This window comes from Phycodurus eques, chromosome 4, assembly GCF_024500275.1.
Source record: "Phycodurus eques isolate BA_2022a chromosome 4, UOR_Pequ_1.1, whole genome shotgun sequence".
Lineage (NCBI taxonomy): Eukaryota > Metazoa > Chordata > Actinopteri > Syngnathiformes > Syngnathidae > Phycodurus > Phycodurus eques.
The window spans coordinates 12,418,575-12,479,522 of record NC_084528.1 but is presented as its reverse complement, the minus strand read 5'-3'; the positions used below and the strand labels follow the sequence as shown (position 1 = coordinate 12,479,522).

At 40.9% G+C, this 60,948-nt stretch overlaps 1 protein-coding gene across 2 annotated transcripts; it reads right to left on the bottom strand.

Moving 5' to 3' along the window:
* Window positions 1-6,545: 6,545 nt before the first annotated feature.
* si:dkey-246i14.3 (ephrin A4) lies at window positions 6,546-54,044 on the bottom strand. Of its 2 annotated transcripts, XM_061675582.1 has the most exons (5): window positions 53,637-54,044; window positions 24,354-24,652; window positions 18,571-18,639; window positions 11,073-11,099; window positions 6,546-9,246 (listed from the first exon to the last, which is right to left on the bottom strand). In XM_061675582.1, the coding sequence occupies exons 1-5, from the start codon at window positions 53,759-53,761 to the stop codon at window positions 9,149-9,151; spliced, it is 618 nt and encodes a 205-aa protein (XP_061531566.1). In that variant the 5' UTR covers window positions 53,762-54,044; the 3' UTR covers window positions 6,546-9,148. The 2 variants fall into 2 exon arrangements, with proteins under 2 accessions (XP_061531566.1, XP_061531567.1); XM_061675583.1 differs by lacking the exon at window positions 11,073-11,099.
* Between the last annotated feature and the right edge of the window lie 6,904 nt (window positions 54,045-60,948).

The window sequence follows — 60,948 nt, the reverse complement described above, 5'->3', positions numbered from 1 at the left end:
GGCGTGACTGTGAGTGCGAATGGTTGTTTGTTTCTATGTGCCCTGCGATTGGCTGGCAACCAGTTCAGGGTGTACCCCGCCTCCTGCCCGATGACAGCTGGGATAGGCTCCAGCAGGCCCGCGACCCAAGTGAGGAGAAGCGGCTCAGAAAATGGATGGATGGATGTATATAATAAGAATTTACCTGAGCAAGCTTCTACATATGATCAGATACTGTCTTTGGTGTTCTACATAGTGAAGCAGCATGTGGTTCATTCCCATAAGGTTATTCCTGTTGGCCTTGTTCTCAGATCTAATAGGTTCCTCCTTTCCCCATGCTCCCCAATGTTAAGTTGTGTTTCAGCCTGCACCACAAACAAAGATGAAAAAATATCCCCCTTGGTGGAGGTAATAAATGCCAGTGTGACATCGGGTCATCATCCAGTGACTGTTGCCATGGTAACTGATGCACTGACAAACTCACAAGGGTGTTGTTGCCTGCTTTGTCTCAATGCTCCACACTCCTCAGTGTGACATTGGGGAAGTGGCTGCCTGCTGAGTGAAGACAGCGAGTAGTTGCAGACCTTGTTAGCCACCTGACATACATATTTTGCATTTCTACTCTGTACGGAACATAACCCATCCATCCATTTGCCGTACCGCTTATCATCGCAACGGTCGCGGGCGTGCTGGAGCCTATCCCAGCTATCTTCGGACGAGACCCTGAACTGGTCACCGGCCAATCGCAGGGCACATGGAAACAAACAACCATTTGCACTCACATTCACACCTATGGGCAATTTAGAGTCTTCAATCAACCTACCACGCATGTTTTTGGGATGTGGGAGGAAACCGGAGTGCCCGGAGAAAACCCACGCAGGCACGGGGAGAACATGTAAACTCCACACAGGCGGGGCCGGGATTTGAAACCCGGTCCTCAGAACTGTGAGGCAGATGTGCTAACCGGTCGGCCAACGTGCCGCCCTATTGAACACAAATTGTGAAAAAAACAAAAAGACAAAACAAGAACCACTGGATCCTGCGCGTTGGATCTTAAGGTGCATACACATGAACTTCACAACTCTGTATTAAATATCAAATTTGACTGTATTAAATGTAAATACTACACATTGGGGGAATAAAAACTAGTGGATCTCGTGGGTGCTACAGTATTTAGATTATTTATAATGAGGTTCATTGATACAGATTTTGAAATATTGCAGTTGAATCACTACTCTGTATTAAATATAAAATACAAATTGGGGGAAAATGCTGCTATTATGGTGGGTGATCAAGAATGAGGTGCACCCCAATAATGTTTTTAATGGCACATATTTACTCCGATTTATTAATCTATCAATTGAATCAATAATCTGTATCAAATATAACAATTGGGTCAAAATGCAAAGCTGATTATCTGCTGAGTGGTAAGGTGTACATCGTGAATTAAAATTTCAAAAAATGTTTATTTCTACACAATTTTGCCAGTGAGTCATAAATTGGTGGAAAAGTTAAAGCAACTGATCTGGTGGGTATCTAGGTGCACATTCTCCCAAAGGTTTAGTGCTCAACAATTTAGCCAGTGAATCAATAATCTGTATTAAATAGAAATGTACAAATGTTGAAAAAAAGAAAAGCCTCTTATTTGGTGAGTGCTCTCTAAATAAATTTGTGTGCGGAATGGATTTTTTAATGGCACCAGTTTATATATGCACATTCATTTTTGCAGTTGAATCAATAGTCTGTTTTCCATATAAAATACTCTGGATCTGCCAGGCTGGCAAAACACTTGCTCTCTGACCCATTTCTTAAAACTGTACCACATAATGTACTTTTAAATGTGACAAACTGAATATTACAGCATATCTTTGCTACATAGTGATAATGTGACACTTTTTCATGTTATAATCATGCGCAAAGAGCAAACTTAAGTGCTTTTAGTCCGAGTGCTACTACTGTTGAGAAGTTGCTCTTTTGGAATTCGAGTGCAGTGAACCAGCTCAGAATACAAGAAGTTAATCCTGAATTTTGAACACTCTAAAGGCATTTGGATGGTGTCTGTATAGTTGTAAACGCCCACACAGCTTTAGTCTTTTACTCTTGACTGCCTAAAGGGTCACATATTAAGCCTGCATCTCACCGTGTGTAGGACTGACACAATGCACGCAATATCTGTTAAGAAATGTCCAAAAAGTTAGACCACTTGCTGTATCTCACCACGACTCCTATTAGAAAACCGTGAAACGTCAAACACCTGACATCGCTGTGTTTGCTTGTCTCACCGCATTCTTGAAAGTGGAAGTTTATGCGATCAACAGTATGCAAAACGGACAAAAACGAAGCACTAAAACCCTAAAATGTTGCAATTAAAACACTCCCCCCCAAAGTGATAACATCGTGCAGAAATAACATGAATACAAAGTAAATGAAAAAATTCAGTAAAGAGTCAGTATATCTCACCCTCACACTTTGTCAAAGTAAACTGAGGTGCTGGCTATTTGAAATAACAAAACGAGTGATGACGAAAATAGCAGAGAATATGCGGACATATAAACCTTGGTTGTAGTGCTAATCATATGAAAGCGTCCACTGTGCAGAGGAGATATATTAACACAGGCTGGTGGGATAAACGTTTAACAAAAGAGTTGAAATCCTGTTAAAAGATTTCGGAAAGGAGTGTGTAATCCTTTTATTCATAAAAGGTCACTTCCTACGGCACCTTCCTTGTGTTCACCTTCCTTCAAACGATGTAAAGTACACGCTGTGCTCATGGCATGCTACACTCCTACCGTCAATTTACATGGCGTACAAAAAAAGTGGGCCTTTCTACTTACGAAACCAAACTTTCCAATTACAAAAGTTCAATCCAAAGGAAGAAATTGGCTTGATGGCAATGATATTGCAAGTAAAATGTTTTTTTTTCCCCCTCTAGTCTCTAGTTGTGATTAACAGCAGCAATGTGAGCTCGAATATCCAACGGAGGCCCAATTAAAAGAGAAGCGAGAGGACCCGCTGTGTGGAAATTTAATGCACTATAATTAGCGAGCAGGCTAGACAAGACTATCTGCAATCAAATGTGAAACTTTGGCACAAACGTCTAAACCACTTTTGGATCGTTTCGTTCATTCTGAAGCTTTAGATAGAAGATGGATTTGAGTACCTAAAGAAATGTCCCATGCCAGTAAATATTTGTCTGGAGGGGGGGCTGGGGGGGATTCAATGCCAGTTGTCGTGCTCCACAAGTGGGAAACCTCAATGGAATCTTAACAAAACAAAACAAAAACTAGAGAATGCAATTTCTGAGCTACGCAGCTTTTATCTTTTAATCACAACGCTCACCAAATAATGGAGAAAGAAGTAAAAGTGTTGGTCTGCTACCTTATGTGTGATATTCTGAAGACAGTTCTGGAACCTGTACAAATGTACCTACAATTTCTCTTTCAGTGAAATGTATATATATATATATATATATATATATGTCTATATACACACACACACACACCTCAGATGTGAACGTGGCAAGCCTTAATGTGCCGATTGAGTGGAGTATTTTGATGTTTGAATGGTTTGAACCGATGGAGAAAAATGGAAGGAAAAATAAAGAATTGTGCACGGTGTTGGATAATATAACGGAAGTGGGGGAAATAATTTGATGATCCCCTGGTGAATTTGTACAGTGACTCGCAAAAAAAAAATGAACAGTCTTTAACGTTTCTGATTTTATTATGGGAAGAGACAAAATATGTCGTAAAAACATCCATAAAACACATTAGAAAAGTTGTAAAATGTAGCATTTTATTGTGTATTAAGTATTTGAATTGAAGAATTGCCAGAATTGTGGCTCCACCAATCTACCCTAAAATAATACCCCTGATCTTTACTGCTCACATGTATAACGCATACCTGTTCTCGGCATCCACTATTAGTGATTAGTGAATGACATCTGAGTGAGACAAGAGCTGGTTCTTCTGGGAATGAGCGTCTGGGCGTGAGGTGTGGCCTGCAGCAGCTCCTTGTGAGTGTTCTCATTTTGGCGAGTTTTGGCACTCCTTGCCCACGTGCAAGGGCATTATAGTGCCTTAACTCATTCACTGCCATGCACGTTTATATTTGTCAACTGGAATCCAACCGTTTATTGCCACCAACAAATACGTCGTCAAGTATGTTTTTCAACGGTTAGGCATGGAAGAGGGTCTCGTCCAGCTTGTCTGTGAAATGCAGGTTTGAAAACCACTGTAATGACTTACAGATCCCTGTAGATGGCGGCGCTGCATTTGTTTATTTTTTAAAACAAATACATTATACATTTGAAGATAACTGCTCAAAATGTGCAAAGACTAAGAACTATGTAGTACTCAATTGTGGAGATACAGCATTAAACTGATTTTCACCATTTCAGTTTTGCTCATTGTTTTTGGGGGGGGACATGGCTAAAACCGGACCCTGCCCCGGCATTAGTTGCCCCTCCTCCACTAAAACAAGAACTTGAGTGCCTTTGTTTGCATCAGCGTAGTTACGATGGCAGGTAGCTTACTAGCTATGCCTTAAAATACATCTTCCCTTTGGATAGTCCGCTTGCGTGGCCACTTTAGAGCATCTCGTTGTCGGCCATGAGTGCGCATATGTCACGGAGTGAAGGCAGAAGAATGAGGGGGGTGGAATCCCAACTTGACAGCCAATGTGTGGACAGGGGCTTCGCACCAGCATGAGAGCCCCTCATAACGCCGTGGAAAAGCCCCACGATAATCCGGTGGGCTATATTCCAGCCGCCAGAGGCTTTGAATGATGTACTTTTGCAGCTCAAACATGTAGTTATGTATATGCATAAGATGCTAGATCAGTGGTTCTTAACTTTGTTAGAGTTACCGAATCATTCGTGCATTCACGGAACACTTTGCAATTGGAAAAACAAAAGATGGTTTATTCCAAATTCAAAACGGGTATTTTATTTGTGCACAAAATTAACCATGCATAAATTGCACTCAAAATTGGTGTTCATTAGAATATTTTTTGGGCTCTTTCAAATGTTCTGTATTGATAGCACACACTTTTGTATGGACAAAAACCATTAACCTCATGAAAATAGTTAGAGAAATGAGAAAGCTCATATTTAGTTTCAACGTACGCACATGCATTGTCTTTGATGTGAACGTTGCCCCCACCAATGTGGCCGACACATCGGCACATCACTTAGTTAGCTTCCACGGCGCGCTGTCATATCTAGTAAGGCTTTTATTCATGTCAGTGTGTTCCTGTTAGCGCCTTGAAATCACTTCGCCAACCCTTCTCCAAATAGATGACACCACAGCGACCCCTGTTCAACTCAAGGCGCAGCACCGTGACAGAAAGCGGCCATCTTGAGCAAAGCTACATGAAGTGCACATACATAAGGAGTGGGTCGATCGAAGGCGGACTGTGTCCTGTTTTTACAGCGGGACGGGCGCGCGCACGTTCTCGCCGAACCCCTGATCGAACCGGGGTTAACAACCTACGCGAAACGAAGTAGCATCCATTTTGATCCATCCATCCATTTGATTAACTGTTGAACCGGGCGTGGTTTACGTGCAATCAGTGTTTGCGAGCAGCGACAACAGCTTGATTTTTCAAGTGTTCGAATTCTCCTTTTATGCACTTGCCGATTATTTTAATCATTCAAATTTGGCAGGGTTGTTAACAACACTATTCTCTGTGGTGTGTCATATTCACATGACAGTTTTGTTTTTCCAGGGACTTTAAGTCTGACTCGAGTCAAGCCGTGTGATTTGAGTATCCCCCTCCGATAAATCGTATTAATACTATTATATACTATGTATTAATTGTAGATGTACAAGTGTTGCAGTTATCAGCACTTTTGGACGCACAGACGCCTACTACTGGTGAAAATGGAAACGGAACAGCGAATCTAGTAGCAGTGTTGTTGTCAAGGCCCCTTGGATTAAATGTGGATAACGTTACACACTTACCCCCCTTTTGTTTCTAATACTCACCCATTACTAATGTCAAGTCAAATAGAAACATGTGCTTTCGGACATCAAGGTCAAGAATCCGGAGCGGCCGACGTCGCGGCGGTGACAAACGTGTCATCGCAAGCCGTCATCAAGCATGAAATAGCAGCATTAGCCCCGTTAGCCAGGAAATTGCCTCTCTGCCTTTCGCCATATAAATGGAAATGCATTTACAGCTGATTTGGAGGCTCACTTCTACATTTACAACACAACATCTCCCAAGCGGAGTCCGGTGATAAATACAGTGACTTGTTTATTGGCAATAAAGCCGGAGGGTCCATTAATAAAAGGGAGTCTATTGGCTAGCCGAGGCTTATCAGACCAGGGCCGGCCTGTGGATAAAAGACTGTTGTGGCTCAATACCTTAGCAGCTTCCCCGCATTACAAGTGCCTTTTTGCACTGCAAGGTCACCCCGGGGCCTCAAACAATCGTCATTTCGGGCCTCTTGTATGCCCGACCGACTTAGACGCTAGATCGGATTAAAGACATTAATGACACGGACATTTACAACATTTATTTTGTCACCACATTTGACTGAAAGTAGTACAAAAACAGGCTCAAATTGCAGTTGTCTCTTCACAGAAGAAGCTACATTCTTCACTAAAATGTGAATGCCGAGGGAACATGACACCCACCCACACCCACACACACACAAAAGAACAAAATAACTAAGCTGTACATGATCACGATGTTCTATATGACAGAAATGATTGAAACAAAAAAAATATGTCAAAAGTTGCATTCATGGCAATTTACAGTATTTTGAAACACAAACGAACAAAAAAAACTAAGTGCCAACATTGCTGTTTCATAAAAATGAATTAAAGCCCAAGGCAATCAAATGTTCCAAATATTGAAAACAAAAAAAAAATACTATACATTTTTTTCCCCATTTAATTTGGAGAGTTGCATGCACACGATCATTTTTTTCTTTACACTTATTATAATTTAAACAAATGGCACTGGGTGACAAAAAAGGGTAAAAAAAAATAGAAAATTGAAATAAAACTATAACTCAAAATGATCAAATAATTTGCCTCACAAAACAACATTGCAGCAGAACACATTTGTACACCAAACCAGGAAAAAAAAAAAAAAAAAAAAAAAAGAATCTAACAGTTATCTACAATATAAAACACTGATTGTGCGCGAAGAAAGTGTTTTTCCCCCTCCCATACTTAAATAACAGAAAACAACGAAGGTAACACGACAACATTAAAACAGGTGCATTTTGGCGGGGCTTATTAACCACCTAAAATGAGTGGAGAGTTTGTGTATAAAAAGAAAAAAAAAAAAAAAAAAAAGCAAGGAAGTTAAAGGAGCATGTGTGCATATCATCTGCAGTGGTGTGCTTCAGTGGAGCGAGACGAGCCCAGTGTTGTGTTTACCCACAATTCCCTCTGGCGTGCGTTTGTCCTGTGATCCAAGGAGATGCGGTACGGCAGGATGCTCGATCAAACTGAACAAAGCAGCCCAAGGTCCATCTATTATTGTCATTATCAAACATCACCGTTGTAATCCAGTGTGTGGCCAACCCAGTCCAATTCCAGTACAACCAGTTAGATCCCAGTAGGGGGCGCAGCAGCCTTGCCTCATTATTCCCTAATAGCGCCTGTTCTCGAAACAATTTTACTGAACAAATCGATAAAGCTCGAGTGAACAAACACATTTAAGTGTCAAAAATAAAACTGTGGCACTTTGACAAACTGTCAAATAATGTGACTTTGCACTTAAGCCAATTAGATGTGTAAACGGGTAACTCATTGCTCTGTTACATCTTCTGACTCTTTTAATATTCTACGCCAATCCCTGACAGTGTCAATAGAAACTTCTCAATATTACCTCTGTAAATGGAAATGATCCAATTTCACTTCATTTGCCCCAAAATTGATTTCCGACAATGAACACATTTTTGCTTATCCGTCTATGCTAGCCACGTACAGTGACAGCAAGTGTACCGTGTGGTGTGGGAAATTATCCAATTTCACTTAATTGGTCCAAACATCATTTACGGCGACTAACATGCTCGTTCAGCTACGGCGGGGGTCACCAATATGGTCCTTGCGGGCACCAAGCTGCCCCCTGAGGACCACATGAGTAGCCACGGGTCAGTTCTAAGAATATCTGTCAGTCAGTCAGTCAATGTTAGAGTCTATTGTGCTATCTGAGGAACGTTGTAGAAGTGATCATTTCAAACTGTAAATACTTGCATAGATTTATAGAAATGTTGCATATTGATATCTGTTTCCTACCTTGTTATAAATTGTTTATAACTATTCAGAAATCATTAACATGATCAGCGTCTTCACACAGATGAATATCATGAATTATTATTATTAACAACAATTAAAGGTAGTTTGAGCAAATGTGTTATTTCAGAAGTGTGTATCAAACTGGGAGGCTTTTGCATCGTTGACCAAAAAAAATAGCTCTCAATTCCAGAAAGGTTGGTTAGCCCTGATCTACAGTATCTATGCCCGTAACATACCGCATAGTAACTTGCAGTGCCACAAAAAATGATCTAATTTCACTCAGCTGCTCTGAAATGTATTCATTGATGACAATTCATGTGTTTTTGTTCATAACGAATAATTCCCTTTGTTTAACCAAGTAAAGCAATTGAGAACAGTTTCTCATTTACAATGGTGACCTGGAGGCAATTTAGGGTTCAGTGTTTTGCTCAAGGACACATCGACAACGGACAGGTCATCCACTGAGCTTCGGTCAGTGGATGACCTGCTCTACCAACTGACCACAGACGCCCATCTATCTATGCCAGTGATGTACTGCATAATGGCAGGCAGAACAAATAAATGCTCTGGCACAACATGATAATTCACCCGTGTATCCACGTCTTGGGACATTTGTGTTCGGTGCTGTCAAACGTGTGCCTTGGCTCAATAAAGGTCGGGAAACGCGGCATTAGATTGTGTAGGTGTACCTAATGAAGGGGCCTGTGAGGGTTTAATATTAGAATGTGATTGGATGAGTGTGATTGGGACGGAGGGGAGGGGGTAAGTCCCTGAGTGTGTGTGTGTGGGGTTCACCGGGGTGTTTGTGTGTGTTCAATGACAACCGTCGTCTGCGGTCTCAATGCGTGGACGGCGAGGGTCACCGGCTGTGCTCGAGTGTCCCAATCACACTGGGAACAGGTGGGAGGAGGTCAGGTGGTCAGCAGGACGGCGAGGAGGCTGAGGAGGATGCAGAGGAGCGGAAGTGACGGCGTCCTCGACGGATAACCTCGACTGAGGGGTGAAGTCGCTGAGGAGACGCACAAACGACAGTGTCAGCTCGGTGTTAAAGTGGGGACGTGGAGTGTGGGGAACATTTCAAAAGTTTTCTTAAGGGTTGCAGTGCCTAGAGAAGGCACAAGACCTATGAGAGTTTGTGAGGCCCACCATGCATACTACATTAAATTTGCACATTTATTTTTTACAAGGGAGTTTTAGTGCCACACAGAAAGGGTGGAAAAATGAACATTTTGCAAAAAAAAGATTTTAGGCCACAATTTAAAGACCAAAGTCTTACTACTAAAACTGTAACGGATCAAGAATATACATGTAATATTACAAGAATGAAAAGTTGCATTTTCGCATCAAAATGTGGTATTGTTACAAGAAGAAAAAGTTAGAAAATTATGAGCAAAATTAAAACTCGAAAGAAAACAAAGTTGGAACATTAGGAGAAAGAGTATTAGGGCCACACTGTAAGGAAAACAGTGAAAACATATTTTTACAAGACTAAAATTTTATAATTTTGAAAATTTTTGTTAATGTTACAAGAATACACGTGTGTATCACGAGAATAAAAACCTTTGATGTTACTCAAGGGAAATTCAGAAATGGGTTAACCCATTTGAATGTTATGGAAAAAAAGGATTTGTTTAAAATATTACAATTATATTCACAGATAATGAATCTTGTAAAATAATGACCATTCTAATATAGTCTGATAATTGTATGCATTTTTTCCACAACTATTCCAACATGTTCTTTTTTTCCCCTCATCATGTTTCCAAGTGTGCCTTTTTTTTGTCATTCATAATTTCTTTCCATTGAAAACGTTACGACCTAATCGGTAAAGTTTTTTTTTTTTTGGGTTGTCATAATCCAATTGTATTCTTTAAAGTGTATGCTTCTTCCTCTGAGACTTCACTTTCTAAAATTGTATCTTGTAAGTCATGTCAATGTTTTTTTTCCCCTTTTAATTTTACACTTTTATTCTAGTTTTTTTTCTGTTGTAATACTACAACTAGATCTAAAAAAATATTGTCTTCTATTACAGCTAGTTTCTAAAATGCATGAATTTCTTGGGTAGTTTCCTGACATAATTTTCCTGTTTTTTTTCTGTCATTACTTATTCTTCCATTTTTTTCTTGCAATATGCCTATTTTGTAAAAATATGTATTTTCCCATCCATTCATCCACAAGGATTGTGGGCGTGCTGGAGCCTATCCCAGCTAACTCTGGGCGAGAGGCGGGGTACATCCCGAACTGGTCGCCAGCCAATCGCAGGGCACATACAAACAAACAACCATTCGCACTCACATTCACACCTACGGGCAATTTAGAGTCTCCAATCAACCTACGATGGATGATTTTGGGATGTGGGAGGAAACCGGAGTGCCCGGTGAACAAGCAAACTCCACACAGGTGGGGCCGGATTTGAACCCGGGTCCTCAGAACTGTGAGGCAGATGTGCTAACCAGTCACACGCCGTGCCTCCTGTGTATTTTTTTTAACAATAATTTCACTAAATTCTCATGAATTCATGCATTTTTCTGTTCCTCTCTCTCTCTTTATTCTCCAAAATGTCAAATTTTTCTTGTAGTCTTTGTAGCAAATGTTTTTCCCCCCTTTAAATATTACACTTTTATTCTTGGAAATATATGCCTTGCTTCTTGTAATTTTACAACTTGATTATTTTTTTTAAGTTTGTATTTTTTTTATATTATTACTATTTGGTTTTTATTTTCTGATATTATGACGACAAAAATACACTTAAAATGTTAATGTATTCTCTTAAATTGTCATTTTTCTTTTGGTTTTGCGATTCTCCGAGTGCTGAAAACTGGTGAAAAATCTCACCTTGAGTTTGTTTGGAGCCCTTGGAAGCTGTGAGAGTGGAAACGGAGAAGAGAATGAGAAAAACTTTCGAAAGAAGTTGCTGATTCATCATGTTTGCATGCTTAACCCTCTCCCAAAAAATGTAGTGTAGTTGGGAGAGGTAAAAACAGCAAGAGGCAGACAAATGGGCAAAGGGAGACATTTATCTTTTGTTAAATCCTTAAGCCATTCTCAGCAAATTCTCTTTAAGGTTGGGAATAATGGAGCAAGAAACAACAGGAAAAGGAGAAGTGTTATGGAAATTAGGGAGCGTTACAGTGATGGGGATTATATACAGAGACAGGATACAGGAAATGAAAAGGGAGGAGAAAAAAAAACAGGCGAAAATGCAAAATGACAGAGCGAGACCAAGAAGTGGACAGAGCTTGAAAGCGCGAACGAGGGCGGAAGAAAAGAAGTTTAGGAAGGTCAGACAGAGAAAAGGGGACGGAATCTGGGAAGGAGAGCGGCAGGATGGACGACAGAGTCTGGCCGACGCTTTGTCAGCAGGGGGTGTGCTAAAAGGAACAAATAAAATAAAAATGGAAGGATGCTGTTGGAAACAGTTAAAATACTTTCGTGTCGTCCTGAGAGGACACACGGACACGGCAGAACAACACACGCACGCGTGCAAAATGTCCCCACAAACGCACATTCAACGTTGGGATAGCAACGGATGTGCTGCACGAACAGTGAAAAACCTTGTGGAGCGGCCAACAAAAACAAGCGCCCACATACAAGGGATGTAAAGGGTAGTGACACACAAACATACAAAGACACGAACACAAGCGCACGAAGTTAGAATTTTATGGGTGGTTCCACAAAACAGCGAAAGACAAGAGCGGTGCTACACAGACAGAAATACAAGATCGCACACGAACGAACACACACACATTTTTCTTGTGTGGATCAGTTAAAAAAAAAAAAAAAAAAAAAAAAAAAAAAAAGGTCAACACACAAAAGAGTAGGCTAGGACAAGGGTGGTGCCACACAAACACAGAAAGACAAGAACACACCCATTGCAGTGTGTACTGCATCAATGTTTTTACGATTCCCCCCCCACAAAATAAATAAATAAATAAATCACCACCTGTCCTTGCCCCCCGGCGTCTGAGCTGATGAGGCCAAGTCACGTGTTGTGTTTCTTCATTAAATGGACGACGTCTGTGTTCTTTATGGGTGTGACACCTGCAAGCATCGTCTGTCGCTCAAAATTACTCTGGTGATTGTCTACAACTAACGGCCATCTTGGGGCTAACGAGGCATTAAATAGCATGCTGGGACTTGGCCTGGTGCACAGTGTGTGTGCGGGGGCGTGTGTGTCTGAGATAAATCAAAGAAGAAAGAAGGAATTTAAAAAAATTCTCCTGTTGTGGTGTTTTATTGAAATCCTCCATTGTTCTAGTATGCTTCGAAAATATTTTGGGTTGTTTCACTCCTTGATTAATGATTATATTCGTTGTGGTGCCCCAAAAATATAAATAGAATAACCATCTGCTAAGTTGGAAAAAGTCAAAGCAATAAAAGTTCAAAATTAAACTGGTTTATAAAAATAAAATAAAATAACAGCAACAGCCATTCAGTGAAGGTAATGATAGTAAGACAACAAAGAATGAATTAAAATAATGAATAAATACACAAGCATATCGCAATTCGGGGCATCACTATGAATCAATAAATATAAAAGGATTTATAATTTAGAAAAGGTTACTAAAGTTAAAAGTCAAGATTAATGCAACACACATTACGAATAGGCAGTAGAACCATGTGATTTAGTCTAGCCAATCATAGGGAGGAAAAGAAAATCATTAAAAATAGTTCATAAGACAAACTGTTATCAAAATTAGTACCATGAAATGTCGTGAGAAAAAGCAAAACATTAATAAGGTAAATTGATGAAAAAAGAAATAAATACTCATAATATTGGTATTATCTAAGTATTACATTTTTTTACACCGTTCGCATAAATACAGAAATATGAAAAATACTGAAATAAATGCAAAAATAAAAGCTTGATGATAAAAACAAATTTAGAGAATTATAATAAAATGTTTTCATTATAATACACAGGTGGAGAAATTAATATAAAATGTCTACAATGATTTAGTGTGGTTAAAATTAAAAAGTCTTTCAATGAGTGTCACATAACATGGTTAAACATTTGGATGCAGAAATTACAGAGAAGAATTATAACAATTATATATCTATTTTACAGTTAATTATAAATTCAGCTTTCCAAAAAATTTTCAAGTCAAACTGTTTTTGCACGTGTGCGACACCACATGGTGTGTGCTGCAAATCAGTGAATAAAATGCCTCGCTTTGACTTGTGTGTGTGTGAGAGACACGTGTGTTGTGACCCGACTTTGTGCACACACACACAAAAAAAAAAAAGAAAAAAGAAAAAAAAAAAAAAAAAAAGCAGCACTTGCTCACAATAGCGGTGGCGTCGAGCCTCGCCACAAAATGGCGACCGTGGCGTCTCTGCTGCTTTTTCCGCACTGCAGTCTGCAGCACCACCGTGGCTAAACGTGCGCACGTGTGGAAAAAGCCACACTGTTCCACCATTGCAGCTATGACGATGCCGCCATTTTAAAAACACAGCAGCTAATGCTAACTGACGACGCTTCGCGCTCCTTTAATAAAGATAATTCTAAAGAAATCGATCAATTCACGAAACAGGTGTGAAAGAGAAGTTTGAGTGTTGGGTTTGGAGATTTAGCAAAGATGGGTTGGTACGTGTGTGTGTGTGTGTGTGTGTGTGTGTGCGTGCGTGTGTTTCCAGTTCACAGGGTCCAAAGGTATTCGGGCATGATTGGAGGAGGGAGGTTTGTAAGGAAGGCAGCAACATTGCCCTGCCAAAAACACTCCATAGTGAAAAAGATGGGGCTCACAGCGGGAGAATGACAGGAAAAGAAGGGAGAAGATTGGGAAAGAGAAAAGGAATCAATTAGAGCGAAAGGGAAGTTGGTCCTTAATGGCTTCTCACAGTAGGACGGCGACTAAACAAAACAGGAGTTTCTGGGGGAGAAGTCGATGCTGAAAGAAGAAGGTGAGCGAGGACGAAGGAGTGTGCCTCTTTTGGGAGGGTTGTTGTCTGATACAACACAGGCTCAAGCAACTTCTCTGGCTTCAATCGTGCCAGTGGTGATGGGGTGGGAAGCTAGACACTCCACCACGACTATGGCAGAAACTGCATGGAAGTGGATTTCTTCAGATCTGAATAGATCCTGACTATTTGAGCCGGACGCCATCAAAATATGCAAATGCATCAAATCCACCTGAACAATACACTCATGCTCAATCTGAACTATAGTCACAGGAGCATGTACTGCACCACCAAAGATGACACAGTCACGGAAATTTCATTTATATTTGCATGCATATAAACAAGTATGAAAAATCCCTTTTTGGTGTTGTGACAAAGAAATCTGAGCACCCCCCCCCCCAAAAAAAAAACAAACCTGTGACCGGGAGGTAACCAGGGGGCTCCACAGTTTCCAAATAATCAAATTGGACTTTTCATTTGGTGGACAATGACATGTCTTTATTTCGGAATAGTAACAATTTGATTCATTCGTTACCGTCAATGCGAACAACGAACGAGGATTTAAAAAGAGAGTCCGAGCCCTATAACGATACAGTATATAGAGCTAGATATATGGAGACCTCTAGAAAGTGTTTTAGAACAATATAGAGTGATAGAGAGATAGATATACAGAAGAGATGATTAGAGAGAGGTCACTGATGGTGTAGTGGTACACTCGTCTGACTTTGGTGCAGGCAGCGTGGGTTCAGTTCCCACTCAGTGACGGTGTGAATGTGAGTGCGAATGGTTGTCCGTGTCTATATGTGCCCTGCGACTGACTGGCGACCAGTTCAGGGTGTAGTCCGCCTTTCGCCCGAAGTCAGCTGGGATAGGCTCCAGCGTCCCGCGACCCTAACCAGGATAAGCGGTGTTGAAAATTGATGAAAAATGGATGATTAGAGAGATAGCTAAATATATACAGAGATAGAGAAAGAGTAACAAGACACCTTATTCAACCCGTGACAAAATGAAATGTATAAGAATTGAGTTTTGCTGAATGCACAGTTTAGCACAGGCAGACAGTGTCAGCTTCCGATGAGCAGTTCAGTGACGATGTTGATACGGTGGTAGGCAGTATGTGCCCTTGGACCACATAACACAGTGTAGCAGTGTACAAAGTCTGCGTGTTAAAATGCTTTTAATGGAAGCAGTTATGGAGCTTTTTGTGATGGCGCAGCCGTATACCTGATTCAATAAAACAAATAATTTGTTGGGGCTTATTAACTTAACTAATACATAGCGGCCTCGTGCCTATGACTGAATAACAAGTTCAACGAGCCTTGATTAGGATTGTTCAAATTAAAGCATCACCTGTAAAGTTAATGAAATGTTTAACGATAGCGACAGTTTGACCTTGTGTTCCTTTGTTTTTTTGCATGTAAAAATTATATCACAAGTTTGGCTATACTTTCTCATGCTACTAAATGAGAAGCTGTCTCCACACTTTTGACTGGTCCTGTACATATTCAGCACATTTGGGATTTTAACCTCCAGCCTTGAAAACCTTGAAATATACCTGGAGATTACTCTTGGTACTGGAGGATGGAGGCAATTAACATCACACACACGTCGCCATTAAGAAACTTTTGCATCGCTCCTGCCCACTGCGTTGTGTGTTTTTGGGTTAAATTAAGTCCATAAACACACGTGTGCACACTGGAGAGAACATAGAGGGGCTGTTGCTGAGCGACCTTGGAACAATGTGACCGTGGCCGCCCTTCAAAAGAGCGTGTGCGTGCGCGTGTGTGAGATGATTGCCCACAACAGAGCATCCCTGCATGGAATTGTCTGTTAATCATGGGAAAAATGCATTTCAGGGGAGATGGAGGACAAGTGCTTCTGTTACTGTGGGTCACACACATACACACACACACACACACACACACACACACACACACACAAGCCAAAAACACAAACACCAACAAGTGTTTGAGCTGGGAGCATCACCACAGAACCAAATGAACATCTAGACAGCCTCCGACTTGCTCCTGCATCTTTTTGCACTCCTCGATCTCTCATCGCATCCCCAATACTCGGAGTATTGTCGCTCTCACACACACACCAAGCATGGCAGCCCAACAGCGAGGGAAGTGGTTTAGGCTTAGGAAGCGCCTACGACACGCCGGAGCACTAGGGCGGAGTCGGGAGGAACTCCGGCGTGGACGGACACGCCAAGATTAGTTTTGCTCCGCTAGCGAAAGATCATAAAAAGAGGGGTGAGGGAGGAGAGGCGAAAAGAGTGCAGGAGACAGAGAGAAGGGATGGATTAGTGCCACTTGAGGAACGACAGACGAGCGGAGGAGAGAGAAAGAAAGGGGTATGGGAAGCAGCAAATTTAGTCAGGATTAGTTTTGGTTAACAGACAGGATGAGAGCGAGATGGGGAAAAAAATAAGAGAAATCTGAGAGTCACTTCAAGTTTGTGTGATCCAACACACACTAAATGGACATTTCATTAGGTACACTTCCACAATCCAATTAAGTTTCAGAATCTCAACACTACTGATCCCACATGTAACAGTACATTCATCAAATATTAATGGGTAAAACATCTAAAAAGCTTAACATTTGAGCTCTTGTATTGGATCACACTAGTCAGTGCAGGTTTACCTAATGAGCTGGGCTGCGAGTGTATCTGGCTCATTTCTGCTCAATAGGCTCACAGGACAAACAGTTAATATCATATTACTAATGAATAGCAGGTTCCATAATATAACAAAAACCTATTTACTTTTACAATAATAAACACCCACAAGTATCATCAGGAAACAATTCTAGGCTTCCTTCTTGATTCTACTTAGTACCGAGTAATACAGATTTTGTGAACTTTGGCCCTAGTGTCCCCAGTCCAGCCTGGCATGAGGAGGAGCCCCCTGCAGATAGCACTTGGGATGGGAACTGGGACAGACGTCTCTGAGAGAGAGAGAGAGCGCGAGAGAGCCCGAGAGAGAGCGAGACACTCACTCACTCACACACACACGAACAAGTGGCACAGGGATTCCAACAGTGAGAGCTGGGCGACATTCCCAACCCGAAGGGGCAGCTCAGTGGACTGGAAGACTAACATTACTCCAGGCGGGCACTGGATTAGATCAAGTCTGGGAATTTCACACTGAAAGATGAAGAGCAGGGGAATGATGGTGACAGCCAATGGAGGAGGGGAAGTAAAAAAACAAAAAAACAATCCAATTATGGGGGTTGCGCGCTCTATTACGTTTCGTTTGTGCCATGATTTTGAAGTGATCATTTTTGGATTTTAACAGGATACGGGCAGGCAAGTCCGAATTAGTTAATTAAAGTGAGTGTTGCACCCAGGCTGCCCATTGTCACCGATTCTGTTCATAACTTTTATGGAGAGAATTTCTAGGTGTAGAGGGGGTCCGGTTTGGTGGCCTCATTATTGCATCTTTGCTTTGTGCAGATCATGTGGTTCTGTTGCTTCATCAGGCCGTGATCTCCAACTCTCACTGGAGTGTTTCGTAGCAGAGTGTGAAGCGGTTGGAATGAGAATCAGCACCTCCAAATCTCAGACCATGGTCCTCAGTCAGAAAAAGGAAGTGCTCTCTCCAGGTTGGGGATGAGATCCTGCCCCAAGTGGAGGAGTTCAAGTATCTTGGGGTCTTGTTCACGAGTGAGGGGAGAATGGAATGGGTGATTGACAGGCAGATCAGCGAAGCGTCTGCAGTGATGCGGACTTTGCATCGGTCCGTTGTAGTGAAGAAGGAGCTAAGCCGAAAGGCGAAGCTTTACCTGTCGATCTAACGTTCCTACCCTCACCTATGGTCACGAGCTGTGGGTCGTGACCATAGGTGAGGATCCTGGATACAAGTGGCCAAAATGAGTTTAATCCGTAGGGTGTCCTGGGTCTCCCTTAAAGATGGGGTGAGAAGCTCTGTCATCTGGGTGTGGCTCCGAGTAGAGCTGCGGCTTCTAAACATTAAGAGGAGCCAGAGGAGGTGGCTCGGGCAACTGATTAGGATGCCTCCCGGACGCCTCCCTGGTGAGGTGTTCTGGGCACGTCCCACTGGGAGGAGACCCCGGGGACGACCCAGGAGACGCTGGAGAGACTATGTCTCCTGACTGGGCTGGGAACGCCTCGGGATCTCCCCGGAAGAGCTGGATGAAGTGGCTGGGAAGAGGGAAATTTGGGCTTCCCTGCTAAAGCCTCTGCCCCCGCGACCCGACCTCGGATAAGCGGAAGAAAAATGATTGATGGATGGATGGAAATGAAACAGTAGGACTAATAATGGGGAAATGAGGGCAACAGTGACATGAAAAAGAGCCCTGATTGTAGAAATATGAAACACAGAGGTTGTGGGGAAGGAGGGAGGGGGTTCAGCTGGACCAAAAGAACGATGAAAGGCGGTAGCTGATGAAAAGAGGCGCACACTCACCGGTCTCGCAGCACACAGTGACACGCAGCTTCATACATGGCAGCGGCGGGCCTTCATCTGCAGGCAGCGCTGAGCCACAACAAGGAAAGAGAGAGGATTTCAGTGCAGGGCGTTAATGACCCCCACCCCGATCAAATCACAGGAGAGAGTGGGATAATTATCGTTTTTGGATTGGGACCACCAGCCACCTGCACTTCAGTTATGTCATTTAAATTCTGCATTTTTTTTTTGTGAGAAATTATGTTTTTATACTGTAGTTAATACAAACGTATTCAAATCCATCACATGAATGGTTTTCCCAAGAGTCCATGTTTATCTCCAGAACTGAAGCATAAAAAGAAAAAATCCTTGGCATCCCTCGTACGACAAACAGGCATTCAAACTGTCAGTCTATGATAATAGAGCGATTGCACTCTCTTTTATAAATGCCAACTAGACACTTCAGTAGATTGTAGAGTACATTGATTATACTGCATATATAATAGATGGGGCAAGTGTACCTAATTTAGTGGCCAATAACCCATAACTTCATTTTGCAGAACTAAAATAAAAAAAAGAGATACTATTCTCCATAACAAGATTTCTGAGGTGTTATTTCAAGATGAAATTTTGACAATTTCGCTTTAAGATAACAGGCTGTTTGATTGGAAGAAGGGCTGCGTGACGAGCCAGAGATGGTGGTCTGTGAGCTGAACAGGGTGTGGGAGCAGACGAACTGAGCCGGGGCTCAGACTGAAGCAACTAATAGAATTAGTGTATGTAACTCTATTGTTGTCTAATGCCTTTATAGTCGGTCCAGTGGCGCATCCTAAACACAAGAGATGCATTTTTGGATCAACTTTATCACTCATGTTGACCGAACACAAACACTCAGAGCCCAAAGTGGTCCGACCCGGCGGAGGGTTGGTGGGTTTTAGGAGGGGCTACTTTCCATTGTTGCTTTTCTCTGAAGTGGCCCAACAAGCACAATAGCCTACAGATTGTGTGTGTGTACATAATAAACGTGATTGTGGAGCCTTGCTTTCATACACCAACAAAGCTCCATTGTCCGGCTTACTACACTAGTAATTTATGTAAAGATGCTTTCTCCTCCTCCTTTTATCCCTTGCTTTTGTTTGCTCTCCCTCCAATGTAGTCTTTTTTTAAATTTAATTATTATTGTTTTTTTTTTTTTTTTACATTAACTGTCACCGAAGTGTTACATGTAATCAACCACTAATTTCATGTAAAATGCTAAAACATAACACTACCTTTTGATTGCAAGTGACAAGCATATGGCTGCTAACGTGGCAGGCTACATCTTTACTCAGTACAGTAAACCCCCACCAATTTGCACCTCACCATTCACCTATTCGCAATTTTTTTCTGTCGAACTAAAAGTATTCTCTTGAGAAAGGCACCTATCAGCATGTTTATCTGCTCAACACCTTGATCCTTCTAAGGCACCATTTTTGTGCAGGAGCAGCTGGCATTGGCCAGCAGCTGATAAACGGCCAAGCAGTAGAGGGCCAAAAGGCAGGAGAAGCTCCTTGTGAGGTTAACGTGAGGTTGAGCAGGGTGCTAAACTTCTCAAGATGATACAGAGAAAAGTCCGGATCGCTATTGGCACCAGTGGAAGTTAAACTCATCCGACAACAGTACTAGGGCTGCAGCTAATGATTATACTGTATTAATAACTGAATAATCTTTAAAAAAAAAATTTGATTAATCAATGGAATGGATTATAATTTTTATTTCTATCCCCTTATTAAAAAAAACCAGGACATTATTTCAAATTGACGTGCAGAAAATGCACAAATTTGATTCACTTACTGGTTTGGTCCATAATGTCAGAAAATTGGCAAATGTCTTATTTTGAGGAAACGCAAAGACAATTAGTCTTATTTTATGGGGAACTACAGAAATCTGAGAATATCGACTGTTGAGAGGCTGAAATTCGTAAGATTAAACAATTTGAAGTTAAACAATGGCTCTAAACGATTAATCGATGATAAAAAAAATCACTGTCGATTAATTTGCTAATCGATTAGTTGTTGATTAATCGATAAATCGTTGCACCTCTAAACATTACGATTAAATATGAATAACTGATGATTTGATTTAAAATGTACCTGAAGTGCATGTTCGTGTTTGCATTCACAACTTGTAAAAACACCAATTTTCAAACAATCAGGCTACATTCACACTGCAGGGTATGATGCCCAATTCAACCTCAGGGATCTCATTTGATGAGTGTCCCATGTCTGAGAGTGCGTGTGTTGCTGGAGTCCTTCAGCAAATCCTTATTCACTAAAAGTACGAGTCCTGTCTTGGTGCTAGCCAGCAGCCAATCAAAGGCAGAGGAGGACAGGTTATCGTTCCATAAATACAACGGAGACTATTTTCCAGAGCCCTGCGATTGGCTGGCAACCAGTTCAGGGTGTACCCCGCCTCCTGCCCGATGATAGCTGGGATTGGCTGCAGCACTCCCACGACCCTTGTGAGGATAAGCGGCTCAGGAAATGGATGAATGGACTATTTTCCAGACTCGATACATTTTCACTGTTGTGGTAACACCGGGCGCACCACTCAAGACGCAGCAAGCCGTTGGGTGAACGGCTTTGGAGCCGTAGTTGCATACAACTGGGACAGTTTAGGGAAAGTAAATATTTACTACGTTCGCTAGCCCGGAGCTAACTAGCTAGTGAGCTAAGGAGCAAAACAGCTCGCTCTGGCTCGATCAATCGTGGCGATTGATCGGGTCACTAACGGTCACTAACTCGCCGACTGCAGTCCACGCCCAGACCCAGAAGCAGTACCACACCACAGTTGATTAAAAGACGGAGAAAGGTCAGAAAATGACAGATAAAACAAGTGAACATTTGGATCAAACGGCACTTAAAATGGAACGATAACTGTCATTTTTGTTTGTACTTTTCAGTGGGAGGTTCCCACTGGGAGCACTTATTAAAAGTATTCAAATTTTTTGAATTCCTGATTTTGTGGGTTTTATGAGCTGGAAGCCCAAATTAGGTAAAGATAAACAAATACTTGAAATTGTTTAAATTGTGGGCCGTGAATCTATTAAGGGAAGTGGCCATTAGTATTTGTATCGATTTACAAGGAGACAAACGTGGATTTAAAATAAAATATAACCCCATGTATTTTGAAGAGTGATGTTGTTATAAGACTTGGAAACAATATGTAAGTGTTGTGGGATCATAACTTTGGGGTATAGTTACAGTTTAAACTACAGTGGATATTCGTGATTCAGCATTGGCGGATTCAACTATTTGCAGATATTTTTGTTTTTGGGGAACCTACTCCCGTTTTTGTGTTTTTTTTTAATAAATTTTATTTTATTTTAGCATGGGAATTATAATGAGTATCAATTATTTGCAGATTTCCCCTATTTGCGGGCAAGGCCAGTACCAATCCCCCTCGACTATTATACATTATAAATTATAAACATTTTTAGGGGCACATTAAATCATTTGACACAAAACGTTGGTCAATACCCGTCTCCAGCTGTGAGTCCTGTCCAGCGTAAGGGAACGGTAACAAAAAACTAAGTATAAACCTGTCAAAACAGAAGCATTGACAGTGCTTTAATGCTGGCTAAAATGAGGTGTAGTGAGGTGCCATCATGACACCAAAATGTTGGTCCAACTTCAGCATTTGGGGCATTAGAACTTCAAGATAACATCCCCCCCCCCCCCCCCCCCCAGTCTGACCGTATTGATCTCAAAGTTGTTCCTCAGACACTTTCTAGCCTCTCAGTCTCTCCCTGTGTGTTGTCACTGTTGCACACCATGTATTCACTTCATCCCTTTTATTCCCTGCCTTGTCTCACGTCCACCCACTTCTCTTGCTCGCACTGACACAAGTCTTCTTGAAAAGGAAAGGAAGTTTAAAAAAAAAAAAAAGGTTTTACAGTCACTAAGAAGTTCTCTGTCTGCGATTCTTTTCTGTTGAGGTGTGGTGGAGGAACATAGGTGGGAGAAATACAGTAAGAAGAACTTAAGTGAACCTCAATGAGGATGTTTGAATCCAATTCGCATTTTGTATGATTTGAATGCAGTTTTAATCGTTTGTCAAGTTAAAAAGAATTGGAAAACTTAACAATAGACTTAAAAACGTTACGGGTTATTTACAACCCCAATTCCAATGAAGTTGGGGGGTTGTGTTAAACAAATAAAAACAGAATACAATGATTTGCAAATCATGTTCAACCTATATTTAATTGAATACACTACAAAGACCAGATATTTAATGTTCAATCTGATCAACTTGATTGTTTTTAGCAAATAATCATTAATTTAGAATTTTATGGCTGCAACATGTTCCAAAAAAGTTCGGACAGGTGGCAAAAAAGACTGAGAAAGTTGAGTAATGCTAATCAAACACCTGTTTGGAACATCCCACAGGTGAACAGGCTAATTGGGAACAGGTGGGTGCCATGAATGGGTATAAAAGGAGCTTCCCTGAATTGCTCAGTCATTCACAAGCAAAGATGGGGCAAGGTTCACCTCTTTGTGAACAAGTGTGTGAGAAAATAGTCGAACTGTTTTAGGACAACGTTCCTCAATGTACAATTGCAAGGAATTTAGGGATGTCATCATCTACAGTCCATAATATCATCAAAAGGTTCAGAGAATCTGGAGAAATCACTGCATGTAAGCGGCAAGGCTGAAAACCAACATTGAATGCCCGTGACCTTTGGTCCCGCAGGCGGCACTGCATCAAAAACCGACATCAATGTGTAAAGGATATCACCACATGGGCTCAGGAACACTTCAGAAAACCAATTCCAATCAATATAGTTCAGCGCTACATCCTTAAGTGCAACTTGAAACTCTACTATGCAAAGCAAAAGCCATTTATCAACAACACCCAGAAACGCCGCCAAGTAAAAAGGTGTTCTGTGGTCCGATGAGTCCACATTTCAAATTGGTTTTGGAAATTGTGGACGTCGTGTCCTCCGGGGCAAAGAGGAAAAGAACCATCTGGAATGTTACGGATGCGAAGTTCAAAAGCCAGCATCTGTGATGGTATGGGGATGTGTTAGTGCCAATGGCATGGGTATCTTACACATCTGTGAAGGCACCATTAATGCTGAAAGGTACATACAGGTTTTGGAGAAACATATGCTGCCATCCAAGCAACGTCTTTTTATGGACGCCCCTGCTTATTTCAGCAAGAGAATGCCAAACCACATTCTGCACGTGTGGCTACGTAGTAAAAAAGTGCGGGTAATAGACTGGCCTCCCTGCAGTCCAGACCTGTCTCCCATTGAAAATATGTGCCGCATTATGAAGCGTAAAATACGACAACGGAGACCCCGGACTGTTGAACAGCTGAAGCTGTACATCAAGCAAGAATGAGAAAGAATTCCACCTACAAAGCTTCAACAATTAGTGTCCTCAGTTCCCAAACGTTTATTGAATGTTGTTAAAAGGTGATGTAAACATGACCCTGTCCCAGCTTTTTTGGAACGTGTTGCAGCCATAAAATTCCAAGTTCATGATTACTTGATAAAACAATAAGGTTTATCAGTTTGAACATTAACTATCTTGTCTTTGTAGTGTATTCAATTAAATATAGGTCGAACATGATTTACAAATCATTGTATTCTGTTTTTATTTATGTTTAACACAACGTCCCAACTTCATTGGAATTGGGGTTGTAAGCAAAGCATATTTTCTTGAATGGATCGGCAAGACAAAGTGATTCTAAATAATGGCAAGCCCTCATGTCTTTTGGCTCAGTGACCACACATAGTCACACACATGCGTCATACTCACAGCTATAATAGTAGTGGCGCCCTGGCAGAAATTCAAATCCCAGTGAGAAGGGGGTGAATCTTTGGATCTTCTCCGAGAAGCGCACAGAGCCAAATGGAGCGAAGGGGGTGTTGCATTCCCACCGCTTGATGGCCGACGTGGTCTCCACGCAGCCCTGGAAGGCGGCCTCCTCTGTCAGGTAGAGAGCCAGCGTCTCTGGCTGCCTGGGGCCCAGCGTCTGCTTGCTGGGGTAGTAAGGACAATAGAAGTCCAGGTAGTCATTCAGGTTCACCTGGATGGACAGTTCGCCTGCTGTTAACCTGGAAGAAAGAATGACAAAAGCAGGATGGTCATCCAGATGGCCATATTTATTCATGGTTAAGAATTATGTGGATCCATTTAATTAAAGTTAAAGTCCAATTGAGGCAAAATGGCTAGCAGTGTTGGGTGCCATTAGCTTAGAGAGAGGTAGTTACAGTAGGTAGATAGACGCACTGTAGTATTGATTCAGTTTCAACTAGTATCCTGTCTAAAAAAGTTTAACATGGGGTCAGTTACCCTATAAGCAGTCGTGATACATCCAGGTAATGAAAAATCCTTCAGCCTTATTTTGCCAACCTTGGCATGGAAACCGGAGTTCAGAACAGTCACAAACAGATTCCGCCGACTCCTTTAACAATATTTGAAACAATCGAGATCAACAACCCCCCCCCCCCCCCCCCCCTTGCTGGAGTTATTGCTTAGAAGGGTTAAACGTTATTTTTTCTTAATTTTTTTCAAGCTGCTGCGCCTCCCTTGATGTTCCATGGCGCTCACCAGAGGAGGCCTGCCTTACATGTGAAAAACCCACTTAAGTATTTATAATACAACCAATTATGTTTCATGTGCCATTTAAAACAGTGTTCTTGCCCAGCAGAGTGCATATCCATTTGGATCATAAATATGGGGATCAATGCAATTTAAGTAGTAGTAATATAGGGCTCTTGCTTTGGCACAGACCCATTATCCCTAAAAGTCCGATGGGAGACGAGTTGGAAATTGTGAGCGGTCGAGCGCTGGAAAGAAACATAGCAATTTGAATCACAGCTGGGGGCGCTCTCCTTGCTCTTGTGTTGCATATCACCAAGTTAAAATCAATAGGGATTTTTGGCTTTAACCACAGAGGAATGATCCCTAAAGTGTGCAAAATGTCAGTTAAGAACTGGCACAATGGGCTGAAGATTTGCTGAGACACTTGCACAGTGTAATAGGAGACTGAATGGAAAGAGAATGCAACTACACAGAAAAGGTATTCCAGGATTCCTACATGCATCATGGAATGTTGCTAACGCCTTCTCAGGGATGAACTTTTTTATTTTTATTTTTTTATCATGCATGAGAGTGACATGTTGGAAGGCAATATTTTAAGTGTCAGGGAAGTGACGCTAAAACATAAATCAATGCCAATTAAGAGGATTAAGTACAATAAACCTGTCTGTATTACTTGCTTCCACCTACACAGTGCGGCGGCTAGGCTGAGGGTAAGAGTACGGCTTGCAACTGGAGGCTCGCTGGTTCGTAACCCAGTGTCCAATGGGCAAGACACTTAACACACATTGCCTACGAATGATGTTTGGTGGTGGTCGAAGGGTCTGTAGGTGCAGAATGGACAGACTGCCCCAGGGCGGCTGTGGCTACACAAGTCGCTTACTACCACCAGGGTGTGACTGAGGAGTGAATGAATAATGCATGAAATTGTAAAGCGTCTTTGAGTGTCTAGAAAAACCCTATATAAAAGTGTAATGCATTATTATTATAAATAAGCAGACAGTGTACACGCAGGCATGATTGGCATGCATGAGCACACCTTCCGCTGAGGTTGACTGGCTTTCGGCACAATAAATCGTGGACAAGACAGAACAGAACAGAAGAGGTGCAGAATCTAGAGGTCAGATTCCTGGCTTCCAGTCAGCTACAGTATATTAAAGAGTTACCCATGTATGTATCTAATATGGACTGAGAAGGAGGCGCGGCAGAAGGAAGCAAGGGAAGTTGACGTAGAATAATAAGGCTGAGTGTGAAAAACAGCAACAGGAAAAGACGAGAAAGGGATACAGTCGTGGTGATAGCCAATGTGAGGGTTGAGGCTATGTGCTTGATACTCAGGGACAGGAACGGTTGCAATTGGTGGAGCTCTGAGGTTTAAAAAAAAAAAAAAAAAAAAAAAAAAAAAAAAAAAAAAAAACACTCCAAGTGTTGCAGGTAGGATTCTTGTGAAGGTGAGGCAACACCGAGCTGTATTGACTCAGTCTGTGGAACCTCACTACATTCACTTAAACTAAACAATTGCTTTTTTTTTTTTTTTAAACCAGGAGGACATTACGAGGGAACGTAGCTGGGCATGCACAGGTGTTTGAACTGTGGAACCTCACTCCATTCACTTAAAATGATTCATGTGATTCGATGTAATTAACAAAATTCCTCAATATTTTTGTCTATCAGTAACCAGGAAGACGTATTACAAGAAAGTAGGGATGTACAGATAACGGCACTCATCACCGATAGGTAGCAGGACTCGCCGAATGGAATGAGGTCCCCGGTTTGGGTCAACACCTATGCATGCCCATCTTTGCTCCCTCACAATGGATTTTCCTGGTAATAAAAACAAAAAAACAAAAAAAAAAATATATATATATATATATATATATATATATATATATATATATATATGTGTATCAATTTTGTCAATTGCATGAAATTAAATGAAGCTATCATTGTGTAGTGAATGGAGTGAGGTTCCACAGACTGAGTTCATACTTGTGTATTCCCAGACTTTTGGTGCCTTTGTGAGTGGGTGTCTTTTGTTGGTCGTTGGGTTTTGCCTCACTTCAACTACAACTATTTTTTTTTCTTTAGCTCAGAGCTCTAGCATTAAATTCCTGTTCCTAAGTGTCAAGCACATAGCCTCATCCCTCACATTGGCTCTCACCATGCCAATCTCCATTTGTTGAAACAGGCACCTGTGGCGATACTAGCATCCGTGCTCATAAAAATACTACGAGACCAAAACCACTCGAGCAGCCTTCTGAGTCGAAGCCCTGTGGAGACATTTTTAGGTAAACACATACAACAACACTTTTAGAAAAATGCAAATTATGCCCTGCAAAACAGATGATGAACTTCGCTCAGGCGGGTATGGAGGTGACCGCATTAGTAGTTGCAGAGGCGGGCTGTCCCGCAATCACAGATTTTTTCAAGCTCTTTCTCCTGAAAGAATAGTGCCATCTGACACAAAGCAGTGACAGTAAATCAATTGATTTGCATGTGATTGACAAAATTGCTTGTTATAAAAACATCCACCCGTCTATTTTCTATACCGTTTGTGGATCACAGGTAAACTCACTCACCATTCACACCTCAGGATAACTTAGAGTCTGGACTTTCCTGCTTGGAGGTAGATGGTGTTCACTGCAGGCATGCAACTACCCCTAATTAGGTAGGCAAAATACAAGTGAGCATGAACAAACAGGTAAACAAACAAACAAAACAAAACAAAAATTAAAAGAAAGTTAAATGTTTTAATTAGTGAACCTCAGAGAGTCCACCAGTGCAGACTATCACACAGAAGGCGGAACAACCAAGTGGAAGACTTTAATTAGTCTTCTCTTCGCACAGAGAACACAAGGGTGAAAAAAATAAAACGGAAGGTCCGGATGTGGCTCAGGAAGGGTCAGGTCTGTCAGTGGGAGTCTTTATAGAGGGGTGACAGAGCAGAGGAGAGAGGGAAACGGGTGCAGGGAGTTAGCGAGGGGGAACAAGAGTGTGGAATGAAAGGAGGAGGTGGACAGCTGAGGACTTGAGGAAAGGAGTGCAGACAGAGCTTCCCTGATTTACACAACATGCTCATCTCTCATGGAAGTCTTCAGAGGCGGACTCCTCTCTAATCCAGTGGTTCTCAAACTTTTACATCAAGTAACGCCTAAAAAATATTAGCTCTCCAAAAACCGCCATAATGCCTGACATTAAAATACCGTAGCGGTAATAAAACATTTTAATTCTAAAATGTATATTTAATATTTTTGTCAGCCATGTATTTTGAACACTGTGCTTCAAAATAGGATTTTTTTTTTTAAACTTATGCTTAAACTACTGTATTGACGGTAAAAAAGTAATACCTAAATAAACATTTAAAAATGATCAGCTCTTAAAGAATGTATTAAATGCAAATGTATTAATATACAACTATTATATACAACTGAACTGTACTTAGTAAGGAGCTGCATGGATATTCATGGCAGCGCCACAATTAAAGCTGTAAAGGAGCCATCGCCGACAAAAACGCAGACAGCGGCAGAATGAATGGGATTAAGTTGATCAACACAGCGTGGCAGATAGCCAGCAGGCTATCTAGAAAGGAGGCAGCTGGTCCAAGGCAGCGAGGATCTCCAGCACCAACAGTCAAAATCAACCCGGAGGTTCCGAGTTGTACCTTTGGCCAAGGTATGGCGAGGGATTCTGCTTAAGACATTTTAAACAAAAAAGATGACACGGCAGCCAAAATGTGCCAGAGTACTCTTTTTTTTTTTTTTTTTTTTTTTTTTTGATTTAATAGATAGTTTTCAAATAATCAAATAGGATTTTTTATTTCTTGGACTATTATTTCATAATAGTACAAGGAGTCACAATTTGATTCTGATTCAGAAGTCATTTATTACTGTCTATACATATAGCGAATCGCCCTAACTATACTACTAGAGTGTTGGTTAAACTTCCCCCCTTTGTGCCACAAGCTTCAAAACTGTGGCCCGTGCCATACACATGCCAGCAATTACAGTGACAACGTGCTCTACCGATGTCAACCTGTTTCTCCCCTCCCTCCTTTCCCCCATCCTCGGTGGGGCCTGGTAGGTTCGTGTACGCCCTAATTACACTCCGCTCTTGCCTGCCAGGCAGCCACCATGCAGCAGAGGGTGACAGCACAGCGACATCATGGATGGAATTGTGTGTAGTTTAGTGACAGAGCAAAATCTTGAACATGTCCCCGGCATATTTTCTGTCCAAATGAAACTGTAACTCAAAATGTACATTTCGCTAAACCAGACCATGGACAGGCAGACTGACCAAACGACAGTCCAGTTCAGAACATCCATCCATTTTCGGTACCACTTATCCTCACGAGGGTCGCGGATGTGCTGGAGCCTATCCCAGCTGACTCTGGGCGAGAGGCGGGGTACACCCTGAACTTGTTACCAGCCAATCGCAGGGCACATATAAACAATCAACCATTAGCACTCACATTCACACCTACGGGCAATTTAGAGTCTTCAATTAACCTACTATGCATGTTTTTGGAATGTGGGTGGAAACCAGAGTATCCGGAGAAAACCCATGCAGGCACGGGGAGAACATGCAAACTCCACACAGGCGAGGCTGTATGTGAACCTGGGTTTTCGGAACTGCGAGGCAGACATGCTAACCAGTCGGTCACCGTCCCGCCCTCAGCTCAGAACAGAGTCCCTTAATTTCTTGATTTTATGATTTAAAGAAAGAAAATAAATTTTTGCTCTGGCAGTGTGGTGATCTCGTGCAGTATTTCACAACTTTTATTGAGCCAAGGCACATATTTCACATTCGAAACATGACAACAAAATGTCACAATAAGGATATGTACTGAAATAAGGGTGATCTCATCTCAATTTATGCAGACTTACTTCTTGAGTGTGAAAAACACACAGTTTAGTAAAACACAAAACTCTTGTTCTGATGTATAAATGGCAAAGGTAATTGTACCTTCTGTCATCTAGTGGAAGAGCTCCTAATTGTTCTGCCACTATGTCACTGGCACTGTTTGATCAAAGATGCATTATTGTAGAAAATAATTTTATTGAAAATTAAATGACAGACAACAGTGAGCTGTTGGATACCAGGTGTACTGCGAAAAATTATCCAATTTCACTTTGTTCATTTCAGTTTCACAAAAATCGTTATTTACTACAAATAATCTTTACACAGTGGTTGGGAATCATGGTCTAGTGCACTGATTCCTAACCAGTGTGCTGTGGCACATTAGTGTGCCATGAGCGCCCTTCAGGTGTGTCGTGGGAAAGTATCACATTTTACTTAATTGCTCAAAATTTTGTATTTACAATAAATAATGTATCTTTGTTCATCTATTTATGCCAGCGTGGCATAGTGACAGAACAAATGAATGGTCTTCTATTAGATGGCAGGAAGTACATACAGTAATTAATGTATCCACTTTTTGTGACATTTTTGTTTGTTGGTGTGCCGTGAGATTTTTTAATTGTAAATCACTGGTGTAGTGGTTAGGATGTCTGCCTCACAGTTCTGAGGCTTGGGGTTAAAATCTCAGCTGTGACCTTCCTGTATGGAGTTTGCCTGTCCCCCTCCCAGTGATTGCGTAACATGCCTGTTAGGTTCATTAAAGACTAAATTGTCCGCCGGGGTGAATGTAAGGGCTCTCAATACCTATCTCTCGCAAATAGCGAACCCCCACTCTACTTGTTTCTTCGTAGGTATGCTCTCAATGTGTGTCAGTGTTACTATGCGTACACAGAGAGGTGGTATTGCAGAGCATGCGTGCACCATTCTAATGATGTGCAGAGGTTCCATCGTGGCAGAGACCTTTGATCCTTTAATATGAGAGAATAATTAAAGGAGCAACAATCCCACAACATGGCATCAGGAATACAGAGCAGATAGTCAAATGCAACATCCCTATCACGCATACTGAACACCAACCGACCGCCATAAACACGCAGGCTAAAAATATTCCAGTGAAAAACTGTGAATCCCCAGGCAAAGGCTGCTTTTCGTGCATATGTGCTAAAGTTAAAGCTTGTGTGGGGACGGTGGGAGGCGCAGAAGACTCGGTGGCGCCGACAGTTGCGGCGTGGTCAAACACACTCGGAGGGGGAGGGAGTGACTAACTCCAGCTTTAACTCTGCGGACTGGGCTCACTGTGGTCACTGCGCCTTGGCTGAGGTATCACTTAACTTTGGAAGCAATGTTGGTATGGTGGACGAGAGTTACAATATTATGATATTTGATAGCAACAACTGCATAGCACTAGAACTAGCACTATGAAAATCAATTGGTATGATGGTAGGAATCTAATTGTCTTTAGATTAGAACATGAGCAAAGACAGCATTTTTGGAGAATCAAATTAAGAAAGAATTAACTCAGGACTTCTCTCGGGAGATTTGGGAATACATCAAGGTCAAGGTTTACTGCAATGCTGTCAAAGCTAATATTTCAGGAAATGTAACCCTGAAACTGAAGCCAGTCGTTCCTATTCATCTGCAGGAGGGTCACAACAAATAAAGTGAAGGGATTAATTAGGTGGCAGGGCTAAAACCAGGCTGCTATTACATTTAATTACTGCACAACGCTACTGTGATTAAACATGGTGTTGCCAGGAAATTACATGAAAAACTAAACATCAAACCGGACTCGTTTTCCAGCAAACTGCCGCAGTGACACCTACCAATAACAAAGCTGCAACGCACTCCCCTAAGTAATGGTGGAAATGCTGATCCCGCAAACAATGTTGGATTTTGCCATAATTTGTTGGGTTTTTCCAAGCAACCCCAAAAAATGTCAGTTTTATACTAATTTTAGTGCATTACTTGGTCATCTTGGACCTCTTCTTGGTTGTTAGACTAGAGAAATTAGTAAAGATTCAATGTCAGGAAAGGCAAAAAGGGGAATTCTGCAGTTTAATAACATTTATTGCAGACTTGATTACCTAATAGTATGTTTAACAGGATTTACTTCATGAGAATAACAACTGTTGCAGAATCCGAGACGTATCCCTCATTTCCTTTATAGAATTTCTGTACAATCGACATGCTGTAAATTAGAGTTTAATCAGGTCAATCCTGCCTCAACTCCCTCCCCTCTTATCAGCTGTGGACCCCACATTGAGCCTTCGCCGAGCCTAAACACCAGTGTTATGACTAACTTGGTGCTTACGGCCCTCGACGCGCACAAACAAGGAACTCGCCCCCCACCTCGGACCATCTGGGGACCCCCCGCCATCCAACCGCCTGCAAAGCCGCACGAAAAATCTCTTAGTAAGCACCCTCCGCCCTACACACACACACCCTCGCCGTCATAAGATTCTTAGCTTTACCCAATGACACGATCACAAAGCGCAGGAAAAAACAAACCGTTTCCTGTTTTTTATTCCTACACTACTCCTTGTGTTCGTTTCCATCAAAGTTGCCAGGAAATGCGTTTATGAAGCATTCCTGGAAACCAGGGCCAGGCATCCGACTGGGAAAGTGCAACTCGAGTGCCACTCGAAGTTGAAGGTCACAATTCACAAAGCTGGAACAAACAATGGCCGAGGAAAGACAATGGGAGCAGGGGTGAGCAAAGTATTACCTACGGGCCACAAACAGTCCACTTAGTTCTTTAATCATGGCAGTTGAGCATTTTCCCAAAATGTAATAATTAAAAGGTGTTTATTTTTAATACAATTCTCATTCAATAATTGGTGAATTGATTTATTTTTAAAATTCATTGAAAAAAATATAGAAACAATATTCAGAATTACTTTGTAATTAATTTGACTCTTAATTTTTTACCTGGCTCATCTGTTAGTTTAACAAAACAAAAACTAAAAAACTGTGTATCCCTCAAGCAGAAAAGTCTGTCCAGCCTTGATATGAACCATATTTACCTGTATTTATTGGTATACAGCAGAACCTTAAGGTCAGAATGTTTTGAAACACTGGTCCATTTCAGATTTGTTCATAACTTTTGAACAAGAGGCTGTAAAACTAAAATAAATAAAATCTATTCATCTAAAGATGACAGAAGCATAGCTAATAAGGAAGTGGAAACAAGTTTTTGCGTGACTTTTGAGATGTATTTTGTGATAGTGACGAGGGCCCAAAAGGAATGACACAGCTCACTCATAGCTATAATCATCTATGTGTTAGGGTTTTGGTTAAATGTAAACTAAACAAATCAAAGGTTGAGAAATACATTCAGGACTGACGATTATATTTTCTCTTCACCAACAAAAATCGTTTTGACTGGAACGTTTTGAGGATGCGCCCCAAAACGCCAAGTACAATAGTTCCTACTTTCCAGCAGTCTTGAATGTCACATGTCTTTTCTGTGACCCAGATGTGGATAAGCCTGTGTTTGGCATCTATCCACGCAAGAAATGTAACATCGATAGAGCCATTCATTCTCTATAGTGCTTGTCGTTAGGGTTGTGGGTGGGCTGGAGCGTATCTCAGCTGACTTTGGGTGAGATGCGTTGTACACCCTAAATTAGTCGTATATAAGGTACATATAAACAAATAACCCTCACAGTCAAACTTAAAAATAATTCCGTGTTCAAGGACCCTATCGTGCATGGTTCTGGAATGTTGGAGGAAACCGGATGACCTGAAGATAAAACAACATAACAATATTTACCAGGGATGGGACAAAATATCAATACCGCAATATATTGTATTATCATTACCTAAAAATAGTAGTAAGTATCGCTACACCAATATAAAATATTGATATCACTGCAATCTGCAATTCTTGTCCATGTCCAGTTAACTGCACTTTTGATGGGTTTCGCCAATATAATAACTGTCTCGAGATTTGGACAGTTACAGAGCAGTTTTGTACAGAGACTTCAAATGAAATCGTCTTTTTTTTCCCCCCACGAAAATACAATTTCCGATTTTAAAGATTTTTGATTTTCTTATCGAAAAATAGAATGACGACTGAATGAAATGTTTTTCTCCCCCCTTCTGGGATTTGCTTTATGCCTCCCAAAATAGTTTTGCCAGCAATGTTTCCCCCAGCATTAAATTGCATTGACTATCAGAAATAATAGAATTAAATATTTTTTCTTTTCAGATAATATGAAAGTGTTTCCTTTCTTGTCATTCAGAAAACAATGATTCTGTTCATGTTGTTCCTTTCTTAGCAGGATTGAAGTTGCAATTCACTTTTTTTTTTCATTAAAGCGGTGCACATCAGCGGGGATGCAAACTACGTAAGCAGCAAATAATCATCCTCACAAACTAATCAATTATTATAATTAATATTAAATAATATATATATTATAATAATCAATAAAATCGTAATTGCTCAGCCCTAATTGGGATGCTGTCATTTTTGCAGGCAAAATATTGTGAGAATATTGGATCACAAGGGACTTTTTACTCCAAATATATAACAAAATGTAATTTTCCAAATCTATATACTTAAAGCTCAAAGTTTGTGTGTCGTGTCCGTTTTCAAAGAAACAACCTCCCACACGCTCCAGAACGCTCCCGCACGCCCCCACACGTTCTGGCACGTTTTGCGCGACTCCAGGGTTTCAACGCCCTCTTTGAATACCAAAATAATAATACATATCATGACAGGTAATTCTTACTATTACATGCGACCAAGGACATGTAGAAACATGTACTATAAAGGCTTCTTTATACTCATGCGGAACGGCGACTGCACTGACGTCACTGCGGCTACCCCGCATGCAGTTTGCCTTTATACTCGAGTGCGTTCTTTTGAAAGTGTGCTGCAGTTCTCCTCCAAATCGAGGGTGTCGCTACAGCTGGTATAGGCTAGCAATTTTTGCCGTGTGCGCATCAAGCGACGCAGAGGGGCCGTGCGGGCCAATCCGTTGGTTACGTGATGCAATGCGGGCGTTGTCGGCCGCGCGAGCGCGGGAGTATAAAGAGGCCTTAAGTGGAGGCTTATTGCAAAACGTGCAAAAACATGCCGGAATGCTCAAAAACGTCCAAGGAAATGTTCCCGCACCAAAAAGCTCCCTGAAAACGTACACACAAAGTCTCAGCTTTAAGTATATAGATGTTGCTGAACGTGCTTGACGCTAATATAATCACAGGTCCTTCTAAAGGTGAGAACATTTCTACCCCAAATACCATTTTATAATGATTTACCAGTTCAATTCGGAAGTCTTCAGTTTCCAATATCAATTTGTTTTTTAAGGAGTATCAACAAGTCAGGTAAGTCTCTGAAAGTTGCTGGATTGAAGTCACGTTTGCCATGTTTTTCTCATGGTCAGTTTTATGTTGGTTACTAAAGGGTTGGCAGATTTAATGATTTGTGTATACTGGCAGACAATAAGATGACAAAAAATATTATCTATCTTGAAGCATTGCAATAAAACCTTGAACTGTTTGATGTGTACAATATTATTGCATGTGAACTATTCATGAGGTTTGGAGTATTGGGCTTTCCGCAGGAACTAGAGGGTGAAGGCGCCCAGAGGGCCATTAACCTGCTAGTGTCTTTGAAGTGCGAGTATGGTGCCATGCACACACTACTGTTATTTTACTATTATTTTCTGCCTGTTGTCCATTCTGTGCGACTCAACAACACATCGCAAGTGAGGAAAATGTCATATTTAGGTTCGCCATCAATATCAAAACTAGCCCATCAGGGGCATTTTGATACAGCGACAGGGGTCCACAAACCACAACAACCATTCTTCATTTTGTGTGTCTGCGCGCACGCGGTTAGGCCTAATTTTAGTTTTCCAGGGTCTCTTCCCTTCCCTTCCCCCCCCCACCCCACCCCCCAGAATATTTTACCCACTCCGTGATGGGCTTGAGACAAGGCTGGCAGTCTTTCAATTGTTTCTATTTTCACAGTTTAACCATAACAATGTGAGATGTGCCGCCTGTGTGACCTCTGCCTGCAATAACTTCAGCTTTATTTCACTTGCAATACAAGAAACAAACAAATAAACAAAGTTCCAGAGAAAGAGGAAAGCACTGGCGACGTAAACGGGCAAGCGTTCGGCAAGAGTGCCGGGGGTCAAATGTGCCGTTACTAGGACAACCACCAATCCAGAGCTGGGATCAGGGCGAAAATGAAGCCCCGCCTATACACCCCACGTGTCATCCATCTTTTTCTTCCCTTTCCCACCGTCAGACAGCCAAAAGTTCAAATTAATCAGTACATGCATCTTTGCCACAGACGTTTCATGCTTGTACACGTTGCCATAGCGCACAAGTTGTGAAAAACTGAACTAAGAGTTAACACAAGCCTGTTCATTTAAAATGCAGGAACAGACAGGAAACCAATGTCACAACCAATTTATTCTAGAGAGAGTTAAGCCATTGATTCGTTGATTGAAAGAAAATACAGTGGAGAGCCAGAAGTTATCACAATCTACCACAAAACTACATGGTTCTGCTTCCATAGTGAGGTTTGAGGCATCTATTTTGGTTAAAGTTAACAAATGCTTACAAACCCAATCTCTTCCAAGGTTACCAACCACAGATTCGAAAACATTTGCCCACTGAGAATAAAATAAATACTATATAATTCTAGGGAAGATTGATTTGATGCAACATAGCTTTTTTTTGTTTTCATCATCATTGTTTTATGGGACTATGTCATTAAAAAAGTGGTCACGTCAAGAGAATGGACTGGAATAGTTTGAGGGACTAAGCCATTTCGGAAATGGTTGGATATTTGAAAAACAAAAAGGTCTACCCCTGCACCAAAGTTTGAATCCCTTGCGCAACAACACTCTTTAGTACTTTACAATGGTCAAGTGACTGCATTTTAGGTGTCAATTTCCAACATTTCTTTTTCGCAAAACAAAGTACTGTCACAGTTGACTGATGTCCTTAGATTTCTAACATGGTTCTGTGTTAAGAGCATGTTAGCATCAACACTAAATAAAGACGCACTGCACAAGTGAAAAGTATGTGCCCAATGCAAAGATGGAAAAAGGCTGATAAATCGGACTTGTGTTTGCGAATTCCCCCAAACAGGTCACATGTCTGATAACAGATGCTCTTTAACATTCTTGACCACGTTTTTGTTTTTACCTCCAGGACTTGAAGGTCAAAGCAGGAAATATTAAAAGCAAAACAGCCTTCTCAACCCATTCCTTTTTTGTAGTAATGTGGAAGGTCACAAACTAGCTACTGGAGACATACTGAGGCTACATTATTTTGGCAAAAATAAATAAATGAAAAAAAATTGTATAGTAAATACAAAACTACAAAGGGGAGTAAATACATAAAATGTATCATAAATATGTAAATGCATAAAAACATCACCAGGGAATCAATGTAGAGTAAGTGGGGCTTGATCCCTTTGAAGGAGTGCAAGACGAGCGGTGAAATAGCAGCAATATGCTGAAACATGTTTCTACGCAACATGGGCTCAAATTCCAAGAATTCCATGTTGTCTTTGCAAAAGCATCACTGCTCTCCAGCTGAGCAACACATCCATCATCACAGGAAAAAAGTGTCATTGGCATTCAAACTGTCCTGGAAAACTATTTTTGTAATGACACGGAAGCCTTGTTAGGAATAAATAAAGGCTGATATAAGAAAAATACTATTTTTTTCAATTTACTTGAGCGATTCCGATTCAGAGGACGGGCTGTGGCCGGTCCAGACAAGTCAAGGAAATATGCCGTAATAAAAGCAACCACTGAATTATTTAGAGGCAACGAGAAGATGGAGGGAGGGACCATTGCGCACGAGTCAATAAAATAAAGCTTCGACACTTTCCAGTTCCTTGGACTTGTGCTGAATGAACTGCCCAACAAAATTGTCCAGCGTCACAAGGTGTATCCAAACTCTAATACAGTATTTTATACTACTAGTTATTGTCATTTGAAAGCACTTAGTTATATTACATTATTTCTGCCTCAGTTTTACTTTTGAGTAACTTTCACCTAAGCAAATGTCGTATCCCAAAGTATGACATTCAACATTAATGCATTTGTGTTCACTGAAATAGAAGTGTTTTTTTAAAAAAGGGAGTAAAGCGCATGTTCCTACTACTAGCTTGAAGTTCCATCCAGGCAAACGCATTGGTAACACTTTACATTTTATTCGCATCCATCCAGCTTCCATACCACTTAACCTCACTGAAGTAATGCAAATGTGTTATTCCATTACCGAAAGTAAAGAAAAAGGAATATTAGGCTGTTGTATTTAACTATGCAAGCACTGTTTCGGAGAAAGGCTTCACATCTGAATCGAATAAAATCTAAAGTTTTTATTCGTCATTGTATTGTGCAACTGCAGATATAACAAAATTGGAGTGCAGCTCCTAGATTGTGTTTTCAAAATAAAATCTGTATTGCATGGAGTCAACCAATTTATGGCCTATGGCACACGTGACCTGCTTTTCTAGTCTAGGACTACATTCCTCAAATTCCTTGTGACACCCCGATCAATAGGTGGCGTTGCTATAATGATTGACAACTCCTTTGTCCAGTGATGTATCAACAATCCTCCATTCATCCATTTCATTTAGTGTACCTGACTTTGGGCGAAAGACAGATTACACCCAGGACTGGTCGCCTGTCAAAAGGCACGGAGAGAGACAGAGAACCATTCACACTGTCAATGAGGGGTAACTGAACCCGTACTGCTTGCTAGGCAAGTGAACCACTACACCCTCAGTGACCCGCATCTACAGTGAGTAGATGGTAAAGTTTGCCATGAGGGAGGGCAGCTTGAACAGAAACTGAAACTAAAGTCACAGCGGGAGAAGTAAGAAATGTAGACTTAAATCAGTCACAGATTTCAAAGTGGATGTCTGGTTACCACAAGGTTAAAAATCATGGTAACACGTTTTACTGTTACTTACTAAGTTTACTGTGCTACAGCAGTGTTACTTTTGTAACTCGCAACACTGTTCCGTCAGCCTACACTTCCAGCAATGTTCCTTCACCTTCTCGCTTCCCTCCATTGCCTCTTTCACTTTACCACCAACCCTGCCTCCTCCTCCATCGCCTTGTTTATCTAAGCACTTTCACGGTCACTGCTCTGGAATCCCAAGAGCCCAAACTGGCCCTCCATTCCCTCCCTCAATCAAAGCCGTTGCACGCTTCTTTCTGCGTCTCCATCTTTCGCCATCACAACTCTTAGGCATCATAGTGGACCGCACATTCCGGGTCCGGAAGGTTGCTCGGCTTTCCCCCTCGGGGCGCTCATCTCTGTCCTGTTCTAGTCACGCACAGCTGCCCACCACACCCCCACTACTCTCCTAAATGCACATACAGTAGCTGTACAGTAACAATTAAACTTTGTTAGCTACATTTGGAATGATTTAAAGCAACAATAATTCTTATTTTGAATAAAACTCAGCTGCATTGACCCTTTATTTTTTTAAATGATTTTTCTCTCATATTTTAAATCCATCCATCCATTTTCCATACCGCTTATCCCAACTAGGGTCGCAGGCATGCTGGAGGTTATCTCAGCCAACTCTGAGCGAGAGGCGGGGTACACCCTGAACTGGTCGCTAGCCAATCGCACGCTAAGCCAATCGTGTAGTTTTTGTTGTGTGCTTAGTTTTACTGTAAACTCCAACTGGGGTGTCAATAAACAACTTAAAGCACACTCGAGGAGGGCAGATTAACATTCTACAAAGGGCAAAGTATGAGCTGCTGTATGAGGCTAGCAGCATTAGCTTTGATTATCGTCTTCATCGTAACCCGAATGTGTGCCCGTTTATCCAGCCAGGCGGTGCTGGTCGTGGTTTTCTCCTTGCGTCATAAAATCCTGTGTTGTCAATCCTGTCGGTGATTAAAGAATTTTAGAGTTACACTGAAAACGCAGTTTTGGGCCATTTTCTGCAGCCAAAAATTGGTGACTTAGAAATCTGTACTGGCCTGAGCGGGCCAGTGTGTATACATGGGTGGTGGCTCGACACTGCGGCGCAGTGACCCCCGGACACCATTAAAGTCGGACCCTACTCAAGGCTGCAATAAGTGAAAAAGTGGAAATGAAAAATCATCATCATGATATCATGATACTTGTCGATTGGCTAGGAGAAATCACTTCATGACTCACTTCGAATATACTTCAATCATTGTGTCTTACCTCATAAAAGGCTACAGAGCATGCGCTCTCGAAAATTAAAGAGGATTTTGTACAAAATTTAGAAACTGGACATATTTTTACAGGGTGTCACTTTAGTTTGAGGGTTAGCATTTGTGTAAGGAGCTTGCAAAAACAATAACATCCCATAATACTATTACTATACATGACATGTCACAGCATGGCCTATATGAACATGCTGTATTGAATCAAAGCAGTTACGTTTATGGAGGTCGGATTAGGTCATATTTGTTCAATTTTATTATCGATAAGCTTTTTAAATTTTTTTCTTTTTAAACCTTATATTGACCAAAGGGGGGGAAAAAAATGCATCACCAAAATTTACATCTGAAAGTGAAAGTACAACATTTGTATATTAAAAATACAAAATGTAAAAACTAAAACTAAATAAATACGATAAGGGTTTATCAAAAACTATCATCTCAAGACCTAATACAAACATTGGTTAACAGAACAAATTCATACGACAAACCTACAGTATTCCTAGAAAAAGCATGCTTCCTTGAAAATCAATACAATGGATTACAGCATTTTACAGATAATCAGCAACCTCATTAATTCCCACTTGGGGTTTGCGAAGTGGCGGCACGGTGGACGACTGGTTAGAGCGTCAGCCTCACAGTTCTGAGGAGCGGGGTTCAATCCCCGGCCCCGCCTGTGTGGAGTTTGCATGTTCTCCCCGTGCCTGCGTGGGTTTTCTCCGAGCACTCCGGTTTCCTCCCTCATCCCAAAAACATGCATTAATTGCAGACTCTAAATTGCCCGTAGGTGGGACTGTGAGTGCGAATGGTTGTTTGTTTGTATGTGCCCTGCGATTGGCTGGCAACCAATTCAGGGTGTAACCCGGCTCCTGCCCGATGATAGCTGGGATAGGCTCCAGCACGCTTGCGACCCTAGTGAGGAGAAGCGGTTCAGAAAATGGATGGATGGATGGGTGGTTTGCGAAGTGCTAACTAAAAGCATAACTGCTTTGAAATGATGGCAAAACATGGTCTCATATGGTCAACACGTGGGGTCCTGGCTGGTCAGATCTTTAAAACAGGTGATCCAGGGTCACCATGGTAACAGCAGACATGCTCGTCACCTCATTCAAAGCCAGTGTACCTGCTATGATGTTGGAGCTCATACTTTGAGGTCAAAGACTGCATTTTGTCGCGCTAACTTGATGCAATTCTCTGCCCCTGAGCATCTACGAAAGGCCAATGAGCCTCCACAACACTGATGAAGGCTTGAAACACAATAGGGGAACAGGAGGGGGGTTGCAAAGGGGGGGGGGGGGGTTGTCAGAGCATGGAGGAAGGAAACGGCGAGGGTCAAGGGGAACCATGCAGACACCCGCCTCACGTAGCGCTGGAGCGGGATTATGTGATTAATTTGAGATTAAAGATGACTGACTGGCTGCTTCTTTAAGTAATGAACCATGATGACCCAAAATTACAAGATTAACACACAGAAAGCTCAGTATGTGTGTTTTTGCCATTAGAAATCCATTCTGAGAGGAGCAAAAACAAAAATTGTCCAGAGAGGAATATCATCAGGGATCTTGCAAGAAAATGTCAAATGTAGTGAAGTTGGGTTTGTGTTCCTTGTCACTGGATGTATTTTTAGTACAACACACACTCTTAATTCACACACACAGTGTGCTTTTGTACTTTTGGAAGCGTACAGCATAGGAGGAGTCAATTTCCAGTTGAATAGAGGAGCAATGAGATTCATGAGTTCTCTTGCTGCAGAGCTGGGACAAGGCTATTTCCCTTTTAAAAAATACCACCACTGCTCCTAGTGTTCTCAATTACAAACAACAGAGTTTGCTTATAAAACTGCATGTTTATTATACACACATGCTTTCCACACTTGATTAGGTACACCAATCTAAAAAGGACCGGCAGTGTATGGTATTTCAGTATGGGATTTTTATTGTAGATTTGTTTTTGTACTGCGTGTTTGAAATAAATTTACAATCAATCAGCATTTCTAATGACAATAAACTTCAATTTGTTTATTAATTTTCCAAGCTCATCTAGCTTCAGGTTTAGACTTCACACTTAAAAAGTAAAAGATTGGAGACTACTTACTCATAATTGGATATGTCAAAGCCTTTTCTGTTAGAGTTGACAGTAGTTTTGAGCACAACCATCATGCTACACAAAGTTAAACAGGAGCTAAACAAGAATTACACACAGGCATTTAATATTTGCATGCAAAAAGAGTGACAATTACAGGAAAATTATGTTGGCGAAAGGAACAGTGTTCAGAACATTCAGACTATTATCATTACCAATACATTTTTTAAAGGTTTTTTGGGTCTCTTTGTATCTTGTTAAATCAAGAGGTTCTGAACTGCTTTTCATTGCTCAGCAACAATCACAAAAAAAATAATGCAATGTCTTCTGCACCATGAAATTAGACTGAAAGTGAACTTAAAGAGCGACTGAGTTCCTAAAACAGGGGTTCCTTGGTTAACGATGATCCCAACAAACCAGAAGATTGTAGATCGAGAGAGTGTCGTCAAATGTCCAAAAGCAGTTCAGCGCACTGACATAATAACCTTGTTGTATATACAGTGGATAAAACAAGTCTACACCCCTGTTCAAATGCCAGGTTTTTGTAATATGCAAAAAAAGACACCAAGATAAATTATTTCAAAACTTTTTCCATCAATGTCACATATAACATGTACAAGGGAGAGAATTATGAACAGTTCCAAACAGGAGTGAGTGTTGTGCACAAAAAAAAAAATTTTTTTTTTTAAATCTGGCTTCTGCAAGAGAGAGAAAAAAAAAAAGGAAAAATCAGGAAAAGCATAATAGAACATTTGAACTTTATTTGTGGTTAATGAGAGGCACTTTAAATGATGGCAATTGTGTGCTGACTTGCAGGCCAAGAGTCTGAATGTGATCGATTTATTCTGAACACAGCCAAATCCCAGTTATAATACTTGTGCAACCATATTATCTCATTTGTTTATTTTTACTTCTCCTCTTGATTCTCAATTGAGTTGTAAAGGTTATTGTGCACATTATTGGTGGGAAAAGTTTTTAAATTATTTATCTTGGTCTAATTTTTTATATCACAAAAACCTGTCATTTGAGCAGAGGTGTGCAGACTTTTTATCCCCACTGTAGACAATACTTTGGTGTGTCTTTTAGTAGTATGCTGAACCGAGAGGTGCTAAACTGATTTTCATTGCTCAGCCACAATGACAGATTATATTTGAATGTCCTCTCCACAGTTCTATACAATGAAGTTAGAGTTATGAACTATTGAGTCCCCAACTGTTTTTTTCTTCTTCTTTGAAACGTTCAGAATTTGTATGCCAAAAGAGATCTCTTCAATGAAATTCACTTAAACAAAACTAAAAATATTCAAACCATTTATTAAAGCCTCACGGGGAGCCAGGAAATAAGGTTAGAGGAAATTATTTTCAAGATTATTTTATATGCTGTACAGAACATTAATTCTTAGTGTTATTTATAGTTTTGGACACATTTCTAAAAAAGTTTAGGTGTGCTTAAGAAAAGATGGTCACAATTTAATGATGGGTTCATTTTCTTCAATTCAGGTTATAAAAAAAAAAAAAAAAAAAAACTACATTACGCACATGCAGAAAATGCATTGTAATTAGTTTGGGATACATTTTTAAAGTTAACGTGTGCTTAATTAAGAAAAGATGGTCAAAATTTAATGAATGGTGCCATTGGCTAAAGTGCATCTCAGTGCCACACCTTTAGACTTGGGGGCGGGGGGGGTTCCGCTTCTTACGCCTGCTGTTGACAGTGATGATAATGCCGGGTGACATCCTTTCTTGCCTCCTTCGCCCTCACCTCATCCCTGTGTCCCCTCACGGACCCTCTCGAGCCGTTTGGGGAAATGAAATCTGTTGACTCTTTCCCTACCGTTCTCTCCAAGAGCCCCCAAGTGTACATATTCGTACGTGTGTGTGTGAGGCACGTGTGTCTACGTGAGCGTAGAGCGCCACTGCTCGAACTAGATAAGAAAACTTGCAAATTGTTTCCTGATAAGGTCACCTGACCCGGGTTTGTAGTGTACAATATTGGTCATGTCTGGAGACGATAATGTTACAGAAAAAGGTAATTATTATTGTCTGGTAAAGTTTGCCATGTTGCAAATATGGTTTACTTGTACATTTCTTGCACGTAACCAAGACGTATGGATTTAAAAATGTAAAGACGACAATTACCTAAAAACAAATATATAATAAGTAGCAATATGTCAAGGCAAAACTGTATAGTTAATACAGGGGAGAAGTGATATTTATCGGGACAACAGCACAATATTTGCACTTCTCATTTCCCTACATTTTATTTATACAAATCCAGACATTAGATTGGGTACATCTACACAAGCTAATGAGCTATACAAGTTGGTCAATCAAAAGTCAGCATTATTTTATTTTGTAAAAGCCGTTTTTGTTTTTTTACTTTTGAAATGACCCTTGTAATGGATATCATTAGCTTGTGCTGGTGTATCTTATGTATAGGCCAGTGAATGTAAAATTGCACACATTTTCACAAACTAGGAATTTATTTGTACACGTTGAATCACTAAGTGAACAGAAGCCATGACATGGAATTGCCAAATAACCAAATTGTGGCATTTTATATTTAACATTTTATTTCCCTCAGACAGAATACCACAATTGATTTTTTAATGTGATGATCAAAGTGTAACTGTGAAATATCACAGAAATTTACAAAATATACAGTATAAAATGTATTTCCCCGCCCCCACCCCAATCACACTTTAACACAGGCAAGATGGCAAACATGTCTCAGTGTGGTACAATCATTCTGGTTCCTGCTGCACTTCTGTGCCACGCCTGGGTCGATACTAATTTAATTTCTGTCTCGGAAAGTCCCGGGTCATCTCTCGACAGAACCTCTGAGCCTGGCCAACAAAGCGTGACGGAGTGAATTTCTTTAAAAAAAATTAAATAAAATCAAAAAATAAAGCACAAACATGCGCGCGCACACACACACACACATTCACATTCACACTCACACTCACACACACACACACACACACACACACACACACAGGGTAGCTCAACACGGCGCATCAGAGGTGCACTTGATTGGGTTTACGTATTCTCGCACAACATACTAATTGCACTCGTGTTCGTCGGAAAGCAATATGCAGCCGGTGCGACACATCTAACAATAGCGGCTCATTGTGTGTGCAGTGAATGAATGCTCACAAACGGACCTCAATCAAAATCTCCCCTTACGCCCGCCCCGTCGCACATAACCAGCGGCACGGCCATTTTGTACCGAAGAGCCTGTGCGGTGACAACTCGGGCACCGCAGGTCTCAGATTTAGTCTAAATCTGATTTTTTCACATATTTCATGTGACCTATATTAAATATGATTTTGCTTACATTTACTGAACAGCATAAACAATCAGCATGGACAGCAGAATGAACCAACCACGTTTGCACATAAATGACAAGTAAACATGATTTAGATGAGTAATGGACTGAGGATGGATATTTGACTACATTTCCTTTGTTGCAGTGAAAATTAAGGATCAATCAATTACTACTTTTAAAATATTTTTAATGCTACATGATTTTTCAATGTTCTCTGTTTCCACACCATTGTCGTATTGAGCAGAATAATACTGCCTGGAGGACATTTCGTAGCATAGATGTAGCTCAACTTCCTCTACTTGATGTCATGTTGCTCTTCTTTAGACAGCAAACTAGTAGAGATTCAATCAACAGCACCTCTGCCAGTTGGAGCCAAGTCTTTCACTCCATTTTGACACAATTGCTTCAGTACATGATTAATCAATTGCATACTTTATTAGGCGTCACTGATGGTGTAGTGGAGTGGTTCATTCGCCTGACTTCCATGCAGGCATCGTTGGTTCAGTTCCTACCCAGTGACGATAGAAATGCAAGTGTGTATGGTCACCTATCGCAATATGCGCCCTGTGATTGACGGGCAACCTGTCCAGGGTGAAGTCTGCCTTTTACCTAGTCAATTGGGATAGGCTCAAGCTTACCAGAGACCCTGAACACGATAAGTGAAAGGATGGACATAATTATTTGCATTGTTTTTTGTTATACTTTTCCCGAGTTAACGTGTTACTGACATCGACAGCAACAAGAAACCACAGTACGGTAATTCTTAACCACTCGCTTTGACTTTGCTTTACTCTTGTAGCACGAATTGGATTATGGGAACACCTAAAATGGTTCTTGTACATAGTATACGTGTGCCCAATTTACCTTGGTGTGAGCTTCGGAATATTCGTTTCGGTAAGGTGGAAAGAGACCTTGATCTACTTTAACGCAGACAACCTCACTAAGACCTTTAAAAGACCCCTAAACAAATCTTTTTCTGCTTCAATTGCAGCAAATATTTGTTCAATGCAATATGGAATATCCACGCTGCTTCCTGGCCAACTGCAAGAATTTGTCTGGGTAGACAGAGGGGGGGGAAAAAAAGGATCAAGAAATTGGCAGTACAAGATGTCAGTCATTGCACAATCTGCAGGTCAGTGTCAAAACTTCACCAAGACGATCCTTATCTTAATTATTTAGTCACTCCTTAACGAGCTGAAACAAAACAATGACCTATTTAGGCGAGAGGCTGCCACAGCGCTTGGTTGAGCTCGCCTCAGCTGCACAACATTGGCAGAAATGGAATGTTTGTTTATTTCATGCACTCCAATCCAGTATCACTACACACCCAGTCGACAAGTCGGAAGACTAGCATGGCATTCAATTAATTGAGTGCAGAACCTTTGCCAAGGATCTGCACTATTCTGTACTCTGTACACCCTTATTTATTTGATATTTTTGATGAGAATTTGTGGGGGGGAAAAAAGCTGAATTCTACAACAAAAGTAAAAAAACTAATTGCACCTTTATGCAGGTCTGCAACTAAACCTGGCCTTGTCCACCAACTAAGAAACTTACTTCCTTGGCAGATGTAAGCCATGAAAGCCAAAACAACTACTACAATTTCTCTCTTCACTCCAAACTGTAATCACAATCACATCTCTAGTTCAGCGGGTCACATGCCGAGGTGGCATCCATTTGCAGAAATGACAATGCAACACAACCACTACAATCACATCTTGTCTTTGTTTTCCCCAAAGCCAAGCCACCCACAGTGTGCCAGCACAGATAACACACTGATGTGGCAACCACAAACGCATAGAGCCCATTTACCAAAAACAGATAAGCCACAGAAATCGCACTGGCTGAAACGCATCTTGGGGACGGAGCTTAGCGGCGAGACAATAATGCATGGACGCACGGTGGTGAGACGCAGATGACATGCAAGTCGAGAGAGAGCGAGTCTGTGCGTGTGAAAATGTGCCTGTATTCGTATGGAGGGAGGGAGCCTGGTAGAAAGACGGGGAGTAAACTGGTAATTACCTCACTCTAGGTATCTTGATTATAGTTCATCCAGGTGCTCTGTGTTAATCATTTACCAGGGAAATACAGACAGACACACACACACACACATACACACAAAGCTGTGATACAATAGTAGAAAGATTCATTTGCATGCATACACATGAATTGGAGGAGCAAGCTGGCAGACATTGGGTTACGAAAAATATACAGTGGATTTTAAAAGTCAACATACCCCTGTTGAAATGCCATGTTTTTTTACATTTAAACAAAAAAGAGACCACTATAAATTATTCTGGAACCTTTTCCACCATTAATGTGGATTATAAGGATTAAACTAAAACTAAGGCTAAACCTTTTGGTAATAATTTCAAAAGGTATGTTTGGTGGAAGCATAACAATGCTCATCACCAAAAGAACATTGTTCACCTACACTGAAGCATAACAGTGGCAGCATCATCGTTTGGGGATGTTTTTTTTCTTCAGCTGGCCTCAGACAAGGTGGAGGGAATTGGAAATAGCAGTAAGTGTTAGCACAAAACCTTCAGGCTTCTACTGTGAATGAAGAAAAGCCTACTAGAACACCTGAACTTTATTTGGGGTTAATCAGAGGCACTTTAAATGGTGGCAGGAGCTATTCCCATTTAACATGAGTTTGAATGTGATTCGTTAATTCTGAACACAGCCACATCCCTAGTTGTTAGGTGTTCACACTTGTGCAACCACATTATTTCAGTTGTTTATTTTCACTTCCCCTCTCAAAAAGATCTGAAATCTAGAGTTACACAGGTTATAGGTCACAATAATAGCGGAAAAAGCTTTGAAATGATTAATTGTCCTCAAACATTTTTATATCACAAAAACCTGGCATTTGAACATGGGTATGTAGACTTTTTATATCCACTGTATGATAATACATAATAAAAACTCACTGGTATAATCTAATGATACCCAACACAAGACCATCCATCCATTTTCCGTACCGCATTTATTCACTAGGCTTGCCCAGCTGACCCTGGACAAGAGGGGGGGGTGGTACACCCTGAACTGGTCGCCAGCCAATCGCAGGGCACCTTCGGGCAATTTAGAGTCTTCAATTAACCTACTATGCATGCCTTTTTTTGGAATGTGGGAGGAAACCGGAGGACCTGGATAAAACCCACACAGGCACGGGAAGAACATGCAAACTCCACACAGGTGAGGCCGGATTTGAACCCTGGTCCTCAGAACTGTGAGGCAGACGTGCTAACCAGTTATCCACGTGGCATGCCAACACAAGACTTGCATGTAAAAATAATTTAAACTAATAAACTAATTATCTATTTTTTAACCAGTTTTAGCACAAACCACATAAATACAATAATCCTTATTTTTAGAAAACAAATATTAATTTAACAATCGGTTTATTTTTGTGGTTGTAATTAAGCTACACTGCGTCATACTGAGCTGTTTTTAATATTTTGCCCCTCTCACGCAGCTACAGTAACTAAGAGTGCTGAAATATTAAAAACAGCTCAGTATGATGTATGTGTGTTTTATGTGTATTATTGTCGAATTCTATTGTAATTTCCATTACAATTAGGCCATTTTATGTTATTTACTGCATTATAAGGGCACTGTGTTAATGTTAATTTGTCTATTTGGTTTGAATCGCTAAAATCCTTTAATGCAATGTAGTCTATGCAACCGACATCCCCAACAATAAGCAAATGGTTAAATAAAACCTTTTAACAGTGTCCTTCAATCATCAGTGTATCACATTAATCTGTGCAGGTGTACCTAATGTATATAAATCTATATAGAAAAGGTCAACCATCTCCCCTGATAACACACGACAAAAGCGCAGCGCATGCGCACAGGATGTGATTTAGTTTGGTATTTAAAGCAGCTCAGCCGCACAGGAAGGGAAATGATGCATGCATTTACACATTAAATTAGACAGTGAAAGGCTAATGAGTTACACTTTCAATAAAGAAATAGGAGCAGCCTTCTTCACTATGCGGTGGATTGGCCTGAATTTTGTTGTTAAGAGAGGAGACAAGGGAGGGGAAAATTAGGTGCAAGGCTGCGCAGGATCCCTCAGAAGAGATGATTAAAACACTTTTGTCTCCAATTAGGAAGCTGCTGATCCAAAGCTTTACGACCAGGACCTGGGCCTGGAGGGGATTTGAAGACAAGAGGCAGTTCAAGTGACACGAGGGTTAGTCAAGGGGAGACGAATTTGTTCATCACCTTGTTTGAACCAACAACCATCATGGACCACTTCCATAACACTGTGCTTATAATATTATACTAACCTTTAACTGCTCCAGGAAGTCAGAAAATAATCTCTCTTCTAATAAAACGGACAATCAGCGTGAGAAAAGGCAGCTATATAAAATCGACAACGCTCGTAAACCTCGTTCATTAAATCGTAAAAAAGAAAGAAGCCGTCGCTGAGTCTTACTTTTTCCGAGCTCCAATTTTTCAATCAGGAGGGGGGCTTGAACGTGCGTCACTTTAAGCGTCTCTGCTTGGCTGCCCGTGCTTCATTAAAACCATAAATCCAGACAGTGATGGAAAGGTGACGGCCAAAGACTTACATCACGTGTTTAAAGAGACCGCAGTGGTTTTCTGTGCTCCAATACTGCCTTTGATATTAAGTCTGTAAAGCATCTTTTTTTAATTGTTCAAGCTTCAAGACTGAGCTATTATACTTTACAGAATGCATACTGCCCACTAAAATGGTCTCTGTGATAAACTAATTACTTTTCATGAACTCCCTCCACAATGCAACTTTACAATTGAAATAACTTCTTTTATTAATAAAATCCAAGTAAATAATTAAACAAAAAAGGACTGAGAAAAAGAATGGGATGGTCGTAGCTGATTACAATGTGTCCCTCTGGGCATCCGGCAATCAATTTAAAATCATGTTTTATATTAAGGATGGGCATGATAAATCAATGATCGTAAACAATTCTGTTTATGGTGTGGAATTGATTGTTGATAAAATCGAACCAATAGAGGGGAGTGCACTACCTGGCTGCAAACGGCAGCGATGCTGTTGGTTCATTTTCAAATACGGTAGTTTGATGTCTAAAGAAGCCCAACATGAAATCAGTGATTTATTACCAAGCATTTAGTGTCGTATATAAGATTCTTGAAATACAGAGCTGTGTGGAACAGACATCTAAGCTGCACAAATCATTTTGTTTTGTTAAATAGCTGAACTGCCTTTGTGGAGCTGAATAAATAAACCAAAATAGAGACACCTTTCAGTATGATGGAGCATAGTTCTAGCTTTGATTTTTTTTTTTTTTTTTTTTAAACATTTTTAGTGTATATTCAATAGCATATATAGATTATAGAGAAATGCTAAGCACCAATGCCCTTGGTCTGCGACCTAATGTCCCCTCTGTGGTTCCCTGATGCAGATGATGAGGACCCAGACTCTTCCTCAGCAGGCCTCAGAACAACCGGGGCTCGGCTGGCAGTTTATTGAAAATAGGATATGGGGAAAAATGATTGAAGCTCAACTAATCACGGCTCATACGTCCATCAGTGGCCAGGAAGGATGGAGCTGTGAAGGATGAAAATGGCGTATAGGAGCCGGCTAAAGAGGGGTGGAGGGTTGTAAATAGAACGTTAATGAAGAGTGAAGAGAGGAAGAGGAGATGGATGGTGAACCCTGCTTTTAACTCAGGGAGCGGGGAGCGAGCAGGGTCATTGGGAATGAGCCACCAGAACGACAGGGGGTTGGTTGCTAGCTGACTGCACGATGGCGATAATGGCACCATGATTGTGTGGCCCAGTCTGCCTGCCAAAAAACTGCGACCATTCATGTCAGAATCACAGGGATACAAAGAGGTCCTTAAACCTCACAATGACACATCTCTACCAATTACACTAAACTCAACAACAATGGAAGCACACAATTAAAACACCCTAAAGGTTATATACTTTCAACCAAACCATCATCTGAGCCTCTTTCTTTCCCTTTTTTTTTGGGGGGGGGGGGGGGGGGGGGGGTTTAATGCCACTGCAGAAAGGTGCCAGTCATAACCGTAGGACCGGAACGACATCCATTTCAAATGTATGAAAGCGGTACGCAAGTGGCTGTTCTGAGGCTAAGATAACAAATTTCAAAACTTTTTCCACCATTAATGTGACCTTAAACCTGTACAACACAATTTAATTTAGTGGTGCAACAATTTATGGATTACCCGACAACTGTTCAATTACCAAATTAACCAACAAGTACTTTGACACTCGATTAATTGTTTAGAGACATTGTTTAACTTAAATTTATCCAAATCTTCAGCCTCTCAACAGTATATATTTACTGATTACCAGAGCAGACCTCATCATTGTGTTTAATCAAAATAAGACATATGCAAACATCTGCTTTTACTTTGGAAAACAATTACATACGTATTTTTAACTACTTTGTGACATTTGTACAAACCAAACCAGTTTGTGCATTGTCTGCACTGTCAATTTGAAATGTAATCTTTTTGAATAAAGGGATGGAAATTTAGAAAATGTTTTCATCCAATTTATCGATTAATTGAAAAAAAGAATCGACAGATTAATCAATTAAAATAATTGTTAGTTGCAACCCTAATTGACTTTTTAGAATATATTTGAAAGAGGAAGTAAAAATAACTGGGATAATGTGGTTAGACAAGTGTGCACACACTCATGACTGGAGTGTGGCTGTTATTAGAATTAACAATCACATTCAAACTCCTGTTAAACGGAGTTAGCACACACCTGCCACCATTTAAAGTGCCTCTGATTAAACCCAACTAAAGTTTGGCTGTTCTAGTCAGCTTTTTATTTATTTTTATTTATTTTTTATTCCTAACAGAAGTCTGAAGATTTTGTGCTAACATTGACTGCAATTTTGAACCGTTCACAATTCCCTCCAACTTGACTCGAAGGCCCCAGTTCCAGCTGAAGACAAACTGCCCCAAATCATGATGCTGCCACCGCAATGCTTCACTGTAGGTATGTTGTTCTTTTGATAATGAGCAGTGCTATGTTTGCGCAATACATACATTTAGAAATTATGGCCCAAAACGTCAACCTTGGTTTCATTGGATCAGAACAGAAATAGTTTGAAATTTCATTATTCTGGCCCCCCCAAAAAATTTTAGTTCGCAAAAACCTGGCATTAGTATGGACTATTTAATACCCACTATATGTGCCCTGCGATTGACTGGAGACTATTCCAGGTACCCCGCCGCTGACCCAGTCACCCATCACCCTATTGAAGACACTGTATGCGCTCTAGAAAATGGGTAGATGGACTTTTTTTTTTTTTACACTTGCATGAAAGTTAATCTTGATAAAATATTACTTAAAACATTGTCAGGACAGTTAAAAGGTTTTAAGATGACAACAGTTGGACTGTTTCTCTTTCCATTACCTTGTTATTGGACAAATTCAAACAAATTGGCGGTTCCACTGCAGAAGATGCACCCATGCATCCACTTGTGCACGCACACAATTAAACCACAACTTTCAATTTTGCCTGATCTGCATACGCAATGAGCGCTCAGTGTTTTTTTTTTTTTTTTTCCCCAGAACAGCAGGTCCCCCACTTGCACCCTTCAATTATCTTTAAGAGGAGCACCTGGATCACTAGGTGCACTAAGTTTGGCATTGCTAATGGTTCACCAACCCCCCACACAGTCACAACCTCCACTTTCCATTTGTGCACACAGCTGAGGGGGAAAAAAAATACATTCTACATTCTGGAGCAAAACCAACTTGCTATTCATGAAGAATCCATTATTGTGGTGAGGTTATAAAAAAAAATAAAAAAGGCAGTACACAGGTGAAAGTAGGAGGTGAGTCAGAATTGTGCTGCATTTCAGAGATTCCTTCTACTGACTCATTTATTTAGCTATTATGTAGGTGGTTGAGCAACAGTACAAGTGCAGACCAGCCGTGCTTGTGCAGAGCAGATGACACCTTAAAGGCAATACAATATCAATAGATTTTACTTTTTTTTTTTTTTTTTTTTTTTTTTTTTTAAAGCAGAGCTTTAGTTTACCTGGTGTTGGTGGAGTTCCAGTACACTGCGTGTCTTTTGCTCACGACGGCTGAAATGATGTTTAAAAGTAAAAAAGTGATTTTCCAAGCAGGCAGGGTGGCCGGGGTCCAAATGAGGGAGCCCATCACGCGCACGCCTCGTCGGGGCCGCGCACGCGCCACGTAAGAGGCGTGAAGGGAAAAGAGAGAGAGAGAGAAAAAAAGGCAACTAAACAGGTGGGGAGACTTAACTTCAGCAGCTAATAGTGAACGTGCGTCATTCTGTGTAAGGTGACCTGGTGCCGTCACTCAGTGTCTCCAAAATGAGGACTTGTTGCTCGTTTATCCAAAATCTTCATTTTCGGCTAGCTCGCTTCCTTAAATGCCCAAAGGTAAAAGGTAAAGATTGTAGGGATGTGACAAGAGGAGGTTTGGCTCAAGAGTGGTTGCACTGGAGCTGGGGAGGGTGGAGCCGCAAAGGTTGGGGGGCGGGACCTGGCAAACTTTGGGCCAATCAGGAGACAAGGGTGCGGTCAGGCGAGAGCGCCAATTTCTAGTGACGTGCGCCGACTGGTGTACACGAGACAGCGGAAGGTTACTGCCATTCTGTTTTTTGTTCAGGAACTAGTCTTCTCCATTCCTATGGTAGCAAATACGGTTCCTCATTCCAGGTGTGTCCTACATGTCAAAACCTAATCCTTAAATATGAATTCAAAATGCCATAGAAATGATTTGATGATAAACATTTTATTTCAACTTCTTGTGTGGGGAAGACTAGTTTGTATCCATACCTGTAAGAGTCCTTAGAGTGTGTGTGTATATATATATATATATATATATATATATATATATAGGGAGAAAGCGCGAGAGAGAGGTTGGTTCAAATGTATTAATTATTTTTTTCCCATCATTTATCTAATTAAGTAGTTTCATTACTTTATTGTAAATAATACAATTGAATATGGCAAAATTAACAATTTTATGTATCCATTTAACCTTTTTTAATTTTATTCCGAAATTGGATATTTAATTGTACCTAATTCATGATTCAAATGAGAATTAATAATTATTTTATTATTGATATATGAGATATTTTAGTCACTGATGGTGTAGGGCTACATTGACTTGGGTGCAGGCAGCATGGGTTCAGTTCCCACTCAGTGACAGTGTGAATGTGAGAGTGAATGGTTGTCTGTCTATATACGCCCTGCGACTGACCGGGGTGTTGTCCGCCTTTCACTCAAAGTCAGCTCTGATAGGCTCCATTTCCCCATGACCCTGAACAAGATGAGCAGTAAAGAAGATGGATCACGTTTTACATAAATTATTTAACTTTTTTTTAACCTAATCTTCGATTGACCTGGTCTGCCTGTCCGTTTTCAAACAAAATAATTAATTAATTCAGATATAGCAATTTCATGATGCACCAACCTTAATTGTTAAAAATATTAGTATCAATAGCGGCTATAAAATGGCCCGGATTTTCTTGGTATCGGATCGATACCAAATCATGCAGTATGGTACAGGCCTTTTACAGACCATAAGAGCAATTGACTCGGCCCTCCATATGCAATTCTAAAAACAAATAAAACCTCAGAGGAACTTTTATAAAAAGCCCAATAAATACATTTAGTATGGTTCTCTCAGGACAAAGTGAAGTGGCCACTGATAGAAAAAGGTCTCCCCACCCTTGCACTCTTTAAATATGTCTAGATTATCAAATGGTGCGTTCAGGTACCCACCACACAAGCTGGGCAAACACAATTGAGCCACACTAATCTCGTTTGTTATCTGCACTACCCTCATTTGTTGTGTGTGTGTGTGTGTGTGTGTGTGTGTGCGTGCGTGGGTGCGTGGGTGTAATAGCACCACTATCACTCATCCAAGTTACATTGATAGCATTTTATTAGCCACCTCCTCCTCATCCTTCTCCTCCTCCTGTTGGTTTGTCTTTATTCGATCATGCGTGTGTGTGTGTTCGTGTGTGTGTGCAGAATCATTAACTCACTTCCTGGAGATCATTAATTTCCCATGATTCCTTAGTGTTCCTATGTGGCTAATTTGTCTCCACTGGTGAGCAAGCACTCCCTCAGCAAATACAGAAAGGACCACAGTGTAGAAATAGGCTCCACGAGCGGTCTTTTTCCACTGTGACTGATCTGTTGGACCACATTGTTGTGGTGGAACTTGGGAGGATGTCAAGAGTTACTATTTGCATGCACTGCATTGCATTACCTTTAATTGCAGAATGTGCACTGGTGCACACAGGTTAATGCTTGTGTGCTCGTTCTTCAAGAGGTCTGTCAAATAAAAAGTATTAAATATTAATATATTTGGTACAATGGCCTGTTTTTATGTTGTGTTCCAGAGGCCCTTACTAATTTGGGAAAGTGAGCATTTCAATATGAAGAATCCTACTTGTAGGAGACTGAAAAGTGGTCTAAAAATTGAAAAGCTTCAATCCATCCATTTTCTACTGCATATCCTGTCCAGGGTCACAGAGAGCCTATCTGAGCAGACTTTGGGCCACAGTTGGAGAACACCCTGGACTGGTAAATTGAGACGCGTTTTAAATTCTAGATCCACTGTACACTGAGCAATGCGACCGAACATAACTGAAGTGGACAATCCCGAAAAAATTACAGTTAGTGACTCTTCGCCACACACCAAGTGATTGAGTGAGAATAAAGGAGAAAGTGTGGATATTTTTGGAGGCCGTTGGCAATGATTGATCGACCTATTTGTTAACTTTTAGCGACACAGACTGGCCACAGGTACATAGGAAATTGTATAGTTGAGTATTTGTGTAAAACACAATATACTGTATGTATCCTGTATATAGTAGTGTATTGGTACAGCTTGGTAGTGCTGTGGTGGCCACCGACCGACTGGGTCTCGCTTACGCTCAAAACCTGGAAACCTTTTTTTGTTTTTTTGTGAAAGCTCTTTTGCATTTTAAATTTGTTGTTATATCTGCGAAATTGCGATTCCACGTTTATCGGCGATTAAAATTTATAACCAGTGGGTGAAATTCGTGAAAAATAGTGGCAAAACCCCACACACTGCGTGACAATTACGTCTGTTCCAGCTGCGTCCGTGCGGTAGGGCCTTAAATGACATTACGGGAAATTTATCTTTTTGCAGTTGTTTAGGTTGATTTTTTTAGATTGGGTTCCTTTGGTGGTCGCTGAACAAATTTTCTTGTGTATTCTACTAAAGATACCAATTAATAGTTAGTTCATTCATTCTTCTACCGTTCCGCTTATCCTCACTAGGGTCGCGGAAGTGCTGCAGCCCATCCCAGCAATCTTCGGGCGAGAGGCGGGGTACACCCTGAACTGGTCGCCGGCCAATTGCAGGGCACATAGAAACAAACAACCATTTGCACTCACGTTCACACCGATGGGCAATTTAGAGTATATTCAATTATCCTACCCTGCATGTCTTTGGGATGTGGGAGGAAACCGGAGTACCCGGAGAAAACCCATGCAGGCACAGGGAGAACATGCAAACTTCACACAGGCGGGGCCGGGATTTGAACCCTGGTCCCCAGAACTGTGAGGCAGATGTGCTAACCAGTCGCCCACGGTGCCGCCCAATTAATAGTTATATAGGGTTAATTTATCATTGCGAAAATAACTAATATAAAGGACTGGCATAAGATGGAAGCAGAACCGAGACAGACTATGGCAGTTGTGTGTCTTATAATTAAGCTATCATGAAGTTTTACGACGTCTAAGTACATGTACTTTACAGTGTGTTGTATGTTGGCCAGAACAGTGCTAGTGCAAGTCGTGGCATGGGTTCTCGTCATTGTTTACTGGTATTGATGAGAATGATGGTTATTCTGACTTTCAATGGACCTGGGTTGAAAAAGAGTGGTGTTATTTACCTCATGGGAGCACTGATTGAAGTGAACAATTATGACTCACTTAATTAAGAGTGACTGATTTTTAGTTTTTTTGTTTTTGCTCATGCTGATTTTCCTTTTCTGAACGCACGGCTCCAAATGTGTTCAATCTACTTCTCTTTCCTTACTTTAAAATATATATTTTTAAACTTGTCATCCCTCTGTCCTGCTTCCAAAATAATGTATTTTTGTCCTCCATCCAGTCCATCCATCATGCATGTCCTGATTTTGGCTTTCATTGAGCTTCTCAATGGTCAAATATGTTTTCCATCGCTTCCTGGCGAGGGATTATTCAGCCTGCATGTTCTGTCTGAGTGACTCATTAGGATGGAAAGTTTTATCATTGATTATTATTATATATTTTTTTAAGCTGCTGCTGTGCCATGTTTTCATTCTTGTGTTATAAATGGGTTGTTCTTTGTGGCTTTGTGACGTTTTACCTCTCTGACATGCAGTTTTAGCACTCCAGGTTGTGAATCCTAACTACTATATGTCTTATTTTGTAAGACAGTCATAGTAAGAATCTTTGATTTATGTCATCCAAAGTGCTAGTGGTCGATGGGTTGCAGATTTTGTTGTCAGCACTCACGGATTTTCAAACCTTCATGGTTTATTTGATAATATCAAAACTGATTTTGAAAAAGAGCTGACACTGAAATGGTTTCAGTCGTAGTGTTCGGAGGCAAGAAAGGGGGGAAATGCCCCCCTTTCTTCCCACGCAACTACTATAGTTTCAAATAATATCAGACACATTATGTTAGGTGCAGTGGCGGCCCTATCTTAAATGACGCCCTGTGCGAGACCCCGCTTTGCCCCACCGCCGTCCACTAGATCCTGACTTCTTGGCATTGATTATGTATCAATCGGAGTTTTGATGCTGTTTTTGTTGTCCCATAGCAATAGTAGTTGTATCTGTGTTTTACTTACCTGTTGGTTTGTGTTACGTTGAGCTGTTGTTTTGTTGTACTGTACATTTATCTTTTTTTTTTTTTTTTGCGTGGGTGGCATTGCTGCCCCCCAGAAATGCCGCACATTGCACATACATGTACCAGAAAGCGCCACTGGTTACTGTAGGTGAGTTCAAAGCTCAGATTGCTGTATTTCCCTTCCCCGCCTCTCACATACTGTATACTGATTTTGAATGATGTCCAATGCAAGATGACAGACATATCTGCTCCAATTTAGTTGGAATTCACTTTGGAGGATTTTTTTTTTTCAAGCAAGGACAATAATCCTTTGTCACGTATTCAAAGTTTTCAGTATTTTTTTTTCAATTGTCTGAGGAAGAGCTCTGATGATTTTGAATGATGCCCAATGAAAAGTGAGTTCAAAGATCACATTGTGGACTTTCCTGACCACACTTCCCCATTGCTCTTCAAACTTGTATAGATTATTTTTAAATCAGAGCAAGAACCCAATAGAGTTTTGAAAGTATGTAATGCAAAATAGCCAAGTTAAAGGAAGTCATATTAGAGATTTATGCTTTTGCCCAGTCATCTCTTCACCATTTCGGCATTATTTTTATAATCAGAGCAAGAACCCTATTGATTTTGAATCGAATGTGGCTTAAAAATAGCCTGTATATTTCACCATGTCGCCTTGCTATTACATTAACACAATCGGATGAGAAACATTTCAGGATGACATTTTTCAAGTGTCTGAGCAAGAGCCCTGTTGAGTTTGAATGATCTCTAACTCAAAATGGCTGACATAAAAGGTCCCTTCTCTACCACTCAGGATTTTCAACCGATTACATTTAATCCTCATCATCATCTTTCCCTGTTGATCTTGCGCTGACCAGATTTTCCTCAGTGCTCACACTTGATTCCCTTGTTGTCATCTGCCAAGTTTGGCTCTTAATTACCCAAGTTTCCTGTCCATCTGTGGAAATCTTTGGACTTCCTGTCTTCTGTTTGCACTGCGAGGAATGTTCACAAGATGAAGTGCAACATTTTTCTTGTTTCATTTTTTCACGTCTTTATGACCCTTCTTCTCTCTATTTCCTCCACTCCATTGCTCCTGTACAGCCGTGTCAGTAGCCTCTTCATGCTCTTATCTCCACTTATACAGGCTGACACCAAGTCAATTGCAAGGGGCACTAATCAACTCCACACACACAGACATTCTATATCTCTGAGCCTGTCACACACATGCTCCATTTTCCCCAATAATCCTGCTATTTTTGGCCTCTTTCTTTCCTGATGGGCCATGTGCGTGCATGTTTAAATCACACAATCACTCCCCTGCGCCCCATTAAATGTATTCATCCCTTTTTACTTTTCTTTCACTCCCACTAAATTTCTCTTGCGAGTCCTTCATTTAGTGTCCTGAGTGGACTACTTTTTGTCTTTTGTTTCTTCCTCCGTTTGCCTTTTTATTCCTGCCACTCATTTACCACTGTGGCACTTTGATGAGGCGGTGATCACAATGACTCCTTTTGGGGAACCCCCCCCCCCCAAAAAAAAACATTGTGTGTGTGCTTTCTGTCTCTCTCTCTCTCTCTCTCTCTCTCTCTTTCTCTCTTTCTCCCATAATTACACCTCTAGACTCAAGCAGCGATGGTAAATTCTTTTCTATTCCCTTCTCTTCATCACGCTCCCTGAATTTCCATCATTCCCCTTCTTCCTCACCAGGCAAATTACATCTGGCTTGCCATGGGGATGTGTTTATTGGATGTTTTTTTTTTTACGCATTTTCATACCTACCTCTTTGACCTCCCCCCCCCCCCCCCCCCACACACATTTCTTGCTTCTTATATTTTTTTATTTTATTTATTTTTTCTCTTTTATTTGCACAGTTGTGTATTGATATCATCTTATGCAACTTTATTTTGGTTGTAAAAAAAAAAAAAAGACAATTGAGTATATCATTAGGCTGGTTTTATGTTGTGGAGAAGCGCTACTTATAAGTAGATGAAGCAAATGAGGTGTCTTGATAACACTATCTGTTACTATTGACTGTGTAAGTAGCCCCAGCTGAAGACAAGTGAGCAATGCCATTATGACGAGCGTGTATTTTCTTTCTCCAGTGCTGATAAGTATCCACTCTGCTTCTTGTTTTTCCTCTTTCTTTGGTGTATTTTCCTCTCTTTGGTCTCCCACAAAGCAGCATGTTTCTTGACATAAAATCAGACACAGTGTCGCGGTGAAACAACATAAAATTTGCATATTCAATAATTTAATTTTTATTTTGAATACAATACATAATCAACATTTTTAAATTGTAGACAGCAAAAACCAAAATGAATTTTCATCCATGTGAGAACCAATAAAATAAGACAAAGGGCTCTATTTTCGTAGACAGCGCATCTGCGGCAAGGCGCAAATGCTGATGGATTCAGATTTTTGTGTGAAAGTGAAAGACTCGCTGCATGTGTTTGCCAATTTGCAGACCGGTCTGTGTCAAGCTGGGCCTTCTGGCGCAG

What these genes read in the sequence shown, in the direction of transcription:
- si:dkey-246i14.3 (XM_061675582.1), bottom strand. Translation starts at nt 53,761, where the DNA reads ATGGGCTCCCTCATTTGGACCCCGGCCACCCTGCCTGCTTGGAAAATC. An exon ending in GCGCCACTACTATTATAGCT is followed by an intron (nt 18,640 to 24,353) that starts GTGAGTATGACG and finishes GTTGTGGCTCAG; the next exon opens with CGCTGCCTGCAGATGAAGGC. An exon ending in CACTGTGTGCTGCGAGACCG is followed by an intron (nt 11,100 to 18,570) that starts GTGAGTGTGCGC and finishes CCACTCTCACAG; the next exon opens with CTTCCAAGGGCTCCAAACAA.